We start from the raw sequence: 72,089 nt of genomic DNA on the forward strand, positions 1-72,089 counted from the left end.
CTTCGTGCTTGCTGCTGCTCGGTGCTGGGCTCCTGACGCCGTTGGTGATCCCCGTTGACGGCGCCTCATACCATCTTGGCTGCCGCGGGGAGGAACTACGGTTCCCAGCATCCCTAGCGGCCGGATACCACCACCACTTCCTGTCCCGCGCACCAGGAGGTGCTCAAAATCGCGGAGCTCCCTCGGTGGAGCGGGGACCTTTGTAGAAGCGTGTCTACACCTACCCTTGGGCACTGCTGTTTCTTCGTGCTTGCTGCTGCTGGGTGCTGGGCTCCTGACGCCGTTGGTGATCCCCGTTGACGGCGCCTCATACCATCTTGGCTGCCGCGGGGAGGACCAGGTGGCCACCACTGTGGTGGAGGAGGTTGTTGAAACTGGTTTCCTCTTCTTGGTCCTCGCGATCGGCGATTCCCACCCCTCCATTGATTGTTAGCAGAGGAGTCAGAGTCTGTAGAATTACCATCACTCCCAGAGGTAGAGTAGTTTGAACCAGGTCTCCTGCCTTGCTGGTTGTACACTGGTGGAACATAATTCTCACTGGTATATGGATATACCTTTTCCATTGTGAACTTGCTCATCCACCATTTCCAGGACAAATGTATCCCTACCAACCATTCACCAACTACCCACAACAGCAGCATTTTTTAGGCCAGGGCCAACGCCGCTCCAGAGGCAAGAGACGACCAACACAGGCCAATGTACACTGGAGCCCTCCACCATCTTCACGAACCAGGAGCAACCAACAAGAGTCGGCTCCACCGGGACCGAGCACGGCGCGAGTCTAATCGTTAATTTGAGCCAACGCGTCTTGACAACAGATGAGACCCAGGTTCTAGAAAAAGGACTTGGTTTTGTGCCTACACATAAAGGCGATGCCTTTGAGACCAGACTTGAGTTGGCTGCCTTCTTTCGGAAAATTAGACTGCGTGCCTTTTTTAAAGATGAGACGACTAAGGACGATGACCAAACCAAGGATAAGAATACCGGTCTACGCAATAAGTCAACATTCAATCCGCCGCAAAGTCTTACTCCACCTGAGGTTCTGACTTTTGAAAAAGCAGTACTTAATGACACAGAACGGATCTTCCATACTACCCATCAACAATACAACAATCTCTCTAAACGTGAACATCTAGCACTATCAACTTTGTCTAATGACAAGTCAATTGTCATTAAACCCGCCGACAAGGGGGGAGCGACTGTGATCCTTGATACAGACACATACGACAATGAGTGCAAGAGACAACTGGATAATAAGAAATTCTATCGTCCTCTAAAAATGGATCCCACTCAGAGACTCAGTACTGTTATAAAGAGAATGGTAGAAGAAGGAAAAGAGGAGGATTGGATTACTGATCAAGAGGCAGCATATCTGGTTACCACACACCCGGTGGTTCCATATTTTTATATCTTACCAAAGATACATAAAGGAGTTACACCCCCTCCAGGAAGGCCCATTATCTCGGGGATAGGCTCCTTATTGGAACCCCTGTCGACTTTTGTGGATTTTTTCTTGAAACCCCTAGTGAAACAAATGCCAACATACATTCAGGATACCAAAGATCTATTACGTCTACTAAGGGATTGGGCTGAGGATAACAATGTGTTACACTGCAGCCAATTGGGGTTTAGAAGCCATGTGGGTACAGTTGAGCAGTGTCTCAACTTGAATCTAATCATGGCCAAATATATTATCGTCAAAAAGTCCCCACTTTATTTAGGTTTTATGGATCTGAGTTCCGCTTTTGATTTTGTTAACCGCTCTAGGTTATGGTCACAATTGTTGGAATATGGTTTAGATGATTCTTTAGTATATTTTCTTTCATATTTACACAGGGATCTTAAGGCAAAAGTACGCATCAATAATGAAGGTGAACTATCTGGTGACATTTCCATCCAAAGAGGAGTCCGGCAGGGCTGTGTACTCGCCCCTCTACTTTTTATTTTATATATTAATGGGCTGAGCCCTGCCCTGAGCAAGAACACTAAGGATGTCCCAATCATTAATGGGTCCCCCATCACCACCTTACTCTATGCGGATGACGCCGTATTGATGGGGCGTACCCCCAAATGCGTTGCGCTCATTAATTACAGGGTTTGTTGTTTTTATGTCTGATTTAGGTTTAAATACCAATTTTAAAAAATCATTTATCATGAATTGTGGTTTAAAAAGATACAACATTCTTTCAATTAAAAGTGGCGAAAATGAATTAAAATGCACAAGCACTTTCCCCTATTTAGGGTTATTATTCTCCAACACTGGCTCGTGGCAACATCACACCGCCCACGCAAGAAATAAGATTGGCAAATCAATTAACTCAATTTTATCCCTTCGCCAACCGAGAACGGCAGATGTGATCACCCCCTTGTTAAATATTTATCGTACCCAATGTCTGCCAACTGGGACATATGGATCCGAAGTGTGGGGTTATTGTAATAGCCTGCCTTTGCAGCTAGAGGAAAATAGATTTTGCAGGAAGGTATTGGGTGGTATTTCTTGTACGCCCATCTTTATTTGCCACCAAGAACTTAAGTTGCCATATATAGCTGATTTTATAAGGTCAAGGCCTACGCTTTTCTGGTTAAAAACATGGACAAATCCAGCGGCTTCCTTGACCCGTAGCATAATCTTAGATTGTTTATCTCATGAACGATCCAACCTCATACCTTGGCTAAACGCGGTCAAGAATAGCCTAATTAGTGTTGGACATGGTTCCCTGTTTAGCTCCCCAAACACCATTGTGCCCGCCCATAAGAATAATGTAAAACGGGCATTGTATGAGTTATACAAAGAGGAACGCATGAGAATTGAAATAATGAAACCAGCTATTATTAAATATCTTCCACTAACTGTGACTAGTAATGTTGTTTTAAATGAACCCTACAAACCCTGTAGATATCTGTCATTACCGACAGGAAGATGGAACCGGAGCCTCTTATTTAGGTTCCGCGATGGCAGTATTGTAAATTTACTGAGCTTTCCACTCGGCTATAATAAGAATCTAGAAGAGCTTGAATGCCCGTGTTCTGTCGGTGGGAGACAAAGTTTACTGCATTATTTCATCTTCTGTGGTCACTATAAATTGTACATCCATCACTACCTATTGCCAATTTTCAGAAAATACAATCTAAGAGACTTTAAATTGGCATTTAAATTCTTGCAAATGTTACCAACCGATGATGTTATATTTGCTATAAGCTGCTTTATAAAAGCCTGTATAAAATCGAGGGCAAGTATGGAACATGCATAATGGTCTCCGGATGCATAACGCACTTTAAACTCTAAATATAAATTGTATAGAGGTTTAATAATCTGTATGGAAACATTGTTACTAGTATTATTTAAACAGAAATTTACGAATGCTTTTCTAAACTGTTTATGATACTATATCATGTAATTTGCACCTTATGCCATATATGCTGCTCATGCCTAATTGGGATGTATTTTAACTTTTAACTTTTAACTTTTGTATATGTTTTTATGTATTTTAAATGATTCATCCTGTATGTACTTTTATGGATTTTTTCTGAATCCGAATAAAGATCATTTCATTCATTCATTTCAATACATGTTTAGGCATCCCTTTACAATGAGGTACTTATTATATTTGATAACATGTATAAGGCATTGCAATTACAACATCTAAAAGGCATCACAGATGAAATCACAGGATTAAGCATATACAGTCAGATACCCTAGCAGGAATGTTTATGTTTGTTTATGTTTTTGGGATTTTTATTGCGCACAACTACCCAAGGGTGTCTCGGCGCATGTCGGACTTCCTGGGCCGGAAAGCAACCACATAATCATTGATTAAATAACCAGGTTTTCAGGAGTTTACGTAAGCTGAAAAGAGTGGGGCTGGTTTTGATGAACAGAGGGAGAGAGTTCCATAGTCTAGGTGTTGCTACTAAGAAACGTCTATCTCCCCAGGAAGTGGTTCTGGTACGTGGGACCCCCTCCAGGAAGGCCCATTATCTCGGGGATAGGCTCCTTATTGGAACCCCTGTCGACTTTTGTGGATTTTTTCTTGAAACCCCTAGTGAAACAAATGCCAACATACATTCAGGATACCAAAGATCTATTACGTCTACTAACGACCATGCAGTATGATGAAGACCAGGATTTCCTGGTATCTTTCGACGTCGAGTCCTTGTATACATGTATACCACAGGACGAAACTCTCTCTGTGATAGAAACACTCCTGTTACAGACTGATTTGGACAGCATGACTCCTGTCAGCTTTATTATGGCATGTGCGTCCATAGCCATGAAAGAGAACTTTTTTCAGTTTGGTAAAGACCTGTTTCTCCAAGTATCTGGAACATCCATGGGCAGTGTTTTTGCTCCATCGCTGGCGAACCTCTATGTTCATCATTTTGAGCAGACCCATATACTTTGTAACACCAACCCTTTTCTGAGCCACATAGTGACTTGGAAACGTTATATAGATGACGTTCTAGTCATCTGGAGAGGAACAGCTGAGAGTATAAATGAATTTCACAATTGGCTGAACCATCGGAACCAATTTCTGAATTTTACCTGTGAATTCTCCAAAAGAAATCTCCCATTTCTGGATGTTAACATCTACTCTCAGAACGGGCATCTGAGTACTGAACTATACAGGAAACCAATGGCGAGGAACTCACTATTACATTTTCAGAGTTATCACCCCCAGGCACTTTGCGAAAATCTGCCCTTTGGACAGTTTCTGAGAGTTCGGCGGAACTGTTCTGACAGTGCGAAATATAAAGAACATGCAACAGCACTCTCTGGACAATTACAAGAACGGCAGTACCCGAAGAAAACAATCAAAACTTCATTGAAAAGAGCGTCCAACAATAATAGAGACGCATTACTGGAACCCAGAATAACACCTAATGATGAAACAGGTACACAAAGGATGACATGCGTAACCACCTTCTCAGGACATTCAAATGCCGTGAAGAAGAGTATTCTAAAACATTGGAAGATTCTGGAAATCGGAGGGAAGACATTACCCCCTCCGCTTTTTGCATTTAAAAGAAGTATGAATGTCAAAGATCGGTTGGTACATACTAGACCGCGTGAACCTAAGCAGGACCCCACGGAACCAGGAATATGGGGATTGCCACCAGTGATGGGTCACTTTCCGTGTGGTAACTGTTCGGTCTGCCCACTGACCAGTCACACCACTGAGGTAGACATAGGGACGGCCAGGCCCTGGACCCTAAACAAACACACAAACTGTAACACTGAGAGGGTCATCTACCTCATTACTTGTCCCTGTAAAAAGAGATATGTAGGGATGACGTCTAGAAAGATTAAGGTGAGAATTTCCGAACACCGCAGTACTATTCGGTGTAGAAAAAGTGCCACCAAACTAACTAATCACTATATAGAAACAGGACACTCGGATACAGAACTACACTGGGTGATTCTAGAGAAACCGTTTATTCCCACTCACATCACGGACATTCAGAAATTTCTCCTACAGCGCGAACAGCGCTGGGTGTTCCGATTACATACGGATGTGGATGGGCTCAACGAAGAGATTCCTTGGCTGGCATTACAATAAATGAATCCATCATACCTCAGAAAAATACCGTTCTCTGTATTCTTCCACATGGTATTTGAGCAACATCAACCATGGTGATATTGACATTCAGTAACCTCATATGCATAACAATGCTATGTTATGAGTAGGGAAGGTAATCTATCATTTGTCCCTATGCCAAAGAGTAACAAAACCTGATACACTCTCACGAATCCTCATAATTTTCCTATAAGAACAGTACCTTTTATAGAGAGACGTATTAGAACCTCTTGCAGACCATCGAGGTTGCCACTCTTTTAAGTATAAAATTCCTACTAGATACTTATTTAACACGCACTACTCACCACTTGATCTCATATGTGGAAACAGTATCATTCACAGATTGCAGGTTAACATCAGGCAAATTCCCTACACACTAGAATGAGAGTGAGCAAAGCAGATGGATATTTACCCTATGATAATGGCTTCACAATAAAAAAGCAAGTGTTGGTGAACATATTACTAGGGAAAGGAATCTCTGTCCCCCCCTTCTTTGGTGGTCTTGCCCACACTCTCATAGCGAGCTGACATCGATATGTAATGCAGTAAAATTGCAAGACGTGTAAAGAATAGTGACACGGGCTCGGGCACGCTCAGTATTATGTTCTATTTACTGAGCATGTCCGTTGAACAGTGTCTGGTGCCTTGCGCATGCGCACCTCAGGCTAGTGCATGTCACTTCGCGCATGCGCGATACAAACGGAGCACTGCAGACATGGCCACGGACGCCGGATGCGAAGAGGACCCCGCAACGCGGGAATGCCTGCCGATCCGCTTAAAAACACTACAGAGGTAAGCGTCGGTACCTCCGGTCATTACTCCTGACGGCCCGGGGTACCGACGGATAGGTGAGCCTCTTTTAGTAGAGATACTTAGACTCTGGTGATCGAGCAGGCGCTAGCTGGACCTTTGGTGGGAACTCGATGCCCCAGTAGAAATCTAGACAGCATTGATTTTATACTTTTCTCTGGTTCAAAACTGTGTTAACTTGCCCTTGAATCAATAGCAGTTTACCAAATACAGAGAGGTTTATGGAATACTGAATGGGGCGACGTGGTAAAACATGTGCCATGATTATGTGTTTACTTGCCCTTAAATCAAAAGCAGGTGACCTGAGATTGAGAGGTTTATGGAATATTGAGAGGGGTGACATGGTTAAACATGCGCTAGTATGGAGGGAACACCACGTGACACCCCTCGATTGGTGGTGGCATAGATTGATGATGTGTACCCCTTGTGGACTGGATCTGATGCGCTGTACCGTCTATTGGCCCTAGCTAGGGGCAAGTGCAGTAAACATAAGACATTGTAGTCGTGATGTAGATACATCACTGACTTTACGTTTTTTGTCCTTATTTTAGAGCGGGGCCCCCTTCCCTCAGTAATGAGCCAGGTAGAGGTGAGGGCGACACCCAATCGTTATGGGTAAGTGATAAACCAGTTTTGAGTATCACCACATAAATTGAAATGCGTAAGCGTCCTTGGACGCAAATACAGAGTGAGTAAGAGTGAGTGCAATTTAGGGAGCATTGTTTGACACATAATTTTTATCTATTACAGGTTCCGGTTAATGTATCCTTAATCATTCAATTTGGACATTACCAGTGGAGTATATGTATATTTTTGCACTATTATACTTTTCACTTTTGTAGCAGCAGCTGTATTTGTTTATAGCTTGGTCCTGAAGAATGCCCCGATACAGTTAGATCTTAGCGAGGGCAGAAACATGTTGACCTTTTTCACAGTTTGACGTCTTGAAACAACAAGCGTCAGCATTCTGCTTTTTAATAATGGCAAGGGAGCTTGATGAATAAAGTTGTTATAAGTACTCCTTAGTCATTTTTAGAACACAACTTTTTCTACTTTATTTTGCGCTGCACATTTCACATTCTCTACCTATATCCTCCTGATCCTCTCACCTCCTTAAGTGAGTCTCTTGATATGAGCAAGCACTATACAGGGTGACCAGTCAACCCATAAGTCTTCCTCTTACTCAAGGTTTTTTCCGATCAATTCACTGATCGGTTTTCCTTGATGGGATGATACCTAAACCCAGATGATGAGACATCACATTGGGTGATTGATGGGTCTTGGTAGAAGGACATCTCGCTCCCACTTGGAACACTGGTACCCTAGTTTTTGCTTCATTTGGTTGACTCACTCCTTTTCTCACTCTTCTGTTTAAGACCCAGGGTGTTCTGTATTGAGTATAAGTGTGCTTTGTTGTGCCATAGGCCTGCACCCAGTCTGCCATGCTTACATCCATTATGCCCAGGGGTACTCAGTGGTGCATGGGCCTAGCCTTTCTGTGGGGTGTCTTGAATGTAAACATCATTGAGGGCATGGATGGCATTGGATTGTGGTGATTTATGTGTGTTTTTCAATTTTTGGGGGTGGTGTTGGGGTGGTGTTGGGGCTTTCATCCATTATGCCCAGGGGTACTCTGTCAGTGGTGCATTTTATTGGCCTTTCCATTTTGGGGGGTGGGTAAAATAAAAATGCTTACTTGAAAACTATTAATTGAAGCGCTACATATGCAACATTTATTAAACTGATGTTCCTCTGGCTTTGTTTGCTTTCAGGTGCAGAAAGACGAATCATCGGCTTCATCATTCCTCATCAGTGCCAGGAACAAGTCCTGCTGCAGTGTGTGCAGCACAACGTCACGTGTGGCCACAGACAACTCTGCAACTTGTGCAACTACGGCCTGCTGTTCAGAAATCTGAAGAAAATGGCCCCAAAAAAAGTTGCCCTTAGAGCCTCTAGCAAGAAAGTTGCCAGTAAGGAGCAGAAGAAGCAAGTGGTGCCACTTACCAAGGAGACTGGTGTGTCGACCGCCGCATTTTTTGGGGAAAAATAAGTACACCTGCAGCAGCAGCGGGTTCTGCTGGGGACCAAGCTGGGAGCAGCACCTCCGCTCCATTGGGCTCAGTGCCACCACCACCACACCAACTTAGGTCCAAGCCCTTAAGTGCTGTAGAGGCAGCCAGTATAGTTGTTCAATCACCATCGACTAGTGATGTTGGCTCATCGCAAGAAAGTAGCAGCATCCCTCAATCAACACAGGTTGTTGTAACTCATCTGACGAGTGTTCAACAACCGTGCATGGAGCGGCACAAGTGCCCACAATAGTTGTTCCTCCCGAAGTAGGGGCACATCAGAAATTCGACATTCAAGCCGAGGTATCATTTGAGGAAGGCACTCCTCCTGATGATTCATTGTCTTCCAGATTTTTCGTAATAAATTCCAGATCCCCAGCAAGGAAAAAATCACTGATGGTGTCTACATCTTCTTCAAGCCCCCTTCCGTCTGAGAGTGAGGCACACCATGATCTAACAAAGGTAGCAAAGCGTAAAAGGAAGGTCCCCGAAAGACTCATAGTTATGGAGTGTGATGATGACGCTGAACAAGAAGTGGCGTATACTCCTGCTGATGAAGACTCTCACGACGACGACGCAGTCATCATAGACGTCACTACAGCCTCAGCGGGCATGCAGCAAACAGACATTTTTACCCTATCCCGAAATGCTGCTGAGCGTGATGTTGGCGACGTGTCAATGGGACCACCACCAATGCAGTTAACTAGTACACCACCACCTACAGCTTCCATATTTTCTCGCCAGAAGGGACCTCCATCCACCTCGACCTCTATTTCCTCAATTAGTGGTGCTGTAAGTGCACAACGTAGTAAATTTTGGCAACACACATGCTCCACTTTATCTGGCATTAGCATTCCCAGTATCACCTCCTCCGCTCCCCACAGACATTTGAAGTTCGCAGTTTGGGACTTCTTTAGTGTTAGCCCAACAAGGGAAAACAGAGTCATTAGTACCATTTGTAAGGTTCGAGTTAGTCGTGGTAAGCTTGGTACCAACTATGGTACCGGAGGCCAGAGAGGTCATCTTGAGAGACAGCACACTGCCAAATGGCATGCACACCTAAGGGAGATCAAGGCAGCCCAAATTGCAAGTCAACAAATTGTATCCGTTGATGTTTCATCTGATGATGACGAGGAGGAAGAAGCGTCAAACATTTCTTCAGTTACACCCAGTACCCCTGTCAGCAGCACACCCCCTGCAAGATATATGAGCCACACTAAGAGTGTGGGAGAGAGTGAGACACCAATGCAAAAAATGTCATCATCACTGAGCTTAACTGGGTCGAAGAAGTCATCATCATCCCGTAAAATGGTCCAGCCCACCGTTAGAAGCATGTTGTTTTCAAAAGCGCCATTTGAATGCAACCACCCAACGGCACGTCTGTATAACACTAAGCTGGCTAAAATGCTAGCGCTGGACCTTCTCCCTTTTTCTTTTGTGGAAGGGGTGGGTTTTCTTGAAATGGTGGCAACGCTCTGCCCTAAATGGAAGGTTCCTAGCCGGTTCTATTTTGCCAGAGTTGCGGTTCCAGCACTACATGGAGGTGATTGGGGCAGCTTTGCAGAAGAGTGCTGCTCACACTATACATCTGACAACAGACATTTGGACCAGTTGACAAGCCATTGATGACATGTGCATCACTGCATACTGGGTCTCTTTTTCAGGGGTTGCAGCAAAGCTAAACGCAGGTGTTGACTCGGACAAAGTTTATAAAGCTGCTCGGAAACATGCAACACTAGCCATGTTTGCCATGGAGAAAAATCATACAGGAGAAAACATTTTGCATGAGTTTAACACAAAGGTCTTTCAATGGCTGTCCCCAAGAAAACGTATGATTGGTTATGTTTCCATGGATAATGGCGCCAATGTAGTTAAGGCCATGGATAAGGGTAACTATTTCAGAGTGCCGTGTTTGGCGCACTGTATAAACCTGGTTGTTAAAAAATTCTTGAGCGAAGAAAGTCCAGTCTATGAGTTACTGATCACCTGCCGAAGAATGTGCACACATTTCAACCATTCTTTTAAGGCCTGGAAGCAGCTGAGGTGCCTGCAATATGAACGTAAAGTGCCAGTGAAAGCACTCATCCAGGAGGTGGTAACACGTTGGAACTCAACCTTCTACATGCTTGAGCGTCTGTATGAGCAGTATGCGGTAGTCGATCAGTATTTCTTTACACTGGGTACACCTATGATTGACCTGAGGATACAGGTGGAGCAATGGCAGCTAGTTAAAAGCCTGACAGACATGCTTCGTCCATTTGAGGTCTTCACGCATGCAGTCAGCAGGGAGGACTGTAATTTGGGAAAAGCTATCCCATTGTTGCGCATGCTAGAGCACCAACTGAAGGCGGTGTCTTCTACGTTTCAAAAAGATGGAAAGAAAGAAGCATTTGAGTTGGCGGAGAAGTTATTACAGCGCCTACTTCGCGATGAACGTCTTGAAAAGATCCACACAGAACAGCATTACATTTCTGCTACTATTCTGGATCCACGGTACAAAAAAGCAGTGGCAGGCAGAGTATTCTTTCCTTTTGATGACGCAGATGATACGAAGTACAAACATTGGCTAGCTTTGTCAGCCACTTGGTTTGAAAGAGAACAGCAGGAAATTGAAGGAAAAGGCAGTACATCAGCATCAGCTGGCCATCCGGGGTCAAAAAAATCCACTTCTGCATCTGTGGCTGTGGCAGAAGTGAGGGATTTTCCCTCTCAGCCATTAACGACACCAGAAACCGTATCATCTGCACCAGACACAACAGTAATATTGTGTGAAGAAGAGGATTGGCTAACTCAGCTTGGGTTTGCTTCTCAAAAGGTCCCAGAAAAAAGTAGCAAAGTGGAGCAACCCTGGAGAACCTTGAGTCGATGGTGCAGGCCTACCTGAATGACTTAACAGAGGTCTATGTTCATCTTGACCCATTGGCGTATTGTCATGGGAAAAGAGATGTGTGGCCAGAGATCACCAACCTGGCTATAAATTACTTGTCTTGCCCACTCGCAAGCGTGTCTTCTGAACGTGTTTTCAGTGCTGCTGGTGGCATTGTAACTTCCAAAAGGATCCGCCTCTCGCCCAAAAATGTGGAGAGGTTAACAATGATCAAGATGATTCAGCACTTCATACGACCAGATTACAAAATACGAGAATGCACGCAGGAAGAAGACGAGGAGGACACCAACTTAGATGAGGGAAGTTCTTCTCTGTTAACTGACCTACTCCAGTCTAAATTCGCAGAGTTTGAAGACGAGCTCTTCTTCCATGACACCGAGCCCTGAAAATGAGTCAATGAATCACTAACTTTCTTTTTCGTCCTTATTCACTTTTATTCCTGTGTGTCTGTCTTTCTTTGTTTTGCAAAAACTATATAAATAAAAACTTTAATCACCTAATCACAAAAACAAGCCCATCAGCAGAACTGTCTTCACTTATTTGCTTATTGATTTGAAGGTGCCGCAGTCTGCATTCCTCAGGTTCACAAGTTCACAAGAACATGCTCCTCTATCCTCCTCCTCCTCCTCCAGACTCCTATTTCCCTCAAAGCAGATGGCTGGATTACGCCCAATGAAGAAAGACTCTGCACTTGTGGGGGTGTTCTACTTCTTTGCGGGTGAGTTGATGGGTCTGGGGCATTGCTGTGAAGGTCTAATACCGGTTAAAAGTGGTTTGGAAAAAATCGGAGCAGAAAAAGTTTTTGCGTTTTTGCTCACTTGCCTGTCTTTGGGGTGCTGTTTGGGGGGCTTCCAAGTTTTTGTGAGTGAGTTTTGGGGTCTGGGAGCAGTGCTGGCACAGTCTAATGTTGATTGCATTTGTTTTTCAGGAAATCCATGGTGGAAAAGAGAAGTTAGGGCCTAGCTGCATAGCGCATTTGGACAGAATTGAAGGTAGGCCCATTTTTGCTTTTTGGCTTTTTGGGGGTGTTCCGCTTTTTTGTGGGTGGCTGCAGGGGTCTGGGGGCATAGCTCGGAAGGTCTATATCGGAATCAAGTGTTTTGGACCAAATCCATGGTGAAAAAGCTTTTGCGTTTTTGCTCACTTGCCTGTCTTTGGGGTGCTGTTTGGGGGGCTTCCAGGTTTTTGTGGGTGGGTTTTGGGGTCTGGGAGCACTGCTGGCACAGTCTAATGTTGATTGCATTTGTTTTTCAGGAAATCCATGGTGAAAAAGGGGAATTAGGGCCTAGCTGCACAGTGCATTTGGACAGAATTGAAGGTAGGCCCATTTTTGCTTTTTGGCTGTTTGGGGGTGCTCTGCTTTTTTGCGGGTGGCTGCAGGGTTCTGGGGGCATAGCTCGGAAGGTCTAATATTGGAATCAAGTGTTTTGCACCAAATCCATGGTGAAAAAGTTTTTGCGTTTTTGCTCACTTGCCTGCCTTTGGGGTGCTGTTTGGGGGGCTTCCAGGTTTTTGTGGATGGGCTTTGGGATCTGGGAGCACTGCTGGCACAGTCTAATGTTGATTGCATTTGCTTTACAGGAAATCCATGGTGGAAAAGGGGAGTTGGGGCAAAGCTGCAGATCGCATTTGGACTGAATTCCAGGTAGGCCCAAAGTTTTCTAAGTGTGGCTTTTCCCGGGTTTTGCCTTTTGGCTTGTTGGGGGTGTTAAACTTGTTTTCGCCCGGGTTGACAGTTCTGGGGACATTGCTGTGAAGGTCTAATACCAGAAAGAAAGTGTTTTGGAGACAATCCCTGGGGAAACAGTTTTTGCATTTTCTGAGATTTCGCTCACTCTACCGTTTTCGGGGGGCTGTTTGTGGGGGTTCCTGGTGTTTGTGGGGGGGGGGGGGGTTTGCGAGTCTTGGAGCAATGCTTGGTATGGATACTTTTGCTTGCTTGCAAGTGGTTTGAATACAATCCATGGTGGGTAAGGGGGGATTTGGGCCTACTTTACTTTCAAAGTACGTTTTGTCACCATTTTCTACTAGGCCTCTTTTTTTGAGATCTGATTGGGGGTCTTCTACATTTTTGCTACTGGGTTTAGTAAGGATCTGGGAGCACTGCTGGGAAGGTCTAATTTTGTTCTAAAACACAGTTTACAGTACACCTAGCTTGAGAGGAAAGATCGCTAAATTAATTCGCCCATACTTATTTATCCTTCAAAAGGAGACTCAGACAGAGTACACACTTTCAAAAATATTGTACTGTCTATTAGGAAACTCAAAGTCTGACTTTTTGCACTACACAGCGTACATACCTTTTTGTCGCATCCCACGGAGTAGGGCAGTCTCGAACACTGCCTTGAGACATTTCTGCGTCCCGTTTAACTACATTTCCCATGAATCCAGGTTCGCGTGCGACGCCTCTGCCGATGACGTCACACGCGGACCCCTCAAGACAGAACGGAGCCGGAGAGACCTCGCCGTTGATTCTGGTGTGGCAGGACGAAGACACGGTAGGATTATTCCCCTCCCGTGGTATCCAGCGTATCCTTTCTTTGTTGAGAATATCTTGTTGTTCCTCGAGTGTGTGGGGGTTATTTCAATCCCGATTCTGGCCACGGAGCTTTTCTGCAGCTCAAGGAGCCCTCGGCTGAGGCTCCGTCATCAAGTCTCCTCGGAGGCGGTGTTTCCTTGACTTTTCCTGGGTATTGGCAGCTGCTGTGCACTCCTGCTTGGGGGGTGCTTATTCGTGACTGTTCTGGTTGCCGGCAGCGCCGGGCACTCCCGCTGTGGGTGCGTATTCCTTCTTGGAGAGTCTTTGAGAAAGATATAAACAGCACATATATTCTACATGCACTTTGGGTATTCCTTGCGCTGTTATTCCGCATTCAAAGTGGGTTTTTGTCACGTTGATGCCTGCTTTGGGGGAACTTCATTTTCCTTCGTTTTCAGAGCAATTCTGAAGGTAAGAATTGCTCTCTTCTTGGAATATGGTTACAGTTCAGTAAAGACTGAAAAGGCATTAAGCAGACACTGTTGATTGGGCTAATTTGCAAAATACCAAAAGAATTCTTGGATGACTTTTAATCCAGAGACACTCTTGTGGATGATTGAAGAGTGATTTCTTATTTCTATTTTTCTTTGCTTTGTACAACAGGGGTTTTATGAGCTTCGCCTGGCAGGCTAATTATCATTTGCCCTCTGTTGAAGCCCTGACAGTAATTACCTTTGGTACGTGTATGATTTGCATATCTGTAAGAACCCATGTGATTTTGAGTCACCTGATAACGTTAAGGTTCTTGTGTTCTAGATCAGAACTATCTATCCTACTTTTCCGATTGCCAGGCAAACCCAACATTTTTCCCACTCCAGGTAATTGTCTTCATAGAAAAGTAAATCTGAGGTATACACTGTGTTATTTACTTGTTCATAATATCGGTTGAGGTGTGACCTTGCTCATAGTGCCTTGTTCTCATTTCAGCTTCCTTTCCCTGCTGCTCCCTTCCTACCCTACCTGATATCCCTCGCTTGACCACTTCTGTGAGTCTGTTTTCATTCAGACCCAGGAGCTGTCGAGAGGTGGACCCCTTTATAGCATCGCACGATCCTGAGGACACCAGGACCTGACAGAATCAACGGCCCATGAATTTAGTCCTCCCGATTGTGCGATACCATGTCCACCACAGAGGATATCTTGGCAGCTCTAGCGCTAGTACAAACTGAGTTACAGGCTTCTAGGGCGGAGACAGCCGCTCTACAGGCACAGGTAGATAGAATGAGTCGCAATCCTTTTGATGCAGGTACTCCTCAGGCCACTTCCCTGGTAGTAGAAGTACCCGCTCCAATACCTCTGGCTTCCCCTGAAAGATTCCACGGAGATAGTAGTAAGGTACAAGTATTTCTCACTCAGGTGTTATTACACTTCTCATGTAAACCCAAAGTTTTCAATACAAATCATGCCAGGGTGGCGTTTCTCATTTCATATCTAGCTGGGGACGCAGCCCAATGGACTGTACCCTTAGTAAAACGAGATGACCCCATATTAAGGGATTGGGAGGCCTTTAGAACAGATTTTGAGAAAACCTTCAACCGCAGGTCAGCCACCATGTCTGCTGATAGGGAACTGTTAGGTTTAAAACAGGGAAATAGGGACTTAATTGCATACCTTAATGACTTCAGAAGGCTCATAGCTGAAACAGATTGGCCAGAAGAAAAAAGACATGCCATCTTCTACACAGGTCTGACAGAGGAGATGGAGGACATACTGGCTCAGATTGATCCCCAACCCAGTACTTGCGAGGACATGATAAGCCTGGTTCTAAGACTAGATCATCGACTTAGTGACAGAAAGGGTGAAAACAGGCGGAAGGATAGGGTAACTCCTCGCTATGAACATCTCAAGGTAAATGAAGGGGCAACTGCATCTAAGCCGGAACCTATGGAAATTGGGGCAGTGCGATCCCCTTTGACCTCAGAAGAAAGGGAATACCGTAGAAAGAGAGGCCTATGTTTGTACTGTGGGCGGAAAGGGCATTTTATCAGGCAATGTCCTATCAGAACAAGAGCACGAAACGATCCCAAGAAGGTGTCAGTGGTGGCTTCGGAACAGGGATCGGGAAACGAGAAAGCTTGAAGGTGGAAGAAGGGATCCCTTCAAGTAAGTTTGTCATCCCTTCATTGGACGGAGGTGGAAAGAAGGATGGTCTACATTTTTATGTGGACATTGGGTTGGAAATAGACCAAAGGTGGATGTGGATTAGAGCAATGTTGGATTTAGGGGCCACAGGGTGCTTTATGGACCATACCCAGGCGATTAGCTTAGGGCTAGTTTTACTAGAAAAAGAAACTCCAGAAGCTGTGTTTGCTGTAGACAGCAGAAAGTTGGATTCGGGTCCTATCAGGTTGCAGACCATGGATCTAGGCATGCTCATGGGAATGGAACATCAGGAGTCGGTGTGTTTCAATATCATACATGCACCACAGTATGGAGTGATCCTGGGATTGCCCTGGTTGCGCAAACATAACCCGATAGTGGATTGGGAAGGACAGACTCTTCAATTCACCTCAGAGTTTTGTCAACAGAACTGTTACCCCAGGGAGCCCAGTCCTGCTTCTGGTCTAGCTTGCATCCATCATATAGCCACAGCCATTGAACATGATGTGGAACTCCCTTTTGAGTATCGGGATTTGGCGGAACTATTCAGTGAAAGCAAAGTGTTACCGCCGCACAGAACATATGATTGCCAAATCGACTTGATTCCGGGGGAAAAGATTCCAGCAGGGCGTGTTTACGCACTTACTGAACCAGAAACCTTACATCTTCGAGCATACCTGGATAAGCTGTTGAAACTGGGGTTTATCAGAGAATCGAAATCTCCGGCGGCCTCTCCGCTTTTCTTCATTCTCAAAGCCAATGGGGAACTCAGAGCCTGTGCGGATTATAGAGCCCTCAACGCCATTACTATTAAAAACAAATATCCTCTTCCGCTCATCAATGTATAGTTGGAGCAAGTGAAAGAAGCGGTGATTTTCACAAGGTTGGATTTAAAGGGCGCATATCACCTTGTCCGAATGAGATCAGGGGACGAGTGGAAGACCGCCATTAAAACACGTTTTGGTCTCTATGAATATCTAGTAATGCCCTTCGGGCTTTGCAACGCGCCTGCCGCCTTTCAGTTCTTTCTGGACGATGTACTCAAAAAGTATTTAGAACGATTCGTCGTGGTGTGCATAGATGACATCTTGGTCTATTCATCTACCCCAGAGCAACATGTGGAGCATGTGAAGGCTGTATTGAATACGTTACTGGAACATCGCCTATATTGCAAACTTAGCAAGTGTGAATTCAACGCTACCTCGGTGGAATTTTTAGGTGTAATGCTCACGCCTACAGGACAGGAAATGTCGGAAAGAAAGATATTGGCTGTAAAGAACTGGCCCCAACCCAAAACAGTGAGGGACATCCAGTGTTTTATTGGGTTTGCGAACTTCTATCGCCGTTTCATTGAAAACTTTTCCGCCATGGCATCCCCTATGACGAGATTACTAAAGAAAAAAGTACCTTTTGTTTGGACGGAGGAGGCACAAAAAGGTTTTGACGACTTGAAGAAAGCCTTTGTTTCGGCACCTGTGTTGGTGCACGCAGACCCCAACAAACCGTTCATAGTGGAAGCAGATGCGTCAGATTCTGTGGTAGGGGCCCTTCTATCCCAAAGACACTCCGATACTGGCCAATTACATCCAGTGGCATATCTCTCCCGCACTCTGAACCAGGCCGAACAGAACTACGTGATAGCAGAAAAGGAGTTGTTGGCGATAAGAACAGCCTTTTTGGAATGGAGGCATCATCTCATGGGAGCCCGTCATGTAGTCACTGTATATACGGATCACCGTAACCTCCAATATATGGCAGCCGCCAGGCATTTAACTCCTAGACAGATGCGGTGAATGATGCATTTCGCGGACTTTGATTTCATTGTGACATATAGACCAGGAAAGGACAATAGAAAGGTGGACGCATTATCACGACAGTTCGTCAAAACAGAACCAACTGAGGTGCGAGAGAAATCCATCATCAACCCTCAGAAGGTTATCGGAGTCACCTGTACCCAAATGTTCTTACAGAGTGTCATACGAAATGCACAAACAGAAGAGTGGAAAAAATGGATCAATGAACATAAAGAGTGGAAGATGGTCCAGGGTCTACAGATGCGGCAGAAACAGCTTTTGTTACCTATCAAGACCTTGAGGAAACAAGTATTTCAGTGGTGTCACAATGCACCGTGTGCAGGCCATAATGGAATAGGAAAGACACTTGAAAGAATACAGAGACAATTCTGGTGGCCTAAGATAAAGACGGATGTTGTTGCTTGGGTAGCGGAGTGCCCAGTTTGTAATCAGATGAAAACGTTGCACTCAAAACAATCCGGTCTTTTACAGCCTCTTCCCCCTCCTGATTTTCCCTGGGAGAACATTTCTATGGATTTCATAGTGGGTATGCCGATCGACCAGGGTTGTACTGCCATTCTGGTAGTAGTAGACTACTTGACAAAAATGGCTCATTTCATCGCCTGTAAAAGGGTGCCTTCTGCGAGTTTGTTAGCCAGGCTGATTCTCGTCAACATAGTGAGATTGCATGGGTTACCCCGGGTGATAGTCTCTGATAGGGGCAGTCAGTTTACTGCTAGATTCTGGAAAACCTGGTGTAAGGCCCTGGGAATAACCTCTAGCACATCCACTAGCTTCCATCCCCAAACCGATGGGCAAACGGAAAGGGTTAACCAAACCTTAAAGCAATATCTACGTTGCTACGTGGATGTCACCAAGGAGGATTGGGTAGATAGATTATGGCTTGCTGAAATAGCTTATAACAGCGCTGTGCATGGTTCTACAAAACAGGCCCCTTTTTATTGCACATACGGATTTCATCCCAATTTCACACCCTTCCACCACCCGGCTTCAGCCTCCCTAGTCCCGGAAGCACAGGAAAGAGTACACAAGGTTCAGGAGACATGGCAGGAAGTCAAGAGTCAGCTAAAACAGGCAAAATTGAGATACAAGGCCTATGAGGACAGGCACAGACGAACTGGTCCAGTGTATAAAAAGGGGGATTACGTATGGTTATCCACCAAGAACATACGTTTTAAAAGATATAGCATTTTCAATCCTAAATACATTGGTCCTTACAAGGTAATCAAGCTGGTCAATCCTGTGGTGGTTAAGTTGGCTTTTCCTTCCTCTTTGAGAATACATCCCGCATTTCATGTATCCTTAGTTAAACCCACACGGTCTGTCAAGAGGCTCATCCCGGCAGCTGTGGCGGTGGATGAGGAGGGGGAATATGAGGTGAGAGGTATTGTGGATTCCAAAATATATCGCACCAGGTTGTGGTATTTGGTGGCATGGAAGGGATATGGAAACGAGGAGAATTCTTGGGAACCAGCCTCACGTGTCCATGCTCCTAGAGTTGTCAAATTATTCCACAAACTGTTCCCCGACAAACCATGTCTCTGTCAGTGTTCTTCGGGGGAGGGATGTACTGTCGCGTCCCACGGAGTAGGGCAGTCTCGAACACTGCCTTGAGACATTTCTGCGTCCCGTTTAACTACATTTCCCATGAATCCAGGTTCGCGTGCGACGCCTCTGCCGATGACGTCACACTCGGAACCCTCAAGACAGAACAGAGCCGGAGAGACCTCGCCGTTGATTCTGGTGTGGCAGGACGAAGACACGGTAGGATTATTCCCCTCCCGTGGTATCCAGCGTATCCTTTCTTTCTTGAGAATATCTTGTTGTTCCTCGAGTGTGTGGGGGTTATTTCAATCCTGATTCTGGCCAGGGAGCTTTTCTGCAGCTCAAGGAGCCCTCGGCTGAGGCTCCGTCATCAAGTCTCCTCGGAGGCGGTGTTTCCTTGACTTTTCCTGGGTATTGGCAGCTGCTGTGCACTCCTGCTTGGGGGGTGCTTATTCGTGACTGTTCTGGTTGCCGGCAGCGCCGGGCACTCCCGCTGTGGGTGCGTATTCCTTCTTGGAGAGTCTTTGAGAAAGATATAAACAGCGCATATATTCTACATGCACTTTGGGTATTCCTTGCGCTGTTATTCCGCATTCAAAGTGGGTTTTTGTCACGTTGATGCCTGCTTTGGGGGAACTTCATTTTCCTTCGTTTTCAGAGCAATTCTGAAGGTAAGAATTGCTCTCTTCTTGGAATATGGTTACAGTTCAGTAAAGACTGAAAAGGCATTAAGCAGACACTGTTGATTGGGCTAATTTGCAAAATACCGAAAGAATTCTTGGATGACTTTTAATCCAGAGACACTCTTGTGGATGATTGAAGAGTGATTTCTTATTTCTATTTTTCTTTGCTTTGTACAACAGGGGTTTTATGAGCTTCGCCTGGCAGGATAATTATCATTTGCCCTCTGTTGAAGCCCTGACAGTAATTACCTTTGGTACGTGTATGATTTGCATATCTGTAAGAACCCATGTGATTTTGAGTCACCTGATAACGTTAAGGTTCTTGTGTTCTAGATCAGAACTATCTATCCTACTTTTCTGATTGCCAGGCAAACCCAACATTTTTCCCACTCCAGGTAATTGTCTTCATAGAAAAGTAAATCTGAGGTATACACTGTGTTATTTACTTGTTCATAATATCGGTTGAGGTGTGACCTTGCTCATAGTGCCTTGTTCTCATTTCAGCTTCCTTTCCCTGCTGCTCCCTTCCTACCCTACCTGATATCCCTCGCTTGACCACTTCTGTGAGTCTGTTTTCATTCAGACCCAGGAGCTGTCGAGAGGTGGACCCCTTTATAGCATCGCACGATCCTGAGGACACCGGGACCTGACACTTTTATTTATTTGTCAGTGGTGTTCTAATATCACTTCCTGTTTTTCCATCAATAATTACAGGCGGGGTTTCAGCCTGTGCAATAGGAAAAAAAGGATGAAGTCAGGCTTCACATTAGCGAGCCGTAATTCAGAATCTGCCAGGCAGGCAGTGGACAGGGTGTCTTCTGGTCACCAACATTGATGGACGGAGCGTCAGATGGAATGGAGGAGTCCCGCTAATAAGAGGAATGGTTAGATGCATGCAACTTCTCAAATTCAACAGGACAACTACAACAACATACAGATACAGTATCCGTTCTTTTCTAATTATTTTTTAAGTAATGTTTTTACTGTGAACTTCTATGAGTGTGACTCTGCATTTCTTTGATCTCTGCTTCTAAATTCATCCCTACAGCCATTGTATAGGTTTTATTTCTGCTATTTTTCAAACCTAATTTAATGTACGAAGTCTTTCTTTGAGTGCAACGATAGGCAAGTGAAAACGCATAATTATTACTGCAGCCCTGTATTGTCCCATTCTTTCATTCACGGTTGTCGAAAGTACTTTTCAGTAACCATGCATGCAGTAGTGCATGCACTACATTTATGTCACTTAAATGATTTATGGATAGCTTTGTACCCAAAGATTTGTTTATCTTCAATTATTGTTTGTCCATGCTGTGCTTTTTTTTCTTCTCTCAACAAAACTTTCCCAAAAACCCCCATTTCCGTCCATTTTCTAAAACCTAACCCTCTTCCCCCGGGCTGTGTGGTTTTGATTGATGTGTGACTAAATGACAGGAATAATTCCACACACTTGCTGGGGAGGATAACGTCATAGCAACAGGCTGGTGAAGGAATCCGAGGATATATTCTTACTCAGCTTGACACAGACCCATGACTATTGGCAAATGAAAGCAGATTTTCATGTGCGCCATTAGCTTGATTGATCATCAAGAACATCCTCCTCCTAGACGTGGCAAATAATTATGCTGCTGTGTCCTTCACCTTCAGTACTAAATCTTGTAGTAGTAGCCAATGTCAAAGAAATTTAACACAAGTATTAGTTATACTTTCAATAGTTTACCACCATATATTCTCTATCGTACCTTTCTAATGCTACGGTAAGGACAAACAAGGTTTCATTTTCTTTTTTTTCATATGCTGCAACTGCCACTGTGTAATACCACTAGTACATCCGCAATGATGACATTTCATCCGCCCAGGATTGCCAACCTTAATCGCCATTTCCCGTGCAGCCAGCCCTGTGCCTAGCCCTATTTCCAAACACAAATTACAGGTAAGATAGGCGTTTGGGGGGAGGTAGTATAATGGAGTATTAGGAAAGACGAGAGACTGACGGTAGTACTAGTAAAGTCCTAGAACTATTGAATTCACTTACTCTGTGAGAGGCACTTAGTTTTGAAAACATTTGGGCAATTACTTACACAACTTCAAGATGCCACTTAAGTTTCAGGAAAACAAACTTACTGTTAAACCCCCACCCACCAGCCTCAAAAGCAGTAAAAAGCATGTATACTAAGATAAAGTTTAAGGTATGTTTATATCCCTAACATAAATAATCTCCCACAAGAACCGACCCACCCCACTCCCTAACCTCAACAAATTTCTGTGAAAAGTACAAAAAACCCAACTCCCAATTCCCAACCCCAGAAGTCTTTAAAAAAGGGGCAAGGGACAATCTCCTCCTACTGCTGCCTCCTGTTCACTTTTCGGGCCAGGTCGGCATGCTCCTTGCGGAAGGTCTCGAGCAGGGTTTTGGTGTTCAACAGCTCCTGCTCGAGGTAGGACACCCTGAGTGTAAGGCGGTGCAACCTTTTTTTGGTACTGCCGTGGGGGTCAGCTGATTTTTTGCTGCTCGGCGGTGGCGGGTGGCTGCGGTACCCCGGCTCCATACCGCTGGAGACCTGCTGTGCTGACTGGGTGACCCAGGGAGCACAGAGGAGGATGCAGCTGTCCCGGTTGATGTTGTGGTCGACTGCGTGTCCCCCTCCTCCTGGGCCACCAAACGCCGATATTCGGCGACAGTCGCCTCCAGCCTCCTTTGCCGGGCCCTTTTAGCCAGCTCCTTCCGTGTTGGTTTGGAAGGAGCATCTATGAAGAAAGAAAGACATAGTCTGTCACCAGTGCTCTTTAAGATTAACACAAAATGATTCAGCAGAAAGTTGTGTCACAGTAGAACTAGCAACTTGCAAGCGCAGTACTTAACTATTGTGGCAAGTATCTATCTAACCTCCCACTTCTTCATCCTTGCTCTAACATTAGTGGGAGTTTAAGGAATCAATTCTACAAGCACTATGGACTCACTCCATTAGAGTCGACTATGACAGTACACCAGTCTTATTATTCTTCTTCTCTCTTGTTTAGCAAAATTGGTACGTTAACTTCTGCAAGCCGGCATAATGCCAGCACAGTCAACTTGCACCCGAGAAAAATAGGCGCCCGCCATGATGAGTGAGACAGACTTGCGTTACTGTACCAGTCCAGTACATGCAGGTGGTGATGCTCTTACTTTTCTATTACGGGTGGCACTGAGAATACTCTGTTACAAGGGCTACTGCGTAATTAATTTAACTTTCACCCTACAGTGCTAATGAATACTAGAAAAGGAAAATGAAGAAGATAAATAATCTGATTATCTATCACTGCACATGGTATGTATTTGCTTACATATGGGACGACTTTAGGTGCTTTGCTTTTTATTGAGTGAACAGTGATACATCCACACATGAATGACCGAGTTCTACTAAACTTATTAACAGAGGTAGTGAGTGGCCATCGTAATAGCCGGATATATTCTGTGCTTGCAATACAAACTACTTCTACTATTCATGGTAGTATTCGGACAAAATTAAAACTTCTTTTCCTTGCCTTTCCTACACTGGGACGGACGTGCGGGTGCGGTGTTACATGCTCTTCAAAGTAACACTTAGTTCATCCAGTGACCGTCTACTCTCTCTAGATACACATATGCTATCTAAGAGTCCGATAGTACCATGATCCAGGCATCCATCCATTTAAACTATATGTCAATCATTCTTCTTAATGTCTCTCATCTGGACATACCTTACGTTTTCTCACGGGATAACAACCTTTTGATTTTATTTGAGAAACCGAAAGCCATACATCCGTGCTTGACTTGCATTTGAATTTCAACCAAAGGATATATTGCGCACACATACAGTTTCTGTTTCACCCACCCAGGCTGTTCTCCTTCCACCCATCCTTAATTCATCCTTCACCTAGCAATGCATCATATTCCTTCCCAGCCACCTCAGGCACCAATCAAACACGTATCATTCTTCTTTGTCAGTCATCATTACTTTTAACTTGCTCGTCCTTCCACACTTACTTACACCCTTCTTTTGCTTTTTGTTCATCCCATCCATCAAGTTCATCTCAGATCTGATTTGGATTCTCGAAAAAAAATCACCGCGGAGTTGAAGTAAATTTAGAGGAGGCTACTACCTGGTTGGTAAAAACTTTGTTCTAAATTTGAAAGTCTTCTTAACAGTATAGTAACTTAACTGTAGAACATATATACTACACCCGTGCAGAGAGCACACTCTGCAGTCTGCAATCTCAATAAGTAAGGGATATAAGAGCTTACCACTGCCCGCCACTACCGTGGCAACCCTCACAGCAGTTTCCTCCGACACTCCCCAGAAGTGTCCTCCTCCACCTCCTCGCTGGCCCCGGCACCAGATGTTCAACCTACAAAGTACATTTAATAATGTTAGATGTCATAGACATACACCACTCACTAGTATTTTGTCTAGGAGTGAAGAAATGTGAATATAGAAACCAATCTAAAAATTTGTGACTGTCTACCCTAAAGTAAAAATGTCCCTTTTTCCAGGGAAGGGTGTTGTCTTGCTGCACTTTTTGGCACAACTGATGAATGCTTTCTTTTTAACACTCACCATTTTTCTCATAACAGACAGAAGCTTCACTTCTAAGAACAAGAGCAAGATCAGATCATCATCCCTAGGACGGAGTGACCAACGATTCAGCACCAAAAAGAAAAAATAAAGTTCAAACCAGGTGAGGGCTCGGCTCGCCCACAATAAATGTGTGAAATAAATCACGAAGCACTTTTCCATTTTTAATCAACCGTTTATGTTTTATGACAAGCTTGATTTTAATAAATGTTTTTACTTTTAATAAAGCTTTAAAACTTAAATAGACTCTGTGGTTTTTGGTCAAGAGTGACTGAGCAAAAGGTTTTGCAATTTGCAAGCATGAGTCCATGCCTCTGACACTTCTGGACACTGACTCCGTACTCTTGTCCTGCATTGGATAATCATCATTGGGGATCAATCATCGATGAATTTGGGAGCTAAATGACTCTGCCACACTATCTAGTCAGTAAGGAGATTGGGGGTTCTTCAAAGTCTGATATCAGTGAGGTATGTGGAAAGTCTACCTGCGCCTATTATAATTGATAAACAATGCACTATTTAGTGTCTATAGTTCTGTTTGTGCAGATTTGTCCCTGCAACAGTAGTAGTATGGATTGTCCTCCTATCCAAACCAAAAGTAAAGTAGTATCTTATTCTTTCTTGGTGGTCATTCACATTTTATTGTTGGGAATTGTCAAAGCATAAACATTTAGAAGACTTGAAAAGACATTATGGACAATCCCAGAAGACTGCACTCAGTGCATAGAGCTATTACTGACTAGAATGGGAGTTTCGTTTAACACCTTTTGCCAAATGTGCAATCTTAGTTAGCTACACAGAAAGACTAATAAGAATAATCTAGTAATACCACAGGGAGTCATAGTAGAGGCAGGATAAGAATTTAGATACAGTCTACAAGAAGATCAAAGACAATTTAGAAAAAAATCGAATGAGGAACGCTAGAAAAAATAGGTACTCTATATTAAAATTAAAACTTACCAGGGCCAGCAAAGGAGCCCTCGCCTGACCGATCCTGGCCTTCTACAGCAGAAGCAGTCGATACCACCTCCTCCTCTGTCCTCTTGCCCCTGGGGGGAGCTGATGTACAACATAAAAGAAAGAAAGAGCCGAAAACATGGATGATTGTTGTCAACCAAATCAAACATTTAAAAAGAACAATAACAAAATATTTTGGCGAAATAGCAAATAGACAACTATTCCACGGGATATATTGACCTATCTCATGTGGCCTACTACGATATTAGTATATTAGTAAACTCCATCGTGATTGCAGATCAGTGACAACACTAAAAAGTTTCCTACTACATTAACCAGTCATTAAAATACTCAAACTATCAATCCACCACCACTATTTCTTCTTATTGCCAGGTGTACAAACGAAGGACTGGACTTGAGTCTGTAGGGGCAAATTTGCAAGCCCCTTGCGGCTCTTTTGCTCCGTTGTTGTGTGACTTTTGTGACGCAGCGGCAGAACAAAAGAGGCGCCACAGTGCGGCATATATTAACAACGGTATGCATATGGGAGATGCATCACGTTGTAAAGCCCTGCGCCATGAGGGGGCGTTCCAGTGCAAGGGAGGGCGTTCCTGCGCAGGAACGCATCCTAAAAGTGGCTGAGGGAAATCTACAAGATTTCAATCAGTCCCTTTTAGGACAATGATGCATCACTCAAACCCTGCGCCTGCTTGAAGCAGACGTACGGCTTGATGCAGCATTGGGGAGATAGGGCACCCCAGAGCATTGCTGGAGCTGCACCATTGTTGCGACACAACTCCAGCAATGCGCCGCCTTTACGGCACAGATGTGTAACGCTTCGGTGAAGTTTTGGGCCCATGGTGCGCCGCATTATAAATACAGTGCACCATGGGTGGTGGTGCCGTGGCGCACAATTACTGGTGCATCTCTGATACTTCGCATGGATGCATTGGTAATTTCAAATCTGCCCCTTAGTATCTAGCATTACGCAGTTCTGTAAACTACACTCATACATAATTTCTCAGGCCAATGAAATAAACACAAAATCTAAAACAAATAAGCATAGTAGCAATGCTACTGAGAAGGAGAGCAGTGCACCTGAAATGCACAGAAGATTTTGAAATATAATTTACCTACAATGTAATCGGCAGCATTATTGCTCTTGGTCAAAAACAAAAATTTGCAATATAATAACACACAGAGCAGGACAAAACAGAGTAGTGATGAAATAGCTACTACTACTCACCAAGCCCAGGGATCTCGATGCCCAGCAGGTCGCGTTCCCGGTCCAGGAGATCCGTCCAACGGTGGGTGGCCTGGTTGTAGGTGCGTCGGACCCGAGAGTGAGAATAAATGGCCCGGCACACCTTCTCCCACCGCTTCCGGCGCTCCCGGAGCCCGTACCCACTAGCGATCCTGCCGCCTGCCATGATGGTCCTGGGGAGGCGGCACTGTACATAGAACACTAGTGCGGCCACCTCCTCCACGCTAAAGATCTGCCGTGGCATCACTAGCTCCCCCCTCCAACGCCCACACGGGAGCCGGGCACGGGGTGCGGGACCCTTCCCCTACTGGGGCTGCTTCCTGGCTCCCTTTACCATGGTCTGGGCAGAAAGGAAGGTAAATAAGAAATAAGAAATAGAATAGGGAAGAAGAAAAGAAAAGAGTTTAAAAAAGTAGTTTAAAATTAACCAAAAGCAGCAGAAAACACAAAAATATAGAGCTAGAATGATAGAGGGATAGATAATAAGTAAAATAGTTAAAACAAAACTTCAAACAAGCAAAGGATGGCAGAGATTGAGAGAGGATACAGAAAGCATGCCCAGAACCATAGCAATGGATGAAAAACAAGATGGCCGCGCCTGTTCACGACCGTGTGGGTAAGTTTGCGCGAGATTTCCCCCGGGATCACACGCAAACTTGTACTAGTGAGCCACACACTTTGTGACATTACACATAGCACCCGGTAACGGAAATGCGTCACGCAAACAAGATGGCCATGCCCATGTACGACCGCTAGGGTAACTTTGTGCCGTTGCGCTACCAGCGGCTTGCGAAAATGCAAAAAAACACGCAAACGAACACGCCGCAAAAAAACTAATCGCATATTCGCACGAATTTCCGGCTTCTGAATTCGATCTCGTGCAAATTCGCGCCCCGCGAATCCCGCGAAATTGCAGAAAACCGATTTTTGCAAAACTGAAAGCACTCAGCAGGTGCAAAAGTTCAAGCTCATCATTAGTAACCATTCCCTGTAGTGCTTCCTGAGGGGCCCCTCCAGAGTTCAGTTGCCTACTTGCAACTATTCTATGTCCCTGCTCTGACCCTCACAGCAGGCTCAGAGAATAGCTACAAGTATGCCACAAAGGTCCTGTTAAAAAAATTACACTGCAACAGAAAGCAATTACAGATAAGGAAGCAGGTGCCAGACTGGAAGTTCAAATTCAGTGACACCTTAATCAACCCCTAATTCATTCATGTCAGTTGAGGCAGGGCAGGTGTGCTAACGAATCTTGCAAAACTGAAAGCACTTAGCAGGTGCAAAAGTTCAAGCTCATCATTAATCAGGAAGCACTTACAGCTAAGGAAGCAGGTGCCAGCTCAAATTCAGTGACACATTAATCAGCCCCAAATTAATTCATGTCAGTTGAGGCAGGGCAGGTGTGCTTTTGCCCCCATAATCTACAGTGATGAACCAGAGGGTGGCAGTTATGTACCAGAGGGTGGCATGGGTGAACCAGAGGGTGGCAGTGGTGAAACAGAGGGTGATGTGATGAACCAGACGTAGAAACAACATGGTCGCGACCGTTGCGATCCGACAAATAAGTTCGCTTTGCGAACTGGAAAAAAACCCTCGCGAACTGGCAGAAACCCTTGCGAACACAAAAAAAAGAAAAAATCTGCAAAGTTCGCGGATTTTGCGGATTGCAAATTCGTGAATACGCAAATTCGCGAATCGCGAATTCGCAAAATACGCCCATGCTTAATAAGGATACATAACTTTGCATCACGGCTGCTGTATTCACGGAACAGCTCAGGGGCGTCTTCTTCTTCCTCTTCTTCTTCTTCGGCAGTGGACGGGAAACCGCTGTCCTCATTCAGGGGTACCATGGGCATGTCGCTTTCCACTCTTAGTCCATTGTTTGGTGCTGCGGAGGCGCAGGATCGATCCGGACGTCTTTCTGATGGATCCATGCCTTCCTCTCGGCTATTCGGACAGCAGTTGGGGATGAATCAGTCAATGCCAAGGGTCCGTTGAATTTTGGATCTTTCCAGCGCCTGACATGGCTCCGGACGAAGATCAGAGTCACAGGACGAATAGGTGGAAGTTCTGGATCGATGGAGCTCTTCTCCTTCCTTTTGGACACCTGGGCAGAAAGGAACTGCGTAGCGCGGGTTAGTGTGCACAAAAATTCGTAAAGCTCAGCTTTAATAATTTCAGAAGATGACTCACTATCTGTTTTTGGCCTGGTGGAGGGGATAGTCACATTTATGGATCGTCCAGTGACAAGTTGGTGGGGCGTGAGGTGGTGATCCGAGCTTGGGGAGTTTCTTAGTGAGTAGAGGGCAAGTGGGAGGCAATAGAGCCATTTTTTACCGATGGTGGCGCTAATTTTGCTTATTTTATTTTTGAGCAAGCCGTTGTGGCGCTCGCAAATGCCATTGCTTTGGGGGTGGTAGGCAGATGTTAGTTTGTGTCTGATGCCTAGCATTGTGGTCAGGGAGGAAAAGATGGCATTTGAAAAATGACTTCCGTTGTCAGTTCTAATGGCCTCGGATTTTCCAAAGCGTGAGATGACGTCACGGAGTAGGAATGTGGCTGCTGCTTTGGCATTGCAGTGGACGCACGGTCCAGCTTCGATCCATCACGAGAATGGGCATACCATCACAATGAGATATCAGTAGTTTTGGCACCGATCAATCATGTCGACATAGTCAAGGTGGAGTTCTTTGAAGGGGCCAGATGGTCTGGGGATGTTGGAAGCGACTGTTTTGAGTGTTGAGTTTGGTTAATACTGCTGGCAAATAAGGCATTTATTAAGAAAGAGTTGTATTAGCTCGTGGGCATTGGGAATGAACCAGTCTGCTTGTAATGTTGTGGACATGTTATCTCGGGAGACATGTGCGGGAAGTTGAAGTTGGTCCGGTGCCACCTGCAGTAAGGCTTGTGGCATGACAGGCTTCCCGGACATGGTCTGCCTGTAAATAAAATCAACAGGGTCCTGCTGTACTCCCCTCTTCTTTCATAGCTCTTTATCTTGTTGTGGTGCACTTTCTTGTATTTCTCTGAGATGCAGGTGGGCAATGGAATCGTATTGTTGTGTGTTGTCTATCAAGCAGGAAGCATTTGGGTCAAGAGTCTCATTGCTGGTGTCTGTGTCATTGTTGTCTGTGTGCTGTGCTAGAGTTATACTGTCTTCATGTCTCTTTGTCTGTTCTGCTGGTGCTACAGTTTTGGCAAGTAAGATTGGGGCATTGTACAGATCAGGCTCAGTGAAAGGTAAGGGGGGGTCTTGCTGCAGCTTTGGCTGCCCAATCTGCCAGAGCGTTAACTCTGGACGCAAAGTCCTGTCCATTAGTGTGCGCTGCACATTTGACAACTGCTAACTCTGTTGGAAGTGTAAGGGCCTCAATCAAGTCCTCCAGCAATTGTTTGTGGCACACAGGTGTTCCATCTGATTTGAGAAAGCTGCGCCTTTTCCAGCGCAGGATGCTTGAGTGTGTCGTTGTTGTGGCATATGCAGAGTCTGAGTACACTGTGATGCGGTCATCAGCCCCGTGGTGCAAAGCGTTGGTTAGTGCCTCTAATTCTGCAGCCTGGGCTGAGTAGTGTGGAGGCAATGTAATATGCTGTACAATGTCTAGGGAATCAGAAGACTCATGCTGTTGGGCCCTGACTACTGCGGCACCTGTGTACCTAATCCCTGTCTCCTGGTCAATGGTGGAGGATCCATCAACAAAATATACAGTGCTGTCTGGCAGGAGGTCTTCCTTTGCTGTTCCTGACTCATCTGGAGAGTATGTGGCACAGTCGTGGGTGTCGTCGTCTGAGGCTGCAATCGGATGGGCAAAGAAGGTTACAGGATTGACTGTGTGACATTTGACAATTTATAGAGAGGGCAATGACAGTATGACTTCCTAACCTGACACTCTCTGTGTGGTCAATGTTGTCTTGGCTTTCTGAATTATGGCAAAGACAGCATGCTCTGTGTACATGGTCAGTGAGGATCCCATGACAATGGGGGTGGTCTTATCTACAGCAAAGGCTGCAGCAGCAAGAGCTTGCCCGCAGGGGTAATGGCCTTTCATGACTGAATCTAGCATGCCTCTGAAGTAGGCAATGGGCTTGGGGCCCATGGGATATTTCTGAGTAAGGACAGCAATCATGACCTGACCATTGCAGTGGGTGAACAGGTAAAATTATTTTGTGTAGTCAGGTGTGCCTAACACTGGTGCGTTTGTTATTTCATCTTTGAGCTGCTTAAAGGATGCTGTCATTTCAGGCGTCCAGTCTATTTTGTTGCTTTTGTCCTTGGCTGCTTTGACTGCCTTCATCAAGGGGGCAGTTATCGTGGAGAAGTCAAAGACCCATTGATGGACATAATTGATAAGTCCAAGGAATTTTTGCATTTCTTTCACAGTTTGGGGCTGTGGGGTGTTTCTTATGGCTTCAACTCTGCCTGGTATTCTTTGTCTCCCTGATGCTGATAGTACCTGGCCTAAGTAGTGTACCTCTGTTTGGCAGTACTGAAGTTTGTTTTTTCTCCACTTTATAGCCTTTGTGAGCTAAGGTGGTAAGCAGAGAGATGGTGTCTGTTCTGCACTGCTGTTCTGTGGTGCTGCAGAGCAAAATGTCGTCGACATATTTCAGCAGAGTACTGTCACATTGGAAATGTGATAAGTCTTCTTTGACAACTCTGTTAAAGACTCTAGGGGACTCACAGTACCCCTGTGCCAATTGTATGTAGCTCATTTGCACCCCTTTGATTGAGAAAGCCAATAGGTACTGGCTGTCTGGGTGAAGGGGGACGCTGAAAAACGCATTTTTCAGGTCAATCCCGGAAAAGTTTTGTGCATTCGGGGGAACATTGGTGAGGATGACAGAAGGGTCTGGGACGATGGGAAACTCTGGTACCAGTATGTTATTGATCGAACAAAGGTCGTGTACCAAACGCCATTGATTGGTCTTACCCTTTCGAATTGGAAAAAGGCACGTGTTACAGGGCGATACACAGGGGTATATGACTCCCTGATCTAGCAGGGCCTGTATGGTAGGGCCAATGCCCTCCTCTTCTTCCTTAGATAGTGGGTACTGTTTAATTCTGGGTAGAATTGCGCCTGGTTTCAGTGTTATTTTAAATGGGGTGGCAGAGCGAATAAGGCCTACATCATTGGGTCCAGTAGTCCACAGGTGTGGCGGGACTTGAGCCAAGTCTGCTTCACGCACTGAGTCATATTTTTCTGGGGCAGTGGGTGTTCTCTTTTCCACTGTCACTGAGAGGAGTACCTCATACTCATAGACGATCTCTGTTATGGGATATTCATCAGGATCACCAAAGAGCTGTTCATCTGAAATGTTTCTCACTTGGTGTCCGGGCTCGGTGAAAATTATACAGGCCCAGGAGCACATATAGTCATCTCCTGCTATGAATGCCCCGTATGTTGGTGAAAGGTGAAGAGCGTGTATGCCTAATATCATGTTTCTGTCTGATGTCTGAGAGTTCTGGGACTGTGGGCGGAAGAGGAACTCTTTTGGGGGTTAGACAGTGCTATTGTACAGGTCTGGTGTGTTGGCTACAATGATGTGTACCGCAGTGGAGAACACTTGCTCATCCACAGGGCGAGCCCTCGTTTGATCCTTCAAGGAAGAGTCAACAGTGAGTGCCATCATCCTTGATAGGGGTGTGCCTGGTATAGAACAAACCATTGTTCCGTTCTCATGGACGTGAATTGTCATGTTCAGTTTTGCCATGAGGTCTCTCCCTAAAAGGTTGACTGGAGAATGGGGTGAATAAGCAGTGGTTGCTCCAGCACCCGGTCTCCTATTTGTAGGGGTACTGGCTTGGTAAAGGGGACCCTTGCTATTGCCACAGAGAATCCCTGTGTGTCTGCTACTTGATCAGAAATAGGCAGATGTCGCCTGTAATGCAGGAGTACGAGGCGCCTATGTCAATGAGGAAGCTATATGTTTTGTTATTTATCGTGACCAGGACGGTGGGGTCATCTTCACCGCTCATGATGCATGATAAAACTGGGCACACAAGAGTTGTCTGTGGGCTGTCCTAGCAAGTGTATCCTCCAGCTTGGTATTGTTGGATAGTGCCTTGTGTGAGGGTATTGTTGGGGGTAATCACAACTCCTCCTTGGGGTACGGTGTTTTGGGCTTGGGGCACCATTTGGTTTGTGGGTACTTGCTGTTGTGGCTGCAGGGGGACTTGCATCTGCTGGGGCTGCATAGTTTGCTGCTGGGCACGTTGAGCATAGGAATAACATATCTGGGGCTGTTGTGAATACATTGGTCGTTGTTTTTGGAATTGTTGTTGTGCTTGTGGGATGGGGCCCGAGGGTTGTTGGCCTTGCTCTCGAAGTCTAGTACGACATTCTCTTAGTATGTAGCCCTGTTTGTGACAATAAAAGCAAGTGCGCGGCCCTGCCTGTAGTGGGGCCCTTTGCTGTCCCATTCCATTTCCCCTTCCCTGCATGCCTTTGCTTCTGTAGGTATTATTCCTTTCATTGTTGTAGTGCTGTTGGTCACTCCCGTAAGCAGGCAGTGATGCCACATATCGTACAGGGGGCTGTTGTTGCACGTACTGCACTGTAGGCTGTGGTTGGGCCTGTACATACTGTACTGCTTGTTGGGGTGGGGTCTGCACATACTGTACGGCTGGCTGTGTTTGTTGTTGTGTCTGTGCTTGCACATATTGTATGGCAGGCTGCTGCATTTGTGGTGTCTGTGCCTGGACATATTGTATGGCAGGCTGCTGCACTGCTGCGGAGCAGACTGGGTATTGATGGCAAGCACGTTTTGAGCGGCCTGTGGGAAGGTGGTGACTGCCGTCATTTAGCTGACAGGTGCAGCTAACATGACATTGTCTAATGCATCTTTTTTCTTATTAAGCTTCTGCTGTATTAATTTTGCATCTGCATTTTCAATAGCTAGCTGTCTACTTTTTTCCTGTTCTATTTTCTTTTTGCAGGAAATGTATGATGTGGTCTTGGATTTCAGGCCACGGTTTTGCCTCCATGGGTACTACCCCATCTAACTTTTCCTGCATATCTTCTGGCAGTACTCTCTTCACCATGTGGTAAAAAAGCCTGCTGTTTCCTCCAGTGGTATTTCAGGAGTCACCTAACTCCTGGTGCCATTTTTCTTTCATTCTAGAAATAAAGTTAATAGGGTCCTCATTTGTTTGCATTGTCAGAGACATGAGAGACCCAATGTCTGGAACGTCAGGGTATTTTAGTCGCAATTTAGTCCAGACTGCCGCCCTTATTTTATCGAATAGCTCTCCATCGTACGTGGTGTCGTTCATAGTTATTAACCCTCTACTGATACTAGTGAAAAAAATTCTGCTTCCCCTCCCATGAGGGAGATAAGCAAGCTTTTCATATCACCTACCCCTGGGGTGGTGCCTGTAGTATTTTTATCTAGGGCCACTATTCATTTGCTGGCACCCTCCATGAGCGGCGGGAGGTTCTTTTTAATGACTTCCTTCTCGGCGTAAGACCAGCAGTTATATATTGGGGGGTCCTTTGCTCTTTTATATAATAGCGGCATCTGGCGGGTAATTCCTGTACCTTGCTGCTTTGGTCTTGTGGGATCATGTCGTCTGGCATATTTCTGGCAAATTTTGAGACTGGCTCGCATATAATAATAATCCCAATCCTCATACCCTACACCCTGCAAGATACATTCTACTGCTGTGGCCATATGCTGATGTTCGAAAGACCCTTCTCTTGGCCAGGGGATCATTTCGGGGCCAAAGACTCTTTCCATCCGGTCAGATCGTCTGTAAAGGCATTGACAGCATCATCTGAACCTTCACCTAGTGTCACTATTTCGTTGGGAGTTAGGTCATTGTCCCGCAGGGCACATGCACTGATGAGGAACATGCCATTACCCTTTTTCGCTCAAGTGTTGCGCATAGAAGTGGTGCCAGTGATATCATAGTGGATGTCCTCTGGGCATCCGTGTGTTCCCAACACTGTAAGTCGTTCTACCTCTGTTGTCCTAGTCTTCCTTCTCCCCCCTGTATCCCCTGAATTTGGGATCTCCTGATGTTCGTAGAAAGAGTTTGTCGCATTTGGAACGCGTGGCTGGATGGATGAGTCTACCCTGGCTGTGGCGGATGGCGGGGCAAACGGATCCACCACAGGTGCAGTATGTTGTGGTGGTCGTTCTAGGTGTGTGGAGAGGACTTGTGCTGTCGTGGTAGTCGCATGGGTGTGGTCTGGCGCAGTTGTCTGAGGGCAAGGGGAATGGGCGCTGTTGCACAGTACTTCTATCAGTCCTTCGTTGTCTCCCATTTCCCGAGAGGGACCTGCGCTCGGCAAAGGTGTGGATGGGAAGTAGGCTGTCCTCTGTTTACTATGGCCATGTTGCACAATCCCTTCCGCACTTTGAAAATGGTCTGTCTGTTCCATAAGTTCTGGTGAAGTGTCCATGGTTGTTTGGGTATTGGATGGTAAAAAGCGGGCAATCTTGAGGGTCTCAGATAATCTGTCAGTGATTTTTTCTAACTTTAATGAGGCACGTCGGACTACCTGAGCTATGTCGTCGTGTTCGGGGTTGTGTGGCATTTCTCTGCTGAACATGTCTGTTCGGTTATCCCCATTTGGACTGCACTCTAAGCTTGTATTGAAGTCTGCGGCCGGTCTCCATGAGTCATAGTGGACTAGATACGGTGCCGGAGGGCCCTGTAACTCCCTGTCCCTATTCTGTGGCTGGACAGAGGATAATGTGATCAGTTGTTCGCCTGCCTTTGTGCCGCAAAATGGTATGTGGTCTCGGGGAGTGACCTCCTGCTCCTGGAGTTGTGGAGCATTCGCATCACGGACACTGCTGAGATCAGGGGAGTGGGGGAGTGCATGGCGATGCGAGTCGGATGAGTGGTGAGATGACGTGCGTGAGTTGTTTGATGGTGCGAGGGACACATTGTCGGAATCTTCCTCTTCCTCCTCAACAGGCATTACTGCGACCGAGGTGGGGTTCAGTTGTAGCGTAAACTGCGCATTTATTTGTCCTGGTAAACCTGGCACCGTGGCGTGCAGTGTTGGACTAGCACTGGTGACAGGTGTTACAGGTGGGGGAATGTCTGGGGCTGGCAATGTGACGAGTATGAGGGCCGGCACTGTGACTGGTATAGGTGGGCCACTGATGGTGCCGGGTTGTGCCGATGGGGCAGCACCCCCTTCAACGATAGGTTGAGGGTGTTCAGATGTGGTACAGAGGTCACTTGGGAGTTGACTGTATCCAACAGTTGCCATATTATTAGTCGTACACTGTAGGTCTAGTTCTTTGTTTTCGGCGGATGCAATTGCGGGATACATGCCATTGGCGTGGTATGGTGGGGGCGCCGAAGGGGCAGTGGTCAGGATAGTAGTGTGCTCTTGGGTATTGTCTTTAAAGATACGCCAGAGATCTAAGGTGGCCTTCCTTTTTTGTAATTTGGTGCCGGAATATTTGGTGTTTAGGAAAGTGGTGGCGTGTTCGAGAATATTTACATCAAAACTTCCTTCTGAAGGCCACAGATAATTCATGTTTCTAGTCAGCTTATAAAGCTCCCTATAAAGTTTGAGTATGCGTTGTTCCTGCCCACCAAACATTTTCAGGACATGCTGGAGTGGGGTCGCCATGATGAGATACTCCAGTGTTTTTGAAGGCGAGGGTTCTGTGAACGGAAGTTAGACCCTTCAAAGGGGGCCGGTACCGTTTGTGCTGTTCTTGAGATCGGGTACTAGTTCACCTGCTACTGCCTCAAGGATACGGTCATATATAAGGGTCTGTAGTTCAATATTTTGGGAGGGAGTGCACCCAGGAAAGAGAAGCTGGGCCCAAAGCAGGCGTCAGCTATTTTAGAGAAGTGTGGGTGTCTGGGAAAAACGCTTGATAGGACTGTCGGTCCTCCCCACCCCTCAAGGCCTAGGATAAAATATATATAGAAGCCAGCAGGTGTTTGGTATATAGTGGAACTCAGTATCCTGTTCATGGAGATATTAATGTATTGGCGATAGTGTGCGCTCTTCACAGGAGGGTGGGTTCACCTATGTAATTTTGCCCTAGACGCTGGGAAAGTTGGGAAATCGATCTTTTATGAGTTCGTCTCCAATTTCACAGAATGAATGAATGAATGAATTAATTAATTTATTGTTGTTTGTTTACTCAAAACCATTACATTAAAAACACATTAAAAACAGAGTACAAAATTATAAAAGATTTAAAACAACAAGTTAGTCAGCTGATAAGTCTGTGTAATGAATCCCTAGGCACTGGCAAGCTCAAAAGAATAGTGTCTGTGCAAGGGCACCGGCACCCCCGCCTACAACTGCAAGGTCTTTAATCACTTATGCCCCGGGTAGCCATCAGCTTGGCCCGTGTCTGTTGGATAAGCTTTCCAAAGGAGGCCATTTGCTTTACTATAGTCAATGTGTATAGTTGTTGACCCGCCTCCTTTGCGATGCGTGTCCCCATTTGTCGTAGAATTGGCCTAAGCTAAAGGTTGCGTGCTGCGCGCAGGGCCGGACAGCAAAGTAATAGATGGGCCAGCGACTCTCGTTTGTAATTGCAGAGTCTTTATTCCGGAACTCCCCGACCTGTCAGTTCGAGAGCGTATAGTTCTTTAATAGGCAGAGAGTGTAATCTGTAGGCTAAGATCATGTGAAGGGCAGAGCGGCCCACCGCCTGCTTGAGATGGTGTTTGGGATTATGCACTATGTGCGGCAGGCATAGGACTCATGGAAACCTCGTTTTGCCAGTGACTCCATATCCATTTCCTGGGAACGGATACAGACTTGTTTTTTGATGGCATTTTTAATTGCTGCATAATTAACTAGCTCAGGGTTCCAATGATCGGTGGCGAGATTGAGGAGTTCCTTCGCCATGGTGAAGGTGGTTGACCAAGGGTTCCCGGGTTCCGTAAAAATGTATTTCAGAACTGCCTTCAGTGACTTGTCTTGTGCCGCTATTATGAGATAGTAATTTTTACACACGGCAGCCATCTCTTCCAGTTTTTGTTGGTCGAGTGAAAATTTTAGGCTGACAAGGGTATTTCTGTTGCACTTCGGTAGTAAGAATAATTTCTTATAAGCTCTGCATTTGATTTTTTCCAGTTCCTTATTAAGTTTACCCGGGAACGCTTGTTGGGCATAATTGAGGGCCTACATTAGTTTTGCCTTGAGTACTCTTTGGATAGCCATTGTCGTTGGGCTATGTAGAGTGGCCTGTAGTTTGCAGAGCGCATTTCATAGAAGACAAGTGCATAAGTATTAGCCTTAAGTCCAATTGGTCAGGTCCCCAATATATACCTGCACCTGAGAAGTCAGGAAATTCAAGATTATAACGGGCAAGGGCCAGGATAATTTTACTCTGTATAGGGTGTCGGGGCCAGGAAGAAGTGAAAGTGGTGGGTATTTGTAAGCCTAGGGATAGTAGGCGGATATGTATGTGGATCCACTTAGGTGTTTTGAGCGATGATACGCCTATTATTCTTTTTTCAAATACTGCCCGAAGCGCTTGCATTTAGGCTTGTAATAATGTGTTGTGCCCCTGTATGAAGGTGTACTATTTGCGTCTGTGTTTACAGGTGTTTGGTGGTGGCTCAAGGGGGCACGAAAATGCTGGTGCGATAGACAGAGTAATTTGTCTGGTGTGGCTATAGTCAATGTTGAGTGCTTGAAGGATTGTGAGAAGAACCGTGCTGGTGAGGGGTGTCACATGGATGAAGCAAGATGGACAACCGTCAGAAATGCCCACAACGTTATCGTTGATCAGAAATATTGTGATATTGCCGTGGGTATTATTGTTCATTCCCCTACATAAAGGTGGAGCAATGGGGTAAGTTGCCAAGGTAAGGTAAGGATGCAGACCCTCCGGGTTCTTGTAAGTAGTCAGACAATAGTGCTCTTAGAAGCGGTCTTGTATTGTCCTCAGACTGTGAGTTGCAAGAGTTAGCGTCGGTGACTGAGGGGGTAGGGGAGTCAGGAACTTCACCTTCCAGAGGTGGGATGGACGCCGCTTCAGATAGAGCAGCTGACTGTATGGAATCTACAGAGGAATCTTCGTCAGTGATAAAGATGGGTGAGTTGGCAGGATGGTTAGGGTAACCTAGGTATTCACGGGGTAGAAAGGGGGGCAGATAGGGTGGAGGAATTAGAGGCTTCTTCTGCGTACAGTAGGTCAGGGCGGGTAGTGTCTGGAGATGGCGGGGTGAGAGATATATCTGGGAGGGCATTGTATATGTCGTTCAGAGAGATCGCAGAGATGCGAACTTGGGTGCTTTGAGTGAAGTTGATGCATAAAATCGCCTAGGCGGCTGTTAGTATTTCTCAGAGCTCTTCATTAAGGGGAGTGATTAGATCAGTGGTGGTATTATGAACAGCCTCAGGAATACCGTTAATGAACTGGATATTACAATGGATAAGGCGTGGTGGGGCGTTGGACATTAAGGATATAGGGGGAGGAAGAGCATAACTGGTGTAGGGGGGCAGTAGGAGGAAGCGGTAGGAGAAAATACAAATTCTCCCCCCTCTTTTGGCAATCAATTGCACGAGCAAATGATAGACAAAACAGTGTAATGGAATAGGGAAAGTACGAGGCAAGAGTTGTTAGTTGTGCATGAGACAGTGATGCTACCTAGCAGGGGTGCAATAAAGGGAAACGTCAGTGAGTATGCACCCCAGACACCAGGGGGCTGTGGAGAGGGAGGTGGGGCAACGGGAGCAATGGTGTAGAAGTGATCCGAAGCACAGGCAATGTTATGAAAAGCACAAGCACTTGAGACTGATGACGTAACGCACGACAAATGAACATGGAACAGGAAACAAAAACAGTGAAAAAAATTATTTTAAACACATATACAGATGGAGCAATAAATACTAATCAGGTAAAAAGGATGCATCCTAGAATAAAGAATCAATGATACAGACGCGATATCCTAAATGGATGTGTCCTAGAATAAAGAATCAATGATATAGACGCAATATCCTAACAAGAAAGTGGAATGCCGGAGAGGCTGTAGTGGAGTGGAGGAATCATAAGAGAGGTAGTGTTAGACCCTGAAATGGGGAGTAGGAGAGGTTAGCGGGAGGCAAGTGTGCCGATAGAGAGTAGAGAGTGGGTGGAGGAGGAGGAAGGGGGAGGAATGTGGAGGGAGAGAGAGAATAGAGGGATGTAGAATTCAAGAGAAAAAGGTGGTCAGGCGCTCACTAGCGTCTGTGGAAGAGGGAGGGGTGAGGTGCCATGGCAGGAAATGAGTGACTGTGGCAGAAGCTGTTCCGCAAATAGCACAGGGCACTTCCTCTTTTTGTGAACGCAGAAGACAGGCTGTCAAAGGCTGTCGGCACTGCCTAATGACAAGTGGCAGTGTGAGATAAACAATAACATCCAATCCGTGGAGGAAGAAATCATGAAAAAAAGGGACGGAAAGGCAGTCCTCATAAAGGAAAGTGCAGGGGCTACCCCGTGAGGGGAGGCACCGAGGAGCAAAAGGATGAAGTAAAAGGAAAATGAAATGCAACTTCAAGGAACAATATAAAGGATAACAAAAAGAGTAAATGACATGGAAGTCAGTCGGAATATATATTTATATAGCGCGCTACATACCCAGAGTAGGCGTGGGCGGAAAATCCGTTCCGCTCGCGGATTTTGCGGATTTTCGGGAAATCCGCAATCCGCGAGATTTGCGAATTTCCCGCAAAATCCGCAAATCCGCGAGCAGCGGATTTTTCTCGCACTGCTCGCACTGTTCGCGTGAGTTCGCGCCCCGCGAATAAGTGCAAAATTGCAGAAATACGATCTTAGCAAAACTGAAAGTAACTACTTACCAGGTTCAAAAGTTCAGGCTCATCATTAGTAGCCATTTCCTGGAGTGCTTCCTGAGGGGCCCCTCCAGAGTTCAGTTGCCAGTTGAAACTATTATGTGACCCTGCTCTGAACCTCAGAATAGTTACACATATGCCACAAAGGTCCTGAATTACAGCTAAGGGAGACAAGCAGGAGCCAGGCTGGAAGTTAAAATCCATTAATCAGCCCCTAATTCATTATTGTCAGTTGGGGCAGGGCAGGTGTTGTAACTAATTTTGCAACAATGAAAGCACTTAGCAAGTGCAAAAGATCACTAATCAGGGCGCACTAAGGAAGCAGGTGCCAGCTAAAAAAATATTCTGTGACACATGAATCAGCCCCAAATTAATTCAGGTCACTTGAGGCAGGGAAGGTGTGCTTTGCTTTGCCGAAAATAATGTACACTGGACAACCAGAGGGTGTGGTGATGAAACAGAGGGTGGCATGGGTGGGCCAGAGGGTGGCATGAGTAGTCAGAGAGTGGCAGTGGTGACAGAGAGTGGCAGTGATGAAGAAGAGTGTCCCAAACAGGCTGGACACGTAGAAACAACAAGTTCGCGAAACTTGCGACCCGACAGGTAAGTTCGCAATTTGCGAAAGTGTACAAAACCCTCGCGAACTGGCAGAAACACGGGCGAACACAAAAAAAAAAAAAATCCGCAAATTCGCGGGAATTCGCGGATTTTGCGGATTGCGAATCCGCAAATCCGCAAAATTCGCGAACGCGAGATCCGCAAAATTCGCTCATGCTTAACCCAGAGGGCCTTGAGACCCTCTGGGTATGTAGCGCGCTATATACATTTTCTGACTTGACTTGACTTGAATGTAAGGCGGAAAAATATGAAATGCAATTTGAAGGCACAATGCAATTTCAAGGCACAATGTAAATTGGAGGTGCAATGTAAATGATAAGGAAAATAGTATATGACATGGAAGTCAATGTGAAACCATACTGTAGAGCAGAGAAATGCAGCAGGTAATACCCGTAATAAAGAGACACAATGAGACACAATGGAGGATGAATGGAAAATCAACCAAAATAGGGGTAAAATGTAGCATCTGTCGGGGAATTTAACCCTGACCCCATGCAAAACCTGACGTGCGGAGGGTCTGTGAATCTAGAGTCAGTTGTGGAATTAAACCTCGACCCCGTGCATGCTGAGGGAACAAGGCTCTAGAAGCTGTCCGAAACTGAAAGTCCGACCCCATGCACTGTTCAGAAATGCTGAGGGTGTAGAACAGTAGGACCATAGGCAGATAGGACCAGGTCCCTTTTCAACTGTCAAGTATCCCCTCCGGGCTACAGCCGGCAGGGTAAAACTGAAAAACCACAAAACCCCGGCACCTGAGTCACAAGAAGCACACAAGGGTAATCAAAGGACACAAGTATCAAAGGATACAAGCGGCGGAGCATTACAAGTAAGATAGGCGAGCAAAATCGTGACCACAAAAGGAGAGAGAGAGAGAGAGAGAGAGAGTTCAAATCGTGACCAGAGATAGTGCTGCAGGGGGACAGGTGGCAGCCGGAGACAGTCCAGAAAGAGTCTGTCCCCAAGGCAGCAGAGGCCCAGGAGATTCAAGAGAAAAACGAAAACCTTGTCTTACCCATCGTCTCTGCCGCAAAGGAGCGGAGGCCGGACCCTCAGGGACTTGTCGTGGATGAACACCTGATCCGCTGCAAACAGTACGTAGTACAATTTTAAGCTGGGCGCCAGTTGACAGAGGGGAAACTGGAGGCCCTTCCGAGCCCCCTTGAGGGTGTGATCACGTTCACTGTGATCTGGAATACCATATCAATAATGCACTGAGGAAGGAGGAACAATGAGGTGAGCTGACAACTTTTCACGTTGGAGTGGCACTTTATTACACAAAAACACATGTATTTCAATATAATGTATTGCTAAAGAACACATTTAAGAAAGCCTGGCTTCACTTTGCCAGGGATGCATACCAGATAAAGATTGTTCATAAAATGCTGCGAGGCAAGCAGAAGTGACTAAATACTAAAATGCGTGTTTTGGTTAAATTGAAGCTTTAAGAATACATTGAAACCAGTTCAAGACAACACTTTGCTGTCACACAAGTCTCCTGATGAGAATCATTATAGCAGGTTTAATCATTTCCAAAAGAAATGTCAGAGTCTAAGACCCTTAAAAGACATAATGATATTTTAGCTGAGTTATATAGAGTACATTTTTATCAGGCCTAGCGTCTTAAAGTACCTAACTAGAGTGAGCAACCCTACAAGATTTAATGCAGCTAAAATACCTCAAAATACAAGGGATAGGTTGTGGATGGAAAAAATACTAGGTAAAGTCAAGAATTCTAAGAGAGATAGAGATATTATCTTATCTGGGAAGGCATCACCTGGTAGAGTTGGCTTGGCAGCCCCAAATCAGATAATTGGTCGACCGGAGATTTCTCACCAAAGGCGGCAGGAGAATTCTGCCTTCTGATTGTGATGCTGAATCTTTTATACCTGAAATTACAGAACTGACACTGTCCTGACGTATTTTCTGACGCAGGTGGCTTGACCGCATTGTCCTAGGACAGTGGGGGCGGTCAGGTGTCCTAAAGGTTGGTTGGCCATGCTTGACCGCAGAACATAAACAAAGAGCATCTTGTCCTGTACATATTTCTAAAAATGTATGTGAGAGCGTAACTTATGCCAGGTGCTAGCATTGCAAGATGTTACGGCTTATATTTCGGCAAGCTAAGTTTCAAAACAATATTTCAGTAAAAAGTCCCAAGATGTGCCAACTTGTACCAGCTGGGTCTTGTGTACGTGTGTGGGCGTTGGTCTTGATGCTGTGGAAAATTACTAAACTTCATGTCAGCCCAATTAACCATGTTGTTTTCAGTAAACCAAAAATGCATGTTTAACATTATTGTGGGCCTAGTGCATGTTGTTAGCCTAGGGCATGTCTTTTTTGGCCTTTGCCTTGGGTCTATAACCTCAGAACTCGGGGAGTTTGTGGGATTTAATTTGCTGATCATACATAGCAAAAGGTGAAGATTGTAAAGCATTTTTTCAGATCCTCTTGGGTGGGGCTATATAGCACTTTTATGCTACCAAGGTAGACAAGAAATGCTCTTTCTGGTGGTCAGATGGTAGAGTGTGATTTTAACCCTTCATCAGTCCTGGGCCAGTCTGGAGGTTCTTCATTCCAGCTGCCCATGGTGCCAGTCTCCAGCACCAGTCTTCCTCAGCAGACCACATCCCAGAGAGAGCTCCTCTTTCTGTGCAGACTCTTTTAAAATATTGATGAGGGGGCTGGCAGGAAGTGCCTGTTTGTCTTATCACACAGCTACACATCACTTCTCTGCCCCGGCTCCCTCCTTACTGCCCAGGCCTCTGGGTTTCTTCAAAATGGCATCATCCAGGGTTCTCATGCCACATGGTCTCTGAGAGCCCCTTACCCCCTTGCTGCCTTCTTTCCAGAGCAGCCTGGTGCCTGGCACCAGGTGTCAGCTACTGATGGATGAACCTGTAGCTCCACCAATCTTCTCTTCTAGGATTGGAGACCCTCGCCCTTGGAATGCTTGCTGTGCAGGGCTTGTCCACTGAGGCTACAGCTTGGAGAGGCTACCTCATTGTTAAGTGGAACAGATGAAGGCAATAGGTTACACATGGCTCCTGGGTGGGGAGAATGTTCCATCCTGCTCAGCTGTCGGGCAAGGGTGCCTGGTGGGTGTTGTAATGCTTGCTTCCTGTAGACACACACCCCACCCTGTTGAGAATGTTACCTCCCTGAGCAGTGGAGCAGAGGAAGGCAATTGGTTACACGTGGCTCTTGGGTAGGGGAATGTTCCTTCCTGCTGAGCTTTGGGACAAGTTGTCCTGGTGAGAGTTGGAGTGTTTTCTTCCCACACACAAACACCACTCCCTGTTAAGATGGCTACCTATCTGTAAGTTTGAAGAGAGCAATGCAATGTCTGTCACATGGTTCTGGGTGTAGGGAGTGTTCAATCCTTCTCAGGGGTGTTGCAAGTGAGCATGAGAAGGCTACCTACCTGTAAGGTGAAGAAATGGCTGCCACATGGCTCTTGGATGGGGAGTGACCCATCCTGCTGGCCTGTGGGACTCGGGGGCCTGGTGGGAGTTATAGTGTTAGCTTCTCACCCTCAAACTCCCCTCCCTGTTTAGATGGCTACCTACCTGTAAGTTTAAAGAGAGCAATGCAATGGCTGCCAAATGGTTCTGGCTGGGGAGAGTGCTGCATCCTGCTAGGCTGTGGCACAAGGGGGCCTGATGGGAGTTGCAGTGCTGGTTCCCCACCCACAATTAACCCTCCCTGTTAAGCTGGCTACCTACCTGTAAGTTTGAAGAGAGCAATGCAATGGCTGCCACATGCTTGTGGGTGTGTGGCGTGTTCCATCCTGCTGAGCTGTAAGACAAGGGTGCCAGGTGGGAGTTATATTGATGGCTGCCAATACACATGCCCCCTGGGAATTTTGCTAGCTACCTTTGGGGTGATTCAGAGGAAGGAAGTGTTAGATCTGTGAGACAGGTGTTGGGAAGAGTGTGGTGCACATGAGTGCTTTTGGGTCTAGGAAGTGTAGCTTTGTAGTTGTGCAAGAGAGTACATAGCAGTGCAATGGTAGATATTTGTTGGTGCTTACCAGCCTCCACTCCCCCAGGTATTCCTGTGAGACTCTCTGGATGCAGTATGGCAAGCACCGTCTCCCATTTGGTGAATGTTAGTGGTGGAAGGGGAGGGCCACCACCAGTCCCTTAAGCCACCTCATGGTTCTTATTGGCACGCTTTTTCACCCTGGTCTTGAGGTCATTCCACCTCTTCCTGATCTCCTGGGTGTTCGGGATGGTCCCTTCTGCATTGACTTTTTTGACTATCCTTGCCCATATTTTATTTTTAGTGGCTAGTGATGTTTTTTGAACCATGCTTCCAAACATAATGGGATATACTCTGATTACCCCACCTACCATCACTGCCAACTCATTGTGAGTGAATTTGTTCATTTTGTTCTGTGACATGGTGTGTGATGTGCAAATGTGGGAAAAGTGCAGATGGGAAGGTGGTGGTGGTGATGTGTGTGGTATGTGTGTGGTTATGAGGGTATGATGTGTGCAGATTTGCTTCTCCTTTGTGATGCTGGTCCGGTGTTGTGGAGTGCCTTGTGTGTGTGGGTGAGGAGTTTGAAAGTGATTCTCTTGTTGATGGGCAGGCAGTGCAGGTCTCTCAGGTGGGGTGAGATATGGTTGTGTCGAGGGATGTCAAGGATCAAGTGGGCAGAGGCGTTCTGTATGCGTTGCAGTCATTTCAGCAGTTTGGCTGGGGCTTCCACATATGCATTTCCATAATCCAGCCTGCGGCTGAAGAGGGCCTGGGTGACCGTTCTTCTTGTGTCAGTGGGGATCCACCTGTAGATCTTGCGGGGCATGTGGAGGATGTTAAAGCAGGAGGAAGAGATGGCGTTGACTTGCTCGGTCATGGAGAGTGTTGAGGCGAAGATGACCCCCAAGTTGCGTGCGTTGTCGGTGGGTGAATGTGCTTCTCCCAGGGTGGTCGGCCACCAGGAGTCGTCCCAGGCTGAGGTGGTGGAGCCAAGGATGAGAACCTCCGTTTTGACCAAGTTCAGGTTCAGGCTGCTGTTCTTCATCCATTCGGCGCCAGCTTTCATTCCTTCATGGAGGTTGGTTTTGGTGGTGAGGGGTCCTTGGTGAGGGAGAGGATGAGCTGTGTGTCGTCGGCGTAGGAGAGGATGTTGAGGTTGGGCAGTCTGGCGACATGGGCGAGCGGGGCCATGTAGATGTTGAACAATGTCAGGCTGAGGGATGATCCTTGGGGCACGCTGCAGATGATCTTGGAGGCTTCGGATCGGAAAGGGGGAGGCAGACACTCTGGGTTCTGCCAGACAGGAAGGAGGTGGTCCAGTCCAGTGCTTTGTCTCAGATTCCTGCGTCGTGGAGGCATGTGCCTAGGGTGCGGTGGCAGACCATGTTGAAGGCAGCTGATAGGTCCAGGAGGATGAGGGCTGCGGTCTCACCATTGTCCAGCAGGGCCTTGATGTCATTGGTGGCGGCAATGAGGGCCGTTTCGGTGCTGTAGTTGCTGACTGGATGGGTCCAGGATGTTGTGCTCTTCGAGGTAACGGGTCACATGTTTGCTGGCATTTTTTCTCGACGACCTTCGACTGGAATGGGAGCAGGAAGATAAACCGGATGTTCTTGTGGTCCCTCTTGTCTGCCTTGGGTTTCTTGACAAAGGCGTTGATCTCGGCGTGCTTACAGCTCTTCGGGAAGGTCGCAGTCTTGAAGGAGATGTCGATGGCCTTGCAAAAATGGGGTGTGTTGGTGGCGCTGGCTTTCTTGAAGATGTTGATGTTGTGATGTGATTTAGAAAAGGGGGTGGTGATGAACAGAGTGTCTGAGTTAAACAGACCACTCTTACCCAGTCCAAAGATCAGGGCTTGATCCATCACCGTTATTTATCTCACTGCCCCATCCCAGCTCAGAACCTGGCTATATGCAAATCAGTCTGTCCCTGGCCCAGTGCATCATGGGAACAGGGCAGACTAAACTACCAAGCCAATTCTTCACCAGAAAGGAGACAAGCTACCGGGGACCGGTTTCTGGCATTTCAGCCTTCTTCGGCCCGGCTTGCTTGAATCCTGATGGAGCAGTGAGAAAGGGACTCATGTCTGAGTATACCCTGCCACACCTATAGTGGCCAAAAACGATTTAGAAAAGGGGGTGTTGATGAACAGAGTGTCTGAGTTAAACAGACCACTCTTACCCAGTCCAAAGATCAGGGCTTGATCCATCACCGTTATTTATCTCACTGCCCCATCCCAGCTCAGAACCTGGCTATATGCAAATCAGTCTGTCCCTGGCCCAGTGCATCATGGGAACAGGGCAGACTAAACTACCAAGCCAATTCTTCACCAGAAAGGGAATAAGCTACCGGGGACCGGTTTCTGGCATTTTTAGCCTTCTTCGGCCCGGCTTGCATGCATCCTGATGGAGCAGTGAGAAAGGGACTCATGTCTGAGTATACCCTGCCACACCTATAGTGGCCAAAAACGATTTAGAAAAGGGGGTGGTGATGAACAGAGTGTCTGAGTTAAACAGACCACTCTTACCCAGTCCAAAGATCAGGGCTTGATCCATCACCGTTATTTATCTCACTGCCCCATCCCAGCTCAGAACCTGGCTATATGCAAATCAGTCTGTCCCTGGCCCAGTGCATCATGGGAACAGGGCAGACTAAACTACCAAGCCAATTCTTCACCAGAAAGGAGACAAGCTACCGGGGACCGGTTTCTGGCATTTCAGCCTTCTTCGGCCCGGCTTGCTTGAATCCTGATGGAGCAGTGAGAAAGGGACTCATGTCTGAGTATACCCTGCCACACCTATAGTGGCCAAAAACGATTTAGAAAAGGGGGTGGTGATGAACAGAGTGTCTGAGTTAAACAGACCACTCTTACCCAGTCCAAAGATCAGGGCTTGATCCATCACCGTTATTTATCTCACTGCCCCATCCCAGCTCAGAACCTGGCTATATGCAAATCAGTCTGTCCCTGGCCCAGTGCATCATGGGAACAGGGCAGACTAAACTACCAAGCCAATTCTTCACCAGAAAGGAGACAAGCTACCGGGGACCGGTTTCTGGCATTTCAGCCTTCTTCGGCCCGGCTTGCTTGAATCCTGATGGAGCAGTGAGAAAAGGACTCATGTCTGAGTATGCCCTGCCACACCTATAGTGGCCAAAAACGATTTAGAAAAGGGGGTGGTGATGAACAGAGTGTCTGAGTTAAACAGACCACTCTTACCCAGTCCAAAGATCAGGGCTTGATCCATCACCGTTATTTATCTCACTGCCCCATCCCAGCTCAGAACCTGGCTATATGCAAATCAGTCTGTCCCTGGCCCAGTGCATCATGGGAACAGGGCAGACTAAACTACCAAGCCAATTCTTCACCAGAAAGGAGACAAGCTACCGGGGACCGGTTTCTGGCATTTCAGCCTTCTTCGGCCCGGCTTGCTTGAATCCTGATGGAGCAGTGAGAAAGGGACTCATGTCTGAGTATACCCTGCCATACCTATAGTGGCCAAAAACGATTTAGAAAAGGGGGTGGTGATGAACAGAGTGTCTGAGTTAAACAGACCACTCTTACCCAGTCCAAAGATCAGGGCTTGATCCATCACCGTTATTTATCTCACTGCCCCATCCCAGCTCATAACCTGGCTATATGCAAATCAGTCTGTCCCTGGCCCAGTGCATCATGGGAACAGGGCAGACTAAACTACCAAGCCAATTCTTCACCAGAAAGGAGACAAGCTACCGGGGACCGGTTTCTGGCATTTCAGCCTTCTTCGGCCCGGCTTGCTTGAATCCTGATGGAGCAGTGAGAAAGGGACTCATGTCTGAGTATACCCTGCCACACCTATAGTGGCCAAAAACGATTTAGAAAAGGGGGTGGTGATGAACAGAGTGTCTGAGTTAAACAGACCACTCTTACCCAGTCCAAAGATCAGGGCTTGATCCATCACCGTTATTTATCTCACTGCCCCATCCCAGCTCAGAACCTGGCTATATGCAAATCAGTCTGTCCCTGGCCCAGTGCATCATGGGAACAGGGCAGACTAAACTACCAAGCCAATTCTTCACCAGAAAGGAGACAAGCTACCGGGGACCGGTTTCTGGCATTTCAGCCTTCTTCGGCCCGGCTTGCTTGAATCCTGATGGAGCAGTGAGAAAGGGACTCATGTCTGAGTATACCCTGCCACACCTATAGTGGCCAAAAACGATTTAGAAAAGGGGGTGGTGATGAACAGAGTGTCTGAGTTAAACAGACCACTCTTACCCAGTCCAAAGATCAAGGCTTTATCCATCACCGTTATTTATCTCACTGCCCCATCCCAGCTCAGAACCTGGCTATATGCAAATCAGTCTGTCCCTGGCCCAGTGCATCATGGGAACAGGGCAGACTAAACTACCAAGCCAATTCTTCACCAGAAAGGAGACAAGCTACCGGGGACCGGTTTCTGGCATTTCAGCCTTCTTCGGCCCGGCTTGCTTGAATCCTGATGGAGCAGTGAGAAAGGGACTCATGTCTGAGTATACCCTGCCACACCTATAGTGGCCAAAAACGATTTAGAAAAGGGGGTGGTGATGAACAGAGTGTCTGAGTTAAACAGACCACTCTTACCCAGTCCAAAGATCAGGGCTTGATCCATCACCGTTATTTATCTCACTGCCCCATCCCAGCTCAGAACCTGGCTATATGCAAATCAGTCTGTCCCTGGCCCAGTGCATCATGGGAACAGGGCAGACTAAACTACCAAGCCAATTCTTCACCAGAAAGGAGACAAGCTACCGGGGACCGGTTTCTGGCATTTCAGCCTTCTTCGGCCCGGCTTGCTTGAATCCTGATGGAGCAGTGAGAAAAGGACTCATGTCTGAGTATGCCCTGCCACACCTATAGTGGCCAAAAACGATTTAGAAAAGGGGGTGGTGATGAACAGAGTGTCTGAGTTAAACAGACCACTCTTACCCAGTCCAAAGATCAGGGCTTGATCCATCACCGTTATTTATCTCACTGCCCCATCCCAGCTCAGAACCTGGCTATATGCAAATCAGTCTGTCCCTGGCCCAGTGCATCATGGGAACAGGGCAGACTAAACTACCAAGCCAATTCTTCACCAGAAAGGAGACAAGCTACCGGGGACCGGTTTCTGGCATTTCAGCCTTCTTCGGCCCGGCTTGCTTGAATCCTGATGGAGCAGTGAGAAAGGGACTCATGTCTGAGTATACCCTGCCATACCTATAGTGGCCAAAAACGATTTAGAAAAGGGGGTGGTGATGAACAGAGTGTCTGAGTTAAACAGACCACTCTTACCCAGTCCAAAGATCAGGGCTTGATCCATCACCGTTATTTATCTCACTGCCCCATCCCAGCTCATAACCTGGCTATATGCAAATCAGTCTGTCCCTGGCCCAGTGCATCATGGGAACAGGGCAGACTAAACTACCAAGCCAATTCTTCACCAGAAAGGAGACAAGCTACCGGGGACCGGTTTCTGGCATTTCAGCCTTCTTCGGCCCGGCTTGCTTGAATCCTGATGGAGCAGTGAGAAAGGGACTCATGTCTGAGTATACCCTGCCACACCTATAGTGGCCAAAAACGATTTAGAAAAGGGGGTGGTGATGAACAGAGTGTCTGAGTTAAACAGACCACTCTTACCCAGTCCAAAGATCAGGGCTTGATCCATCACCGTTATTTATCTCACTGCCCCATCCCAGCTCAGAACCTGGCTATATGCAAATCAGTCTGTCCCTGGCCCAGTGCATCATGGGAACAGGGCAGACTAAACTACCAAGCCAATTCTTCACCAGAAAGGAGACAAGCTACCGGGGACCGGTTTCTGGCATTTCAGCCTTCTTCGGCCCGGCTTGCTTGAATCCTGATGGAGCAGTGAGAAAGGGACTCATGTCTGAGTATACCCTGCCACACCTATAGTGGCCAAAAACGATTTAGAAAAGGGGGTGGTGATGAACAGAGTGTCTGAGTTAAACAGACCACTCTTACCCAGTCCAAAGATCAAGGCTTTATCCATCACCGTTATTTATCTCACTGCCCCATCCCAGCTCAGAACCTGGCTATATGCAAATCAGTCTGTCCCTGGCCCAGTGCATCATGGGAACAGGGCAGACTAAACTACCAAGCCAATTCTTCACCAGAAAGGAGACAAGCTACCGGGGACCGGTTTCTGGCATTTCAGCCTTCTTCGGCCCGGCTTGCTTGAATCCTGATGGAGCAGTGAGAAAGGGACTCATGTCTGAGTATACCCTGCCACACCTATAGTGGCCAAAAACGATTTAGAAAAGGGGGTGGTGATGAACAGAGTGTCTGAGTTAAACAGACCACTCTTACCCAGTCCAAAGATCAGGGCTTGATCCATCACCGTTATTTATCTCACTGCCCCATCCCAGCTCAGAACCTGGCTATATGCAAATCAGTCTGACCCTGGCCCAGTGCATCATGGGAACAGGGCAGACTAAACTACCAAGCCAATTCTTCACCAGAAAGGAGACAAGCTACCGGGGACCGGTTTCTGGAATTTCAGCCTTCTTCGGCCCGGCTTGCTTGAATCCTGATGGAGCAGTGAGAAAGGGACTCATGTCTGAGTATACCCTGCCACACCTATAGTGGCCAAAAACGATTTAGAAAAGGGGGTGGTGATGAACAGAGTGTCTGAGTTAAACAGACCACTCTTACCCAGTCCAAAGATCAGGGCTTGATCCATCACCGTTATTTATCCCACTGCCCCATCCCAGCTCAGAACCTGGCTATATGCAAATCAGTCTGTCCCTGGCCCAGTGCATCATGGGAACAGGGCAGACTAAACTACCAAGCCAATTCTTCACCAGAAAGGAGACAAGCTACCGGGGACCGGTTTCTGGCATTTCAGCCTTCTTCGGCCCGGCTTGCTTGAATCCTGATGGAGCAGTGAGAAAGGGACTCATGTCTGAGTATACCCTGCCACACCTATAGTGGCCAAAAACGATTTAGAAAAGGGGGTGGTGATAAACAGAGTGTCTGAGTTAAACAGACCACTCTTACCCAGTCCAAAGATCAGGGCTTGATCCATCACCGTTATTTATCTCACTGCCCCTTCCCAGCTCAGAACCTGGCTATATGCAAATCAGTCTGTCCCTGGCCCAGTGCATCATGGGAACAGGGCAGACTAAACTACCAAGCCAATTCTTCACCAGAAAGGAGAGAAGCTACCGGGGACCGGTTTCTGGCATTTCAGCCTTCTTCGGCCCGGCTTGCTTGAATCCTGATGGAGCAGTGAGAAAGGGACTCATGTCTGAGTATACCCTGCCACACCTATAGTGGCCAAAAACGATTTAGAAAAGGGGGTGGTGATGAACAGAGTGTCTGAGTTAAACAGACCACTCTTACCCAGTCCAAAGATCAGGGCTTGATCCATCACCGTTATTTATCTCACTGCCCCATCCCAGCTCAGAACCTGGCTATATGCAAATCAGTCTGTCCCTGGCCCAGTGCATCATGGGAACAGGGCAGACTAAACTACCAAGCCAATTCTTCACCAGAACGGAGACAAGCTACCGGGGACCGGTTTCTGGCATTTCAGCCTTCTTCGGCCCGGTTTGCTTGAATCCTGATGGAGCAGTGAGAAAGGGACTCATGTCTGAGTATACCCTGCCACACCTATAGTGGCCAAAAACGATTTAGAAAAGGGGGTGGTGATGAACAGAGTGTCTGAGTTAAACAGACCACTCTTACCCAGTCCAAAGATCAGGGCTTGATCCATCACCGTTATTTATCTCACTGCCCCATCCCAGCTCAGAACCTGGCTATATGCAAATCAGTCTGTCCCTGGCCCAGTGCATCATGGGAACAGGGCAGACTAAACTACCAAGCCAATTCTTCACCAGAAAGGAGACAAGCTACCGGGGACCGGTTTCTGGCATTTCAGCCTTCTTCGGCCCGGCTTGCTTGAATCCTGATGGAGCAGTGAGAAAGGGACTCATGTCTGAGTATACCCTGCCACACCTATTGTGGCCAAAAACGATTTAGAAAAGGGGGTGGTGATGAACAGAGTGTCTGAGTTAAACAGACCACTCTTACCCAGTCCAAAGATCCATCACCGTTATTTATCTCACTGCCCCATCCCAGCTCAGAACCTGGCTATATGCAAATCAGTCTGTCCCTGGCCCAGTGCATCATGGGAACAGGGCAGACTAAACTACCAAGCCAATTCTTCACCAGAAAGGAGACAAGCTACCGGGGACCGGTTTCTGGCATTTCAGCCTTCTTCGGCCCGGCTTGCTTGAATCCTGATGGAGCAGTGAGAAAGGGACTCATGTCTGAGTATACCCTGCCACACCTATAGTGGCCAAAAACGATTTAGAAAAGGGGGTGGTGATGAACAGAGTGTCTGAGTTAAACAGACCACTCTTACCCAGTCCAAAGATCAAGGCTTGATCCATCACCATTATTTATCTCACTGCCCCATCCCAGCTCAGAACCTGGCTATATGCAAATCAGTCTGTCCCTGGCCCAGTGCATCATGGGAACAGGGCAGACTAAACTACCAAGCCAATTCTTCACCAGAAAGGAGACAAGCTACCGGGGACCGGTTTCTGGCATTTCAGCCTTCTTCGGCCCGGCTTGCTTGAATCCTGATGGAGCAGTGAGAAAGGGACTCATGTCTGAGTATACCCTGCCACACCTATAGTGGCCAAAAACGATTTAGAAAAGGGGGTGGTGATGAACAGAGTGTCTGAGTTAAACAGACCACTCTTACCCAGTCCAAAGATCAGGGCTTGATCCATCACCGTTATTTATCTCACTGCCCCATCCCAGCTCAGAACCTGGCTATATGCAAATCAGTCTGTCCCTGGCCCAGTGCATCATGGGAACAGGGCAGACTAAACTACCAAGCCAATTCTTCACCAGAAAGGAGACAAGCTACCGGGGACCGGTTTCTGGCATTTCAGCCTTCTTCGGCCCGGCTTGCTTGAATCCTGATGGAGCAGTGAGAAAGGGACTCATGTCTGAGTATACCCTGCCATACCTATAGTGGCCAAAAACGATTTAGAAAAGGGGGTGGTGATGAACAGAGTGTCTGAGTTAAACAGACCACTCTTACCCAGTCCAAAGATCAGGGCTTGATCCATCACCGTTATTTATCTCACTGCCCCATCCCAGCTCATAACCTGGCTATATGCAAATCAGTCTGTCCCTGGCCCAGTGCATCATGGGAACAGGGCAGACTAAACTACCAAGCCAATTCTTCACCAGAAAGGAGACAAGCTACCGGGGACCGGTTTCTGGCATTTCAGCCTTCTTCGGCCCGGCTTGCTTGAATCCTGATGGAGCAGTGAGAAAGGGACTCATGTCTGAGTATACCCTGCCACACCTATAGTGGCCAAAAACGATTTAGAAAAGGGGGTGGTGATGAACAGAGTGTCTGAGTTAAACAGACCACTCTTACCCAGTCCAAAGATCAGGGCTTGATCCATCACCGTTATTTATCTCACTGCCCCATCCCAGCTCAGAACCTGGCTATATGCAAATCAGTCTGTCCCTGGCCCAGTGCATCATGGGAACAGGGCAGACTAAACTACCAAGCCAATTCTTCACCAGAAAGGAGACAAGCTACCGGGGACCGGTTTCTGGCATTTCAGCCTTCTTCGGCCCGGCTTGCTTGAATCCTGATGGAGCAGTGAGAAAGGGACTCATGTCTGAGTATACCCTGCCACACCTATAGTGGCCAAAAACGATTTAGAAAAGGGGGTGGTGATGAACAGAGTGTCTGAGTTAAACAGACCACTCTTACCCAGTCCAAAGATCAAGGCTTTATCCATCACCGTTATTTATCTCACTGCCCCATCCCAGCTCAGAACCTGGCTATATGCAAATCAGTCTGTCCCTGGCCCAGTGCATCATGGGAACAGGGCAGACTAAACTACCAAGCCAATTCTTCACCAGAAAGGAGACAAGCTACCGGGGACCGGTTTCTGGCATTTCAGCCTTCTTCGGCCCGGCTTGCTTGAATCCTGATGGAGCAGTGAGAAAGGGACTCATGTCTGAGTATACCCTGCCACACCTATAGTGGCCAAAAACGATTTAGAAAAGGGGGTGGTGATGAACAGAGTGTCTGAGTTAAACAGACCACTCTTACCCAGTCCAAAGATCAGGGCTTGATCCATCACCGTTATTTATCTCACTGCCCCATCCCAGCTCAGAACCTGGCTATATGCAAATCAGTCTGACCCTGGCCCAGTGCATCATGGGAACAGGGCAGACTAAACTACCAAGCCAATTCTTCACCAGAAAGGAGACAAGCTACCGGGGACCGGTTTCTGGAATTTCAGCCTTCTTCGGCCCGGCTTGCTTGAATCCTGATGGAGCAGTGAGAAAGGGACTCATGTCTGAGTATACCCTGCCACACCTATAGTGGCCAAAAACGATTTAGAAAAGGGGGTGGTGATGAACAGAGTGTCTGAGTTAAACAGACCACTCTTACCCAGTCCAAAGATCAGGGCTTGATCCATCACCGTTATTTATCCCACTGCCCCATCCCAGCTCAGAACCTGGCTATATGCAAATCAGTCTGTCCCTGGCCCAGTGCATCATGGGAACAGGGCAGACTAAACTACCAAGCCAATTCTTCACCAGAAAGGAGACAAGCTACCGGGGACCGGTTTCTGGCATTTCAGCCTTCTTCGGCCCGGCTTGCTTGAATCCTGATGGAGCAGTGAGAAAGGGACTCATGTCTGAGTATACCCTGCCACACCTATAGTGGCCAAAAACGATTTAGAAAAGGGGGTGGTGATAAACAGAGTGTCTGAGTTAAACAGGCCACTCTTACCCAGTCCAAAGATCAGGGCTTGATCCATCACTGTTATTTATCTCACTGCCCCTTCCCAGCTCAGAACCTGGCTATATGCAAATCAGTCTGTCCCTGGCCCAGTGCATCATGGGAACAGGGCAGACTAAACTACCAAGCCAATTCTTCACCAGAAAGGAGAGAAGCTACCGGGGACCGGTTTCTGGCATTTCAGCCTTCTTCGGCCCGGCTTGCTTGAATCCTGATGGAGCAGTGAGAAAGGGACTCATGTCTGAGTATACCCTGCCACACCTATAGTGGCCAAAAACGATTTAGAAAAGGGGGTGGTGATGAACAGAGTGTCTGAGTTAAACAGACCACTCTTACCCAGTCCAAAGATCAGGGCTTGATCCATCACCGTTATTTATCTCACTGCCCCATCCCAGCTCAGAACCTGGCTATATGCAAATCAGTCTGTCCCTGGCCCAGTGCATCATGGGAACAGGGCAGACTAAACTACCAAGCCAATTCTTCACCAGAACGGAGACAAGCTACCGGGGACCGGTTTCTGGCATTTCAGCCTTCTTCGGCCCGGTTTGCTTGAATCCTGATGGAGCAGTGAGAAAGGGACTCATGTCTGAGTATACCCTGCCACACCTATAGTGGCCAAAAACGATTTAGAAAAGGGGGTGGTGATGAACAGAGTGTCTGAGTTAAACAGACCACTCTTACCCAGTCCAAAGATCAGGGCTTGATCCATCACCGTTATTTATCTCACTGCCCCATCCCAGCTCAGAACCTGGCTATATGCAAATCAGTCTGTCCCTGGCCCAGTGCATCATGGGAACAGGGCAGACTAAACTACCAAGCCAATTCTTCACCAGAAAGGAGACAAGCTACCGGGGACCGGTTTCTGGCATTTCAGCCTTCTTCGGCCCGGCTTGCTTGAATCCTGATGGAGCAGTGAGAAAGGGACTCATGTCTGAGTATACCCTGCCACACCTATAGTGGCCAAAAACGATTTAGAAAAGGGGGTGGTGATGAACAGAGTGTCTGAGTTAAACAGACCACTCTTACCCAGTCCAAAGATCAAGGCTTGATCCATCACCATTATTTATCTCACTGCCCCATCCCAGCTCAGAACCTGGCTATATGCAAATCAGTCTGTCCCTGGCCCAGTGCATCATGGGAACAGGGCAGACTAAACTACCAAGCCAATTCTTCACCAGAAAGGAGACAAGCTACCGGGGACCGGTTTCTGGCATTTCAGCCTTCTTCGGCCCGGCTTGCTTGAATCCTGATGGAGCAGTGAGAAAGGGACTCATGTCTGAGTATACCCTGCCACACCTATAGTGGCCAAAAACGATTTAGAAAAGGGGGTGGTGATGAACAGAGTGTCTGAGTTAAACAGACCACTCTTACCCAGTCCAAAGATCAGGGCTTGATCCATCACCGTTATTTATCTCACTGCCCCATCCCAGCTCAGAACCTGGCTATATGCAAATCAGTCTGACCCTGGCCCAGTGCATCATGGGAACAGGGCAGACTAAACTACCAAGCCAATTCTTCACCAGAAAGGAGACAAGCTACCGGGGACCGGTTTCTGGCATTTCAGCCTTCTTCGGCCCGGCTTGCTTGAATCCTGATGGAGCAGTGAGAAAGGGACTCATGTCTGAGTATACCCTGCCACACCTATAGTGGCCAAAAACGATTTAGAAAAGGGGGTGGTGATGAACAGAGTGTCTGAGTTAAACAGACCACTCTTACCCAGTCCAAAGATCAGGGCTTGATCCATCACCGTTATTTATCCCACTGCCCCATCCCAGCTCAGAACCTGGCTATATGCAAATCAGTCTGTCCCTGGCCCAGTGCATCATGGGAACAGGGCAGACTAAACTACCAAGCCAATTCTTCACCAGAAAGGAGACAAGCTACCGGGGACCGGTTTCTGGCATTTCAGCCTTCTTCGGCCCGGCTTGCTTGAATCCTGATGGAGCAGTGAGAAAGGGACTCATGTCTGAGTATACCCTGCCACACCTATAGTGGCCAAAAACGATTTAGAAAAGGGGGTGGTGATAAACAGAGTGTCTGAGTTAAACAGACCACTCTTACCCAGTCCAAAGATCAGGGCTTGATCCATCACCGTTATTTATCTCACTGCCCCATCCCAGCTCAGAACCTGGCTATATGCAAATCAGTCTGTCCCTGGCCCAGTGCATCATGGGAACAGGGCAGACTAAACTACCAAGCCAATTCTTCACCAGAAAGGAGAGAAGCTACCGGGGACCGGTTTCTGGCATTTCAGCCTTCTTCGGCCCGGCTTGCTTGAATCCTGATGGAGCAGTGAGAAAGGGACTCATGTCTGAGTATACCCTGCCACACCTACAGTGGCCAAAAACGATTTAGAAAAGGGGGTGGTGATGAACAGAGTGTCTGAGTTAAACAGACCACTCTTACCCAGTCCAAAGATCAGGGCTTGATCCATCACCGTTATTTATCTCACTGCCCCATCCCAGCTCAGAACCTGGCTATATGCAAATCAGTCTGTCCCTGGCCCAGTGCATCATGGGAACAGGGCAGACTAAACTACCAAGCCAATTCTTCACCAGAACGGAGACAAGCTACCGGGGACCGGTTTCTGGCATTTCAGCCTTCTTCGGCCCGGTTTGCTTGAATCCTGATGGAGCAGTGAGAAAGGGACTCATGTCTGAGTATACCCTGCCACACCTATAGTGGCCAAAAACGATTTAGAAAAGGGGGTGGTGATGAACAGAGTGTCTGAGTTAAACAGACCACTCTTACCCAGTCCAAAGATCAGGGCTTGATCCATCACCGTTATTTATCTCACTGCCCCATCCCAGCTCAGAACCTGGCTATATGCAAATCAGTCTGTCCCTGGCCCAGTGCATCATGGGAACAGGGCAGACTAAACTACCAAGCCAATTCTTCACCAGAAAGGAGACAAGCTACCGGGGACCGGTTTCTGGCATTTCAGCCTTCTTCGGCCCGGCTTGCTTGAATCCTGATGGAGCAGTGAGAAAGGGACTCATGTCTGAGTATACCCTGCCACACCTATTGTGGCCAAAAACGATTTAGAAAAGGGGGTGGTGATGAACAGAGTGTCTGAGTTAAACAGACCACTCTTACCCAGTCCAAAGATCCATCACCGTTATTTATCTCACTGCCCCATCCCAGCTCAGAACCTGGCTATATGCAAATCAGTCTGTCCCTGGCCCAGTGCATCATGGGAACAGGGCAGACTAAACTACCAAGCCAATTCTTCACCAGAAAGGAGACAAGCTACCGGGGACCGGTTTCTGGCATTTCAGCCTTCTTCGGCCCGGCTTGCTTGAATCCTGATGGAGCAGTGAGAAAGGGACTCATGTCTGAGTATACCCTGCCACACCTATAGTGGCCAAAAACGATTTAGAAAAGGGGGTGGTGATGAACAGAGTGTCTGAGTTAAACAGACCACTCTTACCCAGTCCAAAGATCAAGGCTTGATCCATCACCGTTATTTATCTCACTGCCCCATCCCAGCTCAGAACCTGGCTATATGCAAATCAGTCTGTCCCTGGCCCAGTGCATCATGGGAACAGGGCAGACTAAACTACCAAGCCAATTCTTCACCAGAAAGGAGACAAGCTACCGGGGACCGGTTTCTGGCATTTCAGCCTTCTTCGGCCCGGCTTGCTTGAATCCTGATGGAGCAGTGAGAAAGGGACTCATGTCTGAGTATACCCTGCCACACCTATAGTGGCCAAAAACGATTTAGAAAAGGGGGTGGTGATGAACAGAGTGTCTGAGTTAAACAGACCACTCTTACCCAGTCCAAAGATCAGGGCTTGATCCATCACCGTTATTTATCTCACTGCCCCATCCCAGCTCAGAACCTGGCTATATGCAAATCAGTCTGACCCTGGCCCAGTGCATCATGGGAACAGGGCAGACTAAACTACCAAGTATACCCTTCCACGCTTAGGGTTCATCACCACCCCCTTTTCTAAATCGTTTTTGGCCACTATAGGTGTGGCAGGGTATACTCAGACATGAGTCCCTTTCTCACTGCTCCATCAGGATTCAAGCAAGCCGGGCCGAAGAAGGCTGAAATGCCAGAAACCGGTCCCCGGTAGCTTGTCTCCTTTCTGGTGAAGAATTGGCTTGGTAGTTTAGTCTGCCCTGTTCCCATGATGCACTGGGCCAGGGACAGACTGATTTGCATATAGCCAGGTTCTGAGCTGGGATGGGGCAGTGAGATAAATAACGGTGATGGATCAAGCCCTGATCTTTGGACTGGGTAAGAGTGGTCTGTTTAACTCAGACACTCTGTTCATCACCACCCCCTTTTCTAAATCGTTTTTGGCCACTATAGGTGTGGCAGGGTATACTCAGACATGAGTCCCTTTCTCATTGCACCATCAGGATTCAAGCAAGCCGGGCCGAAGACGGCTGAAATGCCAGAAACCGGTCCCCGGTAGCTTGTTTCCTTCCCAGTGTAAGAATTGGCTTTTGTAGTTTGGTTTGCCCTGTTCCCATCATGCACTGGGACAGGAACAGACTAATTTGCATACAGCCAGGTTCTGAAACTGGGATGGTGCAGTGAGCTAAAAAACGGTGTTGGATCTAGCCCTGATCTCTTGACTGGGTGAGAGTATTCTGTTTAATTCAGAGACTCTGTCCCTCACCACCCCTTGTTGTAAATATTTTTGTCCACCCTAAGCGTGGAAGGGTATACTCAGATGTGAGTCCCTTGCTCATTGCACCATCAGGATTCAAGCAAGCCGGGCCGAAGACGGCTGAAATGCCAGAAACCGGTCCCCAGTAGCTTGTTTCCTTCCCAGTGTAAGAATTGGCTTTTGTAGTTTGGTTTGCCCTGTTCCCATCATGCACTGGGACAGGAACAGACTAATTTGCATACAGCCAGGTTCTGAAACTGGATGGTGCAGTGAGCTAAAAAACGGTGTTGGATCTAGCCCTGATCTCTTGACTGGGTGAGAGTATTCTGTTTAATTCAGAGACTCTGTCCCTCACCACCCCTTGTTGTAAATATTTTTGTCCACCCTAAGCGTGGAAGGGTATACTCAGATGTGAGTCCCTTGCTCATTGCACCATCAGGATTCAAGCAAGCCGGGCCGAAGACGGCTGAAATGCCAGAAACCGGTCCCCGGTAGCTTGTTTCCTTCCCAGTGTAAGAATTGGCTTTTGTAGTTTGGTTTGCCCTGTTCCCATCATGCACTGGGACAGGAACAGACTAATTTGCATACAGCCAGGTTCTGAAACTGGGATGGTGCAGTGAGCTAAAAAACGGTGTTGGATCTAGCCCTGATCTCTTGACTGGGTGAGAGTATTCTGTTTAATTCAGAGACTCTGTCCCTCACCACCCCTTGTTGTAAATATTTTTGTCCACCCTAAGCGTGGAAGGGTATACTCAGATGTGAGTCCCTTGCTCATTGCACCATCAGGATTCAAGCAAGCCGGGCCGAAGACGGCTGAAATGCCAGAAACCGGTCCCCGGTAGCTTGTTTCCTTCCCAGTGTAAGAATTGGCTTTTGTAGTTTGGTTTGCCCTGTTCCCATCATGCACTGGGACAGGAACAGACTAATTTGCATACAGCCAGGTTCTGAAACTGGGATGGTGCAGTGAGCTAAAAAACGGTGTTGGATCTAGCCCTGATCTCTTGACTGGGTGAGAGTATTCTGTTTAATTCAGAGACTCTGTCCCTCACCACCCCTTGTTGTAAATATTTTTGTCCACCCTAAGCGTGGAAGGGTATACTCAGATGTGAGTCCCTTGCTCATTGCACCATCAGGATTCAAGCAAGCCGGGCCGAAGACGGCTGAAATGCCAGAAACCGGTCCCCGGTAGCTTGTTTCCTTCCCAGTGTAAGAATTGGCTTTTGTAGTTTGGTTTACCCTGTTCCCATCATGCACTGGGACAGGAACAGACTAATTTGCATACAGCCAGGTTCTGAAACTGGGATGGTGCAGTGAGCTAAAAAACGGTGTTGGATCTAGCCCTGATCTCTTGACTGGGTGAGAGTATTCTGTTTAATTCAGAGACTCTGTCCCTCACCACCCCTTGTTGTAAATATTTTTGTCCACCCTAAGCGTGGAAGGGTATACTCAGATGTGAGTCCCTTGCTCATTGCACCATCAGGATTCAAGCAAGCCGGGCCGAAGACGGCTGAAATGCCAGAAACCGGTCCCCGGTAGCTTGTTTCCTTCCCAGTGTAAGAATTGGCTTTTGTAGTTTGGTTTGCCCTGTTCCCATCATGCACTGGGACAGGAACAGACTAATTTGCATACAGCCAGGTTCTGAAACAGGGATGGTGCAGTGAGCTAAAAAACGGTGTTGGATCTAGCCCTGATCTCTTGACTGGGTGAGAGTATTCTGTTTAATTCAGAGACTCTGTCCCTCACCACCCCTTGTTGTAAATATTTTTGTCCACCCTAAGCGTGGAAGGGTATACTCAGATGTGAGTCCCTTGCTCATTGCACCATCAGGATTCAAGCAAGCCGGGCCGAAGACGGCTGAAATGCCAGAAACCGGTCCCCGGTAGCTTGTTTCCTTCCCAGTGTAAGAATTGGCTTTTGTAGTTTGGTTTGCCCTGTTCCCATCATGCACTGGGACAGGAACAGACTAATTTGCATACAGCCAGGTTCTGAAACTGGGATGGTGCAGTGAGCTAAAAAACGGTGTTGGATCTAGCCCTGATCTCTTGACTGGGTGAGAGTATTCTGTTTAATTCAGAGACTCTGTCCCTCACCACCCCTTGTTGTAAATATTTTTGTCCACCCTAAGCGTGGAAGGGTATACTCAGATGTGAGTCCCTTGCTCATTGCACCATCAGGATTCAAGCAAGCCGGGCCGAAGACGGCTGAAATGCCAGAAACCGGTCCCCGGTAGCTTGTTTCCTTCCCAGTGTAAGAATTGGCTTTTGTAGTTTGGTTTGCCCTGTTCCCATCATGCACTGGGACAGGAACAGACTAATTTGCATACAGCCAGGTTCTGAAACTGGGATGGTGCAGTGAGCTAAAAAACGGTGTTGGATCTAGCCCTGATCTCTTGACTGGGTGAGAGTATTCTGTTTAATTCAGAGACTCTGTCCCTCACCACCCCTTGTTGTAAATATTTTTGTCCACCCTAAGCGTGGAAGGGTATACTCAGATGTGAGTCCCTTGCTCATTGCACCATCAGGATTCAAGCAAGCCGGGCCGAAGACGGCTGAAATGCCAGAAACCGGTCCCCGGTAGCTTGTTTCCTTCCCAGTGTAAGAATTGGCTTTTGTAGTTTGGTTTGCCCTGTTCCCATCATGCACTGGGACAGGAACAGACTAATTTGCATACAGCCAGGTTCTGAAACTGGGATGGTGCAGTGAGCTAAAAAACGGTGTTGGATCTAGCCCTGATCTCTTGACTGGGTGAGAGTATTCTGTTTAATTCAGAGACTCTGTCCCTCACCACCCCTTGTTGTAAATATTTTTGTCCACCCTAAGCGTGGAAGGGTATACTCAGATGTGAGTCCCTTGCTCATTGCACCATCAGGATTCAAGCAAGCCGGGCCGAAGACGGCTGAAATGCCAGAAACCGGTCCCCGGTAGCTTGTTTCCTTCCCAGTGTAAGAATTGGCTTTTGTAGTTTGGTTTGCCCTGTTCCCATCATGCACTGGGACAGGAACAGACTAATTTGCATACAGCCAGGTTCTGAAACAGGGATGGTGCAGTGAGCTAAAAAACGGTGTTGGATCTAGCCCTGATCTCTTGACTGGGTGAGAGTATTCTGTTTAATTCAGAGACTCTGTCCCTCACCACCCCTTGTTGTAAATATTTTTGTCCACCCTAAGCGTGGAAGGGTATACTCAGATGTGAGTCCCTTGCTCATTGCACCATCAGGATTCAAGCAAGCCGGGCCGAAGATGGCTGAAATGCCAGAAACCGGTCCCGGGTAGCTTGTTTCCTTCCCAGTGTAAGAATTGGCTTTTGTAGTTTGGTTTGCCCTGTTCCCATCATGCACTGGGACAGGAACAGACTAATTTGCATACAGCCAGGTTCTGAAACTGGGATGGTGCAGTGAGCTAAAAAACGGTGTTGGATCTAGCCCTGATCTCTTGACTGGGTGAGAGTATTCTGTTTAATTCAGAGACTCTGTCCCTCACCACCCCTTGTTGTAAATATTTCTGTCCACCCTAAGCGTGGAAGGGTATACTCAGATGTGAGTCCCTTGCTCATTGCACCATCAGGATTCAAGCAAGCCCGGCCGAAGACGGCTGAAATGCCAGAAACCGGTCCCCGGTAGCTTGTTTCCTCCCCAGTGTAAGAATTGGCTTTTGTAGTTTGGTTTGCCCTGTTCCCATCATGCACTGGGACAGGAACAGACTAATTTGCATACAGCCAGGTTCTGAAACTGGGATGGTGCAGTGAGCTAAAAAACGGTGTTGGATCTAGCCCTGATCTCTTGACTGGGTGAGAGTATTCTGTTTAATTCAGAGACTCTGTCCCTCACCACCCCTTGTTGTAAATATTTTTGTCCACCCTAAGCGTGGAAGGGTATACTCAGATGTGAGTCCCTTGCTCATTGCACCATCAGGATTCAAGCAAGCCGGGCCGAAGACGGCTGAAATGCCAGAAACCGGTCCCCGGTAGCTTGTTTCCTTCCCAGTGTAAGAATTGGCTTTTGTAGTTTGGTTTGCCCTGTTCCCATCATGCACTGGGACAGGAACAGACTAATTTGCATACAGCCAGGTTCTGAAACTGGGATGGTGCAGTGAGCTAAAAAACGGTGTTGGATCTAGCCCTGATCTCTTGACTGGGTGAGAGTATTCTGTTTAATTCAGAGACTCTGTCCCTCACCACCCCTTGTTGTAAATATTTTTGTCCACCCTAAGCGTGGAAGGGTATACTCAGATGTGAGTCCCTTGCTCATTGCACCATCAGGATTCAAGCAAGCCGGGCCGAAGACGGCTGAAATGCCAGAAACCGGTCCCCGGTAGCTTGTTTCCTTCCCAGTGTAAGAATTGGCTTTTGTAGTTTGGTTTGCCCTGTTCCCATCATGCACTGGGACAGGAACAGACTAATTTGCATACAGCCAGGTTCTGAAACTGGGATGGTGCAGTGAGCTAAAAAACGGTGTTGGATCTAGCCCTGATCTCTTGACTGGGTGAGAGTATTCTGTTTAATTCAGAGACTCTGTCCCTCACCACCCCTTGTTGTAAATATGATGTTGTGATGTGGGCACGTGTCTGACAGGGAGTCAGAGTGGATGGTGTTCATGATTTTGATGATGTCATCGTCCTTGATGTTAGTCCAGGTGAGCAGGGGGTCGCTGTGGGTGGTGGCTGTGGGGTCTGAGGTGTTGTTGGCTGTTGTGGTGGTCTGATTGTCGAAGCCGTTCTGGATGTCTGCGATCTTGCGATGGAAGAAGGAGGCAAAGGAGTTGCACAGGTCTTGTGATGGTGGATGTCGTTGGTGTTGGAGCTGGGGTTAGAGAGTTCCTTTACGATATTGAAGAGCTGCTTGCTGTTGTGTACGTTGTTATTGAGGCGGTCCTTGAAGAAGGTCTTTTTGGCGAATCTGGTGAGGTGATGGTGTTGGTGCATGGCGTTCTTGTTGGCTGTGTGGTTCTCGAGTGTCTGTTCGTAGGGCCATTTCTTCTCAAGATTTTAGCAGGTTTGGTTTCGAGGTCTGGAGGACCGCTGAGAACCAGCTGGCGTTCTTGTTGGTGCATCTGTTGGATGGTTTTTTGATCGGGCGAGGGTGTTGGCGCAGTCGTTGATCCAACGTCTGAGGTTGCTGGCAGTGGCGTTGGGGACGGTGGAGTCTGTGGGTGGGCTTTGTACAAGGGTGGTGTTTAGCTGGTCTTCTGTGATTAGGCTCCAGCTGCAGCCGGGGATCTTTTGGGTACGGTGGTGCATGGTGGGTCTCCGGAAGGTGAAGTGGATGCATTGATGGTTGGTCCAGTGGAGTTCGGTGGTGTTGCTGAAGGAGAAGTGGGAGCTTGCGGAGAAGATGGGGTCATGCGTGTGGCCGGCGGAGTGGGTGGGCATCGTGATGAGCTGTCTGAGTCCGAGGTTGGCGAGGTTGGTGATCAGGGTGGTGGAGTTGGTGTTGTTGTTGTTCTTGAGATGGAAGTTCAGGTCTCCGAGGAGGATGTAGTTCATGGAGGTGAGGCTGTGCGTGCTGATGAAGTCGGTGATGAAGTTGCTTAACTGAGGCCTGGGTCCGGGGGTCTGTATATCAGAGTTCCTCTGAGGGTGGTGTTGGGATCAGTGTGGATCTGGAAGTACAGGTGTTGTGTTGTCGGAGTTGGTCGTGAACTTGAGGGTAGACTTGTGGAAGATGGCGATTCTACCAACTACTCTGTTGGTACGGTCTCTGCGGGTGATCTTGTAGCCATCCGGCGATGTCGGGTGGTGAGGAGTCATTCATCCTGGTCCCTGTCAGGAAGGCGACATCCGGGGGGGATTTGTCGAGCAGGTCCTAGAGTTCGAAGGAGTGTTTGCGTGCGGAGCGGGTGTTCAGGAGTATGCATCTGAGGTGGTTGTGTCTTGTCCTGGTGTGTGGATTGGCAGATCGGATGCTGGTGTAGCTGCAGTTCCGGCACGGGAAGGGCACTTGGGTGCACTTCGGGGTGGCCAGGAAGCAGGTGTGTGATCATCTGGTGTTGAGTGCATGGAGGGTGCTAGCATCGTATTGGAGATGGGTGAGGTGGCGTTTGCAGGGGACAGAGGGTCTGGCGCTGGACACAGTCCAGGCGCAGACGGGCTTGCTTTAGGCACACCTTCGGCACACCAGCAGCGTTCCCTGTGCAGCAGCAATCACCGTAACAAGGCGAGGTGGGAGGGAGGAGCAGCTGGGATGTTTTCCCTCAGGCAAGCTCACTTTGGAGTCGGAATAGTAATTTTAAGCCCACCACTATCCAGCATTTTCCCTTAGACAAGCAACCTTTGAAGTAGGAATAATAATTTTAACCCAACCACTATCCAGCACTGTCCCTGAGGCAAACATCCTTTGGAGTTGGAATATAAATTTTAACCCCACCACGATTCTGCACTTTCCCTGATGCAATCACCTGTTAGACTAGGAATAGTAATTTAAACCCTACCACTATCCAGCATTTTCCCTTAGGCAAGCACCCTTTCGAGTTGGAATAGTACGTTTAACCTCACCACTATCCAGCACTTTCCCTGATGCATGCACCCTTTGGAGTAGGAATAGTAATTTTAACCCAACCAATATCCAGCACTTTCCCTGACGTAACCACCTTTTGGAGTTTGAACAGTAATTTTAACCTCAGCACTATCCAGCACTTTCTCTTAGGCAAGCACCTTTTGGAGTTGGAATAGTAATTTTAACCCCTTAATTATTCAGCACTTTCCCTTTGCCAAGTATCTTTTGGTTTAGGAATAGTAATTTTAACCCCACCAGGATGCAGCACTTTCCCTGGTACAAACACCCTTCGGAGTAAAAATAGTTATTATAACCCCCCAATACAGCACTTTCCCTGATGCAAACATTTGGAGTAGGAACTGTGGTGCAGATTTACAAGCCCCATGCGCCGCCGGTGCATCACATAGCGTGATGCATCAGTGGCGCAGCCTGCTAAGGGGTATTTACAAGCAAAGGTAAAGTTACCCTGCGTGACTTAATCTGTGCTTGTAAATATCGCCCCTGTTCATGCAACACTTTGGGGCAGATTTATGTTAACTGGCGCATCCCCAGGGATGCGCCAGTTAACACGCGCCACAGTGCGCCACAGCTCTGCCAGCCATGGTGCACCGCATTTATAATGCGGCGCACCATGGTGCAAAAACGGCACAGATGCGTGATGCATCTGTGCCGGAAATGTGGCGCATTGCTGGAGTTGCGTCGCAAGTGCAACGCAGCTCCAGCAAGGCTCAGGGGTGCCCCATTTTAACAAATTTTAACAATGCTGCGTCAAGACCTACGCCTGCTTCAAGCAGGCGCAGGCTTTTGGCGCAGCATTGGCTTAAAAGTGACTGGGTGAAATCTCATAGATTTCACTCAGCCACTTTTGCGAGGCGCACCTGCCCCGGAACGTCCACCCTGCGCAGGAACGCCCACAAGCGGCGCAGGGCTTTACAACGTGACGCATCTGCCTAGATGCGTCACATTGTTAATCGTTCGTAGGGATGCGCCACGTTTACGCTGCCTTGCGTGATGCAACAGAGGCGTAAACGTGGCGCAAGGGCCTCATAAATCTGCCCCATTGAGTGTTAGGGTTGGGACATTGGTGTTGCTGTGTGTGTTCCCACGCAACGCCCATATCCACTGATGCATTTCCAGATTTACGAGATATCGTAAACCTAGAAATGTGTCAGTTTGCTGCCCCACCATAGGGGTGGCGTAGCCAAGCGAAACTAGGAGAAATGTTTTCATTTCTCCTCGTTTTTTCCTCTTTTAGGGCCATATGTATGAAGGTTCCGATTTGCGATTCGGAATCTGCGATTTTTACCGAATCGCAGAATCTGAATCGGAATGTATCAACATAATCGCAAATATTTAGCGATTCGGATAAAATCGCTAAATATTTGCGAGAAAGACAATTGCGATTCCTTAAATGTGAAAAATCTCATTCTTGCGATTCCTTAATGGGAAAAATCGGTAAATAGCGATTTTTCAGAAATCAGCCAATTGCAATCTTGATGCAGTTTGATGACATCACCATCCAGGAAGTGAGTGACTACCCATGCTGCAACAGTATTGTTTGTGAGAGAGTGGGACAGTGAGGATTGCTACTGAGGAGCCATGGCTGAGAGTGGGAACAAGGAATTGCCTGGAACCCAGCAGGAGCAGCAGGAAGGAGACACTTCTAGAAAGAGAAAGATGAAGTTCTCAGAAGCTGAACTGGAAACACTCATTACTGAGATTGTGCCAAACCACGATTTGTTGTTTGGAAAGAACTCACTCAAGGTGCCTGAGACAAGGAAACAACGCATCTGGGCAGGCATTCAGGCTAAAGTCAGTGCCCTGGGAGGGACACACAAGAGTGAGGAGGTACTGCGCAAGCGCTGGTACGACCTGCGCCAGTGCTCAAAAGAAAAGTTGGCAGCCAGGCTGGAGCAGTCACAGCTCACCGGTGAAGGGACCTCCAATGTACCAGAAACTACACGGCTTGAGGAACTTGTAGAGTGAACACTGGCTCCAGAGAGTGTGGCAGGCATGTCTGGGCTAGACAGCTTCGACCAACCAGCTTCCAGACCAGGTAAGATGCATGCCATCACACCCCAAACCCCCCCACCCATCCCCCTGCAGCAATCTAGGGATTAGGGGAGCCACATGTCACGCTAGAGAAAGTACACAGGCAGTCACAGCAATGCATTGTGGGAGATGAAGTCACATGAAAAATAAATGTAGTAAGAAGCAGCCACGCTAGGCAATTTTCACATGTGCAGGTCAGGAAAGGGGAATAAAAATAGTATTGTAAGGCTAAACTGTGAAATATTTTATTTTCACATTGCAAATTAGTAAAGTAAATTAATGTGTGCTGTTCTATCCACAGCACCTGCAACTCAAAAGCCCACAGGCAGTGGAAGAGAGACAGAACCTCCAGACTCTGGAGACGCAGGGCAGGAGCAGAAAACAGATGGGGAGGACAGCCCTGTCATTCCACCAAAGAGACCCAGGAGGAAGATTGTGAGGCCATTGGCAGTCATGGAGGATGATGAAGAGGACACCAATAACAATGTGCAGTCTGATGCAATAGGTTCACAGCAGGAGTCAAGGCCACAACACAGCCAAGGTCCACAGGGCACAGACAGGCGTAGACCCCGCACGGCCAGCAGCTCCGTTGATCAGCAGGAAGACTCGGTTTTCGCAGGGCTGGAATTGAACATGCTCCAGGTGCAGCGCCTACAAGCCAAACACATGAAGTTGCGTGAGATGAGGGCAGGGCTCAGGGACATACGGGAAGAAATGAGGGGTGCTTTGCAAGTGCTTCGGGAGGAGTTGCGTGCCGAACGCGCTGCTAGGCGCTGAGAGCTTGGCCGCATGGAACGGTACACTCGCGCATTCAACTGCCTGACCTCAGGAACCAATATTATGTCCAGGCGCACCATTGGATCATAGCGTGAGTTCTCACCCGGCATACAGGACATCGCCACTGTCGTTGTGCAGTCCACATCTGCTCTGGATGAACTGCGTGCCCTACGTACCACAGGCCCTGGAGAACTGACTCCAAGTGAGGAGGACTCCCAGTCAGTGCGGAGCTCTACCACCCTACCACCCACCGTAGAGAGTCGCCGTAGTGGCAGGAGCAACATGCCTGCTACATACCATTAGAATGTGCAACCAAATATCAATGATTAGCAGGGGCCACATATGGACAACTACAGTGTTGACATTGCAGACACTCCAGTTACATAGTTGCACTGTGAATTAAACATGTGCATTAGATTGGGAGTGTCTGTACTTGCCTATAAGGATGTGTGGCATTGTTGCTGTAGCTATTAAAACACAGTTGCACAGATTGAAGTTGTCATTGTGTCATTATTTCTCACCAAGAAGTAGTTGCGCGTAATCTCATCACGCCTCTGGCTCCCAGCTGCAGCACCAGCTACACCAGCTGCCATGCGTCCAGGTCCAGGCCCCTCCACGTCAGAGGATTCAGATTCACTCAACTCCACTGGTGTGCCTTTCCTGGTAGCGATATTGTGCAGCATGGCACATGCTACAACAATTTTGTAGCAAGTTTCTGGGCTGTATTGGAGTGCTCCGCCACTTTTGTGAATGCACCCGAATCTGCTCTTCAATATGCCAAAGGTTCTCTCAATTGTGCCTCTTGTTGAAATGTGTGCCCGGTTGTTGCGCCGCTCCCCAGCATTAGCAGGATTGAGGTAGGGTGTCATGATGAAATCCCGGACTGCATAAGCACTGTCACCTGTGGTTGGAAATGTAAACGGTTAGTCACTGGAATGCACATGCTAGTCAGTTTCAATGTGCCCTATGTATGTGAGCATTTACCTAGTAGGTATCCCTTGCCAAAATCACCTCTTGAGAGTCTACGGTATAGCCCACTGTGACAGAAGATAAACGCATCATGTGTGCTGCCCGGATACTTTCCCACTATGTCAGTGATGATGTTTTTGGCATCACACACCACCTGTATATTAAGTGAGTGGTAGCATTTCCTTTTCCTGAATACGAACTCATTGTTTGAGGGGGGATATTACAACATGTGTCCCATCTATGCATCCTATGACGTGGGGGAATTGGGCGTTGTTGTAAAAGTCCTGCTTGGTCTGTGCTAGTTCCTGTGGGGTGCTGGGGAAGTGTATGTGGTGTTGCATCCTCTGTGTCATGGCATCAAGGAACGCATGGAAAAAGCGTGACAGGGCACTTTGTGACACCCCTCCTGCTGTGGCTATCACCCCATGGAAACTACCTGAGGCCAGCAGGTGTAGTGAACACAGGACCTGGATGTGTGTGAGTATGGCTTGTGTCCTGCGTGTGGGGTGTTCTAGATATTCCTTGTATTGCGATCAATTTTGGCTTCATACATTGGAAATTGCTCATTTTCAGTCGCTGAAAATTAGCTTCATATATATGGCCCACAATGCGTGCTGCAATGAAAGAGAAAAATTCCTGCGGTGATTGCTTTTGTGCAGGAAGGCGTCCCTTCCTTCACAAAAGCAATCTCCCCATGGTTCAAGGGTGCCTGCGCCGGCGAATGGCAGCTGTTTCTGCGCCAGCGCAGGGGAGAGCACAGGAATGTGACATATCATTGTAGATATGTTGCATTACTGTGCTCTGAAAGTGACGCAGCGTGGCGTAGCCAAAGGGCTTGCGGTGCATCTCTATGGCACTTTCTTGTAGATCTGCCCCTCTAATTTTAACACCACAACTATCTAGCATTTTTCCTTATGAATGCACGCTTTGGAGTATGAATAGTACTTTTAACACAAATACTATCCAGCAATTACCCTTAGCCAAGCCTCTTTTGGAATAGGAATAGTTATGTTATTCTCACTGCTATCTAGCAGTTTTTCTGAGGCAGAAATTGTAATTTTGGACACACTACTATATTGGATTTTTTATGAAGCAAACGACTTTCAGAGTAGGAATACTAATCTTCTCCCCACCTCTGTACAGCAAATTTATTTTGGCAA

Source organism: Lissotriton vulgaris, chromosome 12 (assembly GCF_964263255.1).
Source record: "Lissotriton vulgaris chromosome 12, aLisVul1.2, whole genome shotgun sequence".
Lineage (NCBI taxonomy): Eukaryota > Metazoa > Chordata > Amphibia > Caudata > Salamandridae > Lissotriton > Lissotriton vulgaris.